The sequence below is a fragment of the Ornithodoros turicata genome, chromosome 1, assembly GCF_037126465.1.
Source record: "Ornithodoros turicata isolate Travis chromosome 1, ASM3712646v1, whole genome shotgun sequence".
Taxonomy (NCBI): Eukaryota; Metazoa; Arthropoda; class Arachnida; order Ixodida; family Argasidae; genus Ornithodoros; species Ornithodoros turicata.
This window is the reverse complement of record NC_088201.1, coordinates 121,399,654-121,471,742: the sequence shown is the minus strand read 5'-3', so window position 1 is coordinate 121,471,742 and position 72,089 is coordinate 121,399,654. Positions and strand designations below refer to the sequence as shown.

At 45.6% G+C, this 72,089-nt stretch overlaps 3 protein-coding genes and 1 long non-coding RNA gene across 4 annotated transcripts; 2 read left to right on the top strand and 2 right to left on the bottom strand.

The window, feature by feature from the left end:
• Positions 1-27,983: 27,983 nt before the first annotated feature.
• Positions 27,984-28,585, bottom strand: LOC135368516 (uncharacterized). Its single transcript, XR_010414806.1, has 3 exons — positions 28,565-28,585; positions 28,369-28,468; positions 27,984-28,284 (listed from the first exon to the last, which is right to left on the bottom strand). It is a non-coding gene; the product is annotated as an uncharacterized LOC135368516 (long non-coding RNA).
• A 5,243-nt stretch (positions 28,586-33,828) lies between these two features.
• LOC135384554 (uncharacterized) lies at positions 33,829-46,415 on the top strand. The gene is made up of 4 exons (XM_064613752.1): positions 33,829-34,022; positions 34,227-34,543; positions 35,013-37,219; positions 46,308-46,415. Exons 1-4 carry the CDS (start codon positions 33,829-33,831, stop codon positions 46,413-46,415), a joined length of 2,826 nt encoding a protein of 941 aa, XP_064469822.1.
• A 1,355-nt stretch (positions 46,416-47,770) lies between these two features.
• Positions 47,771-48,613, top strand: LOC135384550 (protein GVQW3-like). The gene has a single exon (XM_064613749.1). It carries the CDS (start codon positions 47,771-47,773, stop codon positions 48,611-48,613), a length of 843 nt encoding a protein of 280 aa, XP_064469819.1.
• An 18,645-nt stretch (positions 48,614-67,258) lies between these two features.
• LOC135384544 (putative nuclease HARBI1) lies at positions 67,259-68,692 on the bottom strand. Its single transcript, XM_064613742.1, has 2 exons — positions 68,001-68,692; positions 67,259-67,841 (listed from the first exon to the last, which is right to left on the bottom strand). The coding sequence occupies exons 1-2, from the start codon at positions 68,690-68,692 to the stop codon at positions 67,259-67,261; spliced, it is 1,275 nt and encodes a 424-aa protein (XP_064469812.1).
• Between the last annotated feature and the right edge of the window lie 3,397 nt (positions 68,693-72,089).

The window sequence follows — 72,089 nt, the reverse complement described above, 5'->3', positions numbered from 1 at the left end:
CAGAACTCTCAAAAGTGTCGAACCATCCATGTGGGTATAGCGTGTAGAAACGGTAAAAGTTGCTTACCGAGAACCATAAGACTTCTAAAGAAATATGCTCTATTGACACGCAAATTCCATCTCTACGAAATTATACCCGTTTAACACACCAAAATGAATGACACCGAACGTCATTTGTTTGCATTGCATCGAGTGATACGAAGAAGACGAATGTCCACCAGAGCCGAGCATATGAAGATATATACAGGCACACTCACTATGTTTTTACTTCTTTTTCTCGAAACTAGCGAAACATTAGATTATTTCACAAAACCGTTGCGCTCCGGACGACGCTCCGTTGGACAAGTATCAAGCGAAGACGAGTGTCAACAAGCGAGAATCACACGGGCGTGGGAGTGACTGGGAAGGAGGGTGGTTCTCCCGCATGTCAAAAGTTACTAAATTCGTGATAAAATGCTGCAGTTCAACTTTTCGTTGGTGTTTAATTTCTCCTAACGGTTTATCGACGTTGTTTTTGGTACCTCTCTGCTGACGAAGGTACGCAGTCGATGCGAGAGGGAAAAGTGAATCCGTTCCTGGATTCACCACGTAATAGCGATGAGCCATTCGCTGGGCCATTCGTATGTACCGCAATTTAGTTTCACCGTGTGACACGGAAGGACTGTCGTTCAGTGCGAATGCAGTCGCTGGGAATGACATTAAATTTGCCGTATGAGAGGGGTATTACTTTTAGGTTAGCACTGTTGAGTTCCAATGTTTTATATTGACGTTTCATGACCAGAATTCAGGGAATTCTGATGCGGGTTTTGTCTGATAGCAGAACGACATATAAGAAAATCAACTTAAAAGATAAGCACGACGTAAGGATAAAAGAAGACGGAAAGAGGAGCGGGAAGACGACAGAGGGAATTTGTACATCAGATATCGACAGATACTGACCGCGAGACAGCCTACAGCAGACAAAGCCTGGGGAGACTGCAAGAGCGCACACGTCGAACGCAGAGTGAAACTGAGGTGAACCAGCTCTGGAAACTTTTACGAAGCTTTTCCGTTGCTGTACTGCTGTTTAGAAGTATGAGCTACAACTCAGGGCGTGTGGAATGCGGTGATTGGCTCGCGTAAATCAGGGCCTGATTCACGATGACAAAATGTCGCTCGAAACAACTACTTTATTTAAAGATAATGAATGTGGAGTTTCATCGCCAGGGGCGATACTGTACCCCGTTGCTGGTGGTGATGTGCGGAATGAAATAATGAGCACCTTCACAATAAGGATCCTATTGTGTTCGCAAAGGTCAAAAGAGCTGTGAGCGCAGAGTAAGCGAGAGTAAGCTGACTAAGTGACCCGGAGAGTGCGGTTCGGGAAGGTTCGAAGTGTGAATGTGTGAAAGGTTGGTAGTGCAGTAGTTAAGAAGAATGTGCTCCAGATCCTCTAGAGCACGGTAATGAGAGCATCGGGGGGGGGGGGGGGGTCAACTTTTCGCAAGCGGTAACGTCACTGAGGTGTGAAAGCCACATCGAATCGCATTCGATACATTACTGCAATATATTGACGAGAGGTGTTTCGTGGCATGCGGAAAGCGAGCGTTGGATCAACTCAGCTCGGAATAGAGGAGGGGACGGAGGAGAATGTTGGTTGTCCATTGGCGGGAAGCCATTGGTGTCACGAGGCGTCGCAAAATGGAACGACGCTCTCCTCGCAGCAGCACAATACCGGTCCGCTTCCGATACAAGAGGGCTGCTTCTGCGGCGCTATCCTCCTGCTCATTCCCCACCGAACCACAATGGGCTGGAACCCACTGGAGAACCTGCCTATGGCCTGCTTCGTACACATTGTGGTAAGGAAGCCAGCGTTGTGGCTCGGTTTCATTAAAGGTTCCCTAAACTGAGGACTAGTCCACGAATTTTTGTACAGACTGTTAGCGACGTAACCTGAATTCTATAATGTTAGCTAGTCTTGATAAAGATGAGGTAAGAATCACTGGCGTCCAAAGACGTTTGTCGTTTGTTGAGATATTAGTTTTAGTATATCGTACTCTGTCGCCTTTGCGTACGTAAGGGATAGCGTGGTGGTTTTGCGCTACGCGCAAAGCTCTTTTCTCTGCGCTTGCGCAGAACCACCAGCGCTGCCCCTTACGTACGCAAAGGCGATAGCGTACGGCACACTAAATCTTCCTAGTAATGTGCGTTAGAGGGACTGCACCAGCGTTATACTGCAAAAGTTGGGATTAACTGTGTAAGAAAAATAGTAAAAATAGTGACGAATGCCACATGTCTCCACAATTTTCTCAGCTGCGGTGTATTCCAGAAATTACCCCACATTATAATAGCAAGTGTTAGTATACCGGCAAACGTCACCGTTAACTTGCTGTGCCTTCCGGAACCAATGACAGATACAGCGGGACTCATAATCGTATTGGTTGATAGGGTGTGGTAGACGCGGTAGCCTACTGTGCTCCCGGTAGCAGTCACACTCACACTCAGTAATAGAGAGTTTTAGGCTTTTAGTGCATGTACGCTATCGACTGTACGTACGAAAGGGGATAGCGTTGATGATTCTGCGCACGCCCGCAACAGAAAGAGCTTCGCGCAGTGCGCAGAACTACCAGCGCTATTCCTTCCGTTCGCAAAGGCTATAGCGTACGATGTACTAAAACTATTGAAAAGCAGCTATACCCTATGCGCTACAAAACGAATTCGGCCAACGACGCCAGGCACTTTTGACTCTATTTTCATCGTATCATGTACTTAAGTTTTTTCTTGGCATCATCATGAGTAACAACAACAACTTTATTTCGAGATGGTGAATGGGGAGTTTCATCGCCGGGGGCGATACTCTACCCCATTGCAGGTGGTGATGCGGGGAATGAAATAATGAGCGTCTTCACAATATGGATCGAAGTGACATTGCAATGCTATTTGCAGGATGTTATCGCGAACGATGGTGATAGGATTGTAGGGATCAACGGACGTCATATCAAAGTTTCGTTTCATCGTACCAAGAGTGAAGTCACGCAAACGCCCACGATGTTTCTCGCAGATGGAGTGGAAATTGGAGCACTAGGTACGTTGGATTAGGCCTGCACTGTCTGAACCAGTTCGGGTGGTGCTGCACTCGCTGGTTCGTTTCACCAGTGCAGCCGAGCGCCCCCTGCACCGTCCAGTTCGTTTCAAACCAGTGCACGCGAAGTGTAGCCCTAGTGTAAGGAAACTCTGCACTCCCGCAGGGGCAGTTCAACGGTAGTGCAGAGTAATGGCGGCAATGGCAGCAGACCACACAAGGCAAATGATAGTTGTAAGTTCTTGAATGTATCCCGAGAGAGCCGGAAGAGACGTCTGATTCTGAAGTCGAAATAACGATTCACTACAGTTTCGGTGTACATTGGTACACGGCTCTTGTCAAGTCATAGAAGATTCAACGCTATCACGGTTACCCGGTCGTCGAATTCTTCGTCCTCGCTGTCAGAATCCACAAGTTCCATGGCTGTTTGCACAATTGTTGGACAGTTCATTGTGTTCGAAATTAAAAAGCAGCAATGCAAATGGGATTGAAATGTAACACGCGTTCTTACAATCCGTAGTGCTGTTAAGACTCGTGGAGAGCAGAAGGCCTGCACTAGCACTGCACTTCCGATATTCGTTTCGCGGCGGCACTAGTGTTGCACCGTTGAACTGGAGCTGGCCTAGTGCTGCACTAGTTCAGAACTGGCCCTGCACCGCCCGGAACTGGTTCAGAAAGTGCAGGCCTAATCGAACGTACCTACTGTATGGGCTCGGGCTTATCTGAACGCTCGTGCCTGGCCCGGAGCACGAGTCGGACCAGGTAACGCATTCCTCTTGCGGGCCTGGCATGAGCTCGGGTTTCACATTATTGGTCGGGTGAAGTAGGTTGGCATGCAATGGAAAGTTGTCTACCGTCCAGACTAACCGTACAAGCGAGAGGTCAGCATTACCGCAATTAAAGCGAAATAGAACAGGAATTGATGATGCTGTAGTGCCAGTACGGCATTAATAAGCCCTCCAGGAAGAAAACCGTGACCCTCTCGCCTGCTGTTAGTCTCGGAACTCTCTTTATAAAAGAAGCAGAAGTAATGCGAAAACGCAATGTTCCGCGGATCGAACGAGGAACGGGAAATCTAGGACCGAGCCTACGCCACTACACTGAGCCAACAACACATCAAGTTATCATCGTGAGAGAAGCAAATGCTTCGGAAGCCAGACTGAACTCGTAGTCATTGCTTTCGCCATGGAAAAAATAAATAAAGAGAAACAAACAAAATACTGGAGCACCCTACAGCTGCACATAAAGTTGCAAAGTGTAGCAGGCAGGTGCAGTTTTCATGCCTGACATAGACACTTTCTGCGTAACTCATTGTTTTCGCAAATACAACCAAAAAGGCACACCATTGCACTCCGCCATGAAGCAAACACGGCGAAAGTAAGTGCCCCAGGAAAAAAATTGTCACGCTCATGCGCTTCCATTGCACTTGTACACTATTGAGGGACATCTCATAGAAATATCTAAGTATGGACATTTCTTTCTAAACATCGGGGTCAACCGATATTCTAACAAAACTGGACGGAATGCACTACTTCAATGGAGGGCAGTGAGTGCATAATGACACATCGATGATACTCAAGCGCTCAGAAATGGCTAAAGCTGTACATGATTCTACATAAAGTCAAGGGAGCTATTTTTTCCAAGGAATCATATCGGTCTGCGTCAGAGGTGGACATTTTCTTCCACGACAACTTAGGGCCACAATATCTAGACGTGAGTGCGGATGGGAGTGACAGCATTAGCAACCGCGCTAGTTGAAGTAGCTGTGTCAGCATCCGTATCCGCGATGACTTAGTGTACATACGTACATCAGCAGTTACTCCATCTGTGGGAAAAAAACTGCATAATGTTGGGTTACGAAAGTTTTCACTTTTCAGTATGGAAACTTCCTCGGCAACGCGAAGTCACCCACAGCTGTTGACCAGCAGTAGTTAAAGCAACAACATTGGAAGGGGTGACAGATTTGGACACCATTTTGCATTCATTGTGTACTCAGAATTATTGTTCCCCTTTGGGGACGTTGTCAGAGACACTTACGCTTATTTACGATTAAAATTCGGGTGTCCGCTCATATCGCAGAGGAGTGCCGTTTTCTCCCAATTTTACCCGCGGGGATTTCAGAACACTATATTGAACTCCCAAACCAGGATATGTAATGTAATGTGATTTTATTTCCACAAAAAAAAATTGTGGCGGAAGCTGTGAAAAAAAGCCACTATAGTGACTTGAGGGCCTCACAGCTCCCAGCGACATAAAATTGGCAATGGTGATACACTGCTACACACAGGAACTAGAAATAAAATCAGTTCTACACCACACAAAAGTACACATCAAGGGTGAAAAAACAAACGTATTTTTGACACCTTTACTCCTGCCATTGATCATTGATAACTAACGGTCAAAAACAAATTACAACAGAAATCACGAATGCATGTACGGGACACATTTAAAGGATTGAAAGGGCATTCATTTAATAACTGCGGCAAGCGATGACTGACCCGCTGTTCCCCGTAATTCGTCCTACAACGGGGAATGTTCCACTGCTGATGAGCGTGGGAAGAGTAGTGACGTGAAAGCTCTGTGAGATCGAACATTGACAAGACACCAACCAGTAATTTCTTTACAGCTAATTTATAATAACAGAGAAGTCTGTACTTATACAGATTGTGTATGGGAACCAAACCGTTCCTTTCGAAACGACCAGTTGTTGTGTGAGAATAAGGGAGGCGGTCCAGAACTCGTATGCATCTTTTTTGCAGACTAAATAACCTATCCAGGTTTGTACTTGTTGTGGTACCCCATACCAAAAAGCAATAATTAAAGTGTGCATATATGAGTGCATAGTAAAGCATCATGACAGTTGCCCTTGACATATAACTGCGATATCTGAATAAAAAGAAAAAGGCACGAGATGCATTGCTGTGTACATTACCTATGTGCAACGACCAAGGAAAGTCATGCGAATATATCATGCGAATATCATGCGAATATCCGCGCGGATCCTCGGATATAACCGCCCATCCCTTAGAACTTGGATACTGTGAACATGAGAGAACTGATGTTCTGAGGCTGGAACAACATAGAAAGGACAAATACCTACAAAGCCTCAAATTCAGACCCGGTAATTCAGAAGATGTGGGTTCGAGTCCTACAGCTGGCTAACCTTTTCAGTGAGTTTCATCTTTCTTGATACTGTGCTCAGGTAACTCGCGTGAACAACGGACTCGTGCAAAGACCGATATAGCATCTCCGATTTCTTGCCCGTAGAAGAGAAAATATATGTGCAGGATGCGTCACGAAGAACTCACTTTTTTTTTTATTCGTGGATTATTTTTCCATCAAAGTGTTGCGGCATGTTCTTGTTCCCGATATGGCTTACTTAAAGGTAATATTGTGTCAGAAATGAGTCCGAGTTTTAATTGAGTTTTATAATCAATATCCATAAATAGGTTGATGGTTGGAATGGCACAACCTCGAGTTCCGTAATCTGCAAAACCGTTGCGAGTATCTGTGCTCCAGAATGAAAGATGCGAAATGTAAATCATTTGAACGTGCTGCGAAGTTCCGCATTTTCCAAGTGCCCCCTCTGTCTCGCCCTCTCTCACTGTGTTGACAGGCCTCAGTGCGTGGTGCACCCCCACTTTCTACTGGCGAGTGGAAAGCATCGTCATCGTTATTTTTGGTTTCACACAAAGAAGTATTTAATACACCTATCAAGCAGCGGTGCAGGGGATCAGTGATTTTATTTTTCTTAACAGCATATGCTTGTTTGTCAGAGTTATTAGATTAGCCAGTTTTTATCACGTGACGCTATAAGATGAAACCGATAATGAGGTGAAGTGCGTTGCGAGTCGGGGTAATTGCTACATGCTTGCAAAAAAAATGCAGCGAAAAGCGACACACAAAAGAATACACAGGCAAAACGGGACACAGCTGCTACTCTCAACTTACAGCATTTACTTTTCATTCCAACGTATATATACACACTTCTTAGAAAAACTGGAAAAACAGTATTTCTGGTGAGTGATTATGTACACGTGCTTGTTCTTGTTACGTGCTACACTTAATAGAGAGTTTTAGTGTACCGTACGCTATCGCTTTTGCGTACGTAAGCGATAGCATTGGTGATTCTGCGCACGCGCATACTATAAAGAGAGTTTGGTGCACTGCGCAGAACCACCACGCTATCCCTTATGTACGCAAAGGCGATAGCGTACGATGCACTAAAACTCACTAATATCTGTTTTTACTGTAAGTATTCTAGTTCTTGAGGAATTGGTGTAATGGCTGGCTGGATGGCTGACGTATTATTGTCCTGACTCTTCTATCAGGGACGCTTTCAGGATCTCCCGGGAAATGCGATATTTCAATACTTCTTCCACGGAAATCTAGTTCAGGCGAGGGGTACATCTACAATCACGACAATGTAGGGCGGGATGTCCGGAAGGTGTGCTGGTGTTGATGGTAGTGTTATCCTCTTTCAGTGTGGCGGTCATATATCTCCCAGTCTGTCCTATATAGGCCCTGCCACACGTGTGTGAGGGGCATGCGGTATATTACGTTCTCTTTGTATTTCACAAACATTTTCTGTGACGTGTGTTTGATATTTGCCGCAGGGAGGGTTTGTTGATCTTTGCGCAGAGGGTTACGAAGCGTCACAGATGCACGGAAGACGACTGCCATTCCGTGTCTCTCGCCAACTTTCTTCAGATGATATGACATGTGTATGAAGGGGACAACTACTGTTCTGCCCCATAGCCTTTCTCGAGGATAACTTGTGGTGCCCTTTAGGTTTGCCAGAAGACATTCTGCTATATACTGTTTAGTAAATGAATAGAGTATCCACTTTCCTGCAGTCGTTTCACCTGTTGTTCGAAACTTCCTGAACGTTTAGTTCGCAGGATTTTCGTAGTGCTGCCCAAAGAGATATATGCTGAAGGAATTCCTCCTTTACCACTTTTGAGCGTGATGAATTAAATGGTAACAGTTCTTTTTTCTTTTTGTTTAACTGGGCCGATATGCCCAGCACACATGGTCTGGTGTATTTTAATCGTAGGTCCAGAAATTGGTTCTCATATTTTGTGACCGGTCGTCGTTGCGAAAAAAAAAACAGCTGAGAGACCGCACGAACCAAGAATAAAGCAGTGAAGTTGCAGAGAATTGGAGATACGGTTGCCTATGGGGTCCCGCTCTTTTTCTTCAAAGACGAGAGGTTTCCTGGGGGCTAAATTTCCGACCTATAGTTCGAACGTCTTCCTCACGTTGTCTGGGACATTGAGCTGACCAATAACCGTGATATGTCCGGTGTATTTTGGACTGCTTTTCCTTTTCCGAACGTCTTGTGGACATATTTTAGCATGCATTTCGAAAGGATATCCGTGAATCCTTTTTTCTATTTGAGTGCAGTGCTGAAACCGCGATAATGACACCTGCTCCGGCTATTGCAACATGTTTTTAGGCAGTCTTGTAGAAACCCATAATATTGCCTCGAAAGATGTTTTATATGAGAACGGCGTGCTTCTTACGTTGTCCTATGAATGCAAGCACGTTCCCAATTTCTTGCGGTATACGCTGCGATGGTGTAGGGTGAAGGAAAATACAACGTACTTTACACGCAGCCAGGGCGGAGTAGAATATACACTTGGAGATGTCTGATGGAAACGCACAATGCAGAACACGAAAAAAAGAAGGATTCCCCTTTGTACTGGAAATAAACTTGAAATGTTCCTTTTTTATGCGGTATGCGTGCACTTATGAGGGAATATTGTAACAACGAACGCTGTTGCACCATTCGGCCCGCAGTATAAGGCATGTCAAGCGTCCCCATGTTTTCCCGATTCACGTGGTTCAAAGGCGCTCAAAGGTTGCGGGTGACCCAATGTCCACCAGCCTCATTACTTCTTAAAGCGTGTTCAACAGCTGTAAATAGTAGACCGCCTAATGTGCATACTCTGCAGGTTTGTTGTTACTGTTTTTTTTTTCCTCTTTCTGCAAATGTCAAACAAAGGATGGATGCACAACACATTCAGAAACATCCTGTCATCAAAGTGAGGGAGGATGACACCGATAGGCAGAGAGGAGGATATGAACTCTGCACACATACTGCAAGCTATTTCCATACCCCAAACACTGCTGCAAACATCCATTTAGCCTGTCTGCGTAGTAGTGCTGGCAACACATCTACTGGAGTACCGAAGCCCGCTGCCGTCTCCTTTTTTTCTTGACTTTACGTCAATGTTTTCCTCAAAGCTAAACCATCTACCTATTTTTACTTATTAAGGATATTAATTATTAACGTTAATTAAAGCTTGCACTAACTACTGACACAATTTTGCGCTTAAGTAGGCCATTGGGTGTGACTATACGCAGGAACTCTCTTAGAGGAAAATGATCCAACCGAAAAATTATCACTCTTGAGAAAATTTTATTTTAGCGATATTCTCGTGACGCACCATGTATATGTGGAGGAGAATCCAATACATGGGCGAGTTCAGCCTGATATCGTTGGTTACCGCTGGTTAGAGAATAAAAAGCAGGTTCCTTGAAAGCAATTCGCACCAATATCTAAAATTTTGTCGCCTCGCACAAATGTGATTCGGCGTAGGGGTCACGTAAGAAGTAGGGCTTCCCTGCAATGTGGCAGGCGCTCTCCTCAGGGCAATGCTGGCGTCTCATGTGCGAAACAACGCACCTCAGGTACCTAAATTCTGTAGCCTTTTCCGATTATATTTTCCGTGACTAATATGAGGGCAAATTGGTGTTGATGACCAATGCGAAAGGTGGTGATGCAACGTATACACCAGAGTACTGATGCGAGGGTCAGTTAAATCGGAAGCCTTACTTAGTTAGGCCGAAGTCGTAAATCCACATGACGTCATAGTGCCGCAACCTCTAAGGGTCGATTCACACGATGAAACTTTTTGCTGCAATTCGGTTCTCGCTGCAGTTTCTCGCAACCGAGCAGTTGCCCGAAATAGGTTCCTTTTATACGGCGAGCAACTCGAAATGTCGTAGTGGTCACGAAGCTCGCTGCATGGCGCGAAAAGATATTATCATCATTTTCGTTCAGTCGTACTGCGACGTCCACTCGTTGCGACTTCAATCCGCTGCGATTTCGATAATTTCCACGGGTTCGTGATGATTTCATTGTCCCGCGGCTGCAATCACCGACACATGGAAGTTTTCCAGATTAGACGCGCTTGCAAGGAGAAGCCGTGTGCACATAGAGCTGCAGAGAAATAGCTCGTGGAGCGATCGGCTGTGCAACTCCTGCAACGCGGGTTGCGCAGCCAGCGCAGCCGATCACATGATGCAACCTGGTGGCACAACCTAAAGTTGCATCGTGCGAATCGACCCTAGAACACATTCAGCGGGCCTTGAGTAGCTCTTCGTGCGCCATTACGAATTTCGATGCTCGTCTGTGGCGTGTAAACCAGTCAGTGGCTTCGCGCTCGAATCAACACGGACCTCCCGGAAGGCTCTTGAGGGCCTCTGAGGGTCCGCCGACAACGGTTACTTCAGGAGCGGTGTGCTCCAGTCCTGTTGACACATAGAAAATAATTATAAGATGATTTGATATTTTACGGGGGTCCGTTCAGGATTCGCTATTTCGGGGTTAAAGAGCGCGACTCAATCTTGGCTCCTATTCTTTTTGCGTGCTGTCGCAAGCACCAGTGAAACGACTGCAAACTGTACCCCAACGTCAAATGGTTCCCCGCAAGGACCATTAGCCATGACAATTACAATAATAGCGCGTACTGTCCCCATACAAAGATATTCAATATGCAGCTTTTCGGCTGAAGGCCTGGAACCAAATCCACACCAATGCATGCAGACCTCTGGGAAGTTCTGATTTAGTGCAGCATTTTTACATGTAGCACTAGGCGGAATGGTTCTCTTACGTGATTATGGTGCCGTGAACGTGAAGTTGTTGGAAACGGCACAGGAGTAAACTAGGGTCTAACAATTCAGTGAACCGTAGTGCTACAACAGGACGAACAAAATGTCGATTTAAAGTCGCGGCATCCTTGTTCCTTATACTTAGACTGAACCCACATCGCATAGTCAAGATTCGACGCACAGCGGCTTCGCAGAAGGAACTTGGAGACAAAACAAAGTGACTCCTGTAGTTATTTAATATTACAAATTAATGATATGGGCGCAGATATCACGAGCCAGAGACAAATAATTCAAGTTCTCATGTGAAAGCGACAAGGAAGGACGGCGGTTGCATTTTCGTACTTTGTCACTCACTCACTTTCGTTTTTGAACGTACGTATTCCGTACGTTTCGCATTAGAGATCTGCGCTACACTGGTGAATCAGTTTGATATCTACCAGGGTTGAATCTCACTCACAGATTTACATGTAGTCAGCGTAATATTCCGTCTGCATTGAATAATTCCTGAGCATGGCCACTCTGACGCGACTCCATATTCGATTTCACTACATTAGCCCCAACAATGGGGTAGGGTATCGCCTCTTGCGATGAAAAGTCTCCATTCGTTACCATTTAAATAAAATTGTTGTCCTTTTGCAGAGCATGGCATGCCGATGCGGGTAGGCTTTTAAGCGGTGCCATCCTTTAGATCTTGCTCCGGGGAGCCAATTTTGCATTTTGGATTCGAGGTTCGTAATTAGGTGCCGATAGTGTCACTTAACAACAAGCGTAATTATTTATGCTGCATAACCATAATGACCATGATGACATATAACCATAACCATAATGACATTGCAGGTGAACCACGAGCACACATTCAATACAAAACGAAATAACTCTCATCGTCCGTAATCAACTCCAGAAAAAAAACACTGAATTCCAGTTTGTGTGGTGCTGGTGAATGGCACGTAATCAAGATTCCCCGATTTCCTCAAAAGTTACCGAGTTGCGTCTGTGCCTTTGGGGAATAGTGCTGCTAAGTCACCTACACACACATCCAAAAAAGGGGGGGAATGACTTAATAGACAAGAGGAGAAACAAAAACACCCGAACGCACAATTATCGCCCGATTTTTCCCTCCTGAATCTGAGAAAGGCATTTAACCCAAAATGTTATGAATAGCAGAGCGTCAAGATGGCAATGGTTTAATGAGAGAATGACAATGCGCATGACATGCTCCTTGTCATCGTCGTTGCTACAATATAACACCTGTATTTAGTAGAAAAATCATGAGTATGTGACCTTCATACGTTTTAACCACACGGTACTGTTGGTATGATTCATTTTTGTAAATACCTGATGTTGTGCCAGTGACCTACATGTTTAGAATCACTGCTTTGCTTAATAAGCCTATGTAAAATTTATTTCCACTCCCGTTAAGATGAACTCGCTTTGTACGAATTCTCCGATATGCCAATGTGGTGTCATTGTAAGGCTCCTTGGTTGTGTCCCACAGACACTGGCAGTTTTGTGCACTCCTGTGAAGCTCAACTTACTAACCTTACTTACATGTTTGTGTCGTCCATGTTTTGTAGCCGGCCTGGACAAATTCTTATTATTTATGTCATTACTACCATTTCTCACAAGGCAAATAGCTCTTTGCACACCAGAAGAAAAGCTGTATTTCAGGTTGTCTGGATGATTTTTCCGTCTGAATGTGTATTTTAAGTACCACAATGGTTGGAGGATGCTCAGCTGGTGAACTGTCAGCTTGAGAGCACTGGTAATAGGGATGGTAAAATAATTTATCTTTCCTTATATTTCTTATAGTTGCCTTCACTTTACTTACTTACTTCACTTCAAAAATGCTATGTACAGCTACCCTTCTGTTCTGTGTATGCCTGTGTAGTACCTGCACCTCACGCACAATGTGTTGATCCTCCTAGGTGCTATCAGCAAAGCAACAAATGAAGGGACACTCGCCGAAGCAGAGAAAGCAATACAAACGTGGCTGAGGCATGCACGCGAAAGGCTGAGCAAGAAAGCAGCAAAACAGTGTACAGCATAGTGGTTCTACTCCTCCAACCTCATCAAGAGAGTTCAGGAAACACTGAAGAGCTTAGTGCAGCTGGACTGAATGGTTTTCACATTGTTCTCACATTGTTGTCTTATATGTACAGGTCCCGACAAAAGTTTACGGAACACGCGAGCGGTGTATTTTCTCCTCGGTACGACACCCTAGCGGCAAGCGGAAGCTGGCGAAATCAGGCCAGTTCACTGCGTCAGAGGGGTGGACGACTGCGCTCTTAGCGACACACAGCGGGAATTTCGGTATTATTACTGTTGTATGTGCCGGCGAAGTGAGTTGAATTTAACTGTTGTGCTCGTCAACAACTCGTGACTCAACATCAGTTGTTTATCAATCAATCAATTATGAATGACAGAGTTCAATTTTTGTATCAGCTCGTCACGCGTCGTCCATAATAAACTAACTGTTTACAGGATATATTTCTTTCTCTTGTCTAGATATCACGGCTTTCCAATAAAAGCAATACACCGTAAAGTGGTGCCACCATGATTCATACTTGTTATCACGATGATAGCGGCGAGCTCCCCGTCTCAACAATCGTTGAATCACGTGTTGTTGGCGAACACAGCAGTAAAATCCAACTCACTTTGGGGGCACATGGGCACATACAACAGTAATCATGCCGAAACTACCGCTGTGTGTCGCCAAGAGCGGAGTCGGCCACCTCTCTGAGGCAGTGGACTGGGCTGATTTCGCCAGCTTCCGCTTGCCGCAAGGGTGTCATACCGAGGAGAAAATACACCGCTCGCGTGTTCTGTAAACGTTTGTCGGGACCTGTACGTGTATACACAAGTCCCGCAATGCATCTGCATTTTTTATAGCTTGGAAAACGTGAAGCCAGGGCTTTTTCTGCATTATTCTTAAGCGTGCTGGAAAAATTTGTTTTGTGAAAAGTGAAGTGAAGTGAAATGTTCAGGAAACACTGGAAATTTTTTTATGTGGCTGTTATGTTGTACAAAGTGGATCTTTCATTGTTTTTCCATACTTTAACTACACTTTTGAAGATCTGTATGTATATATGCGATTTCTGCCACATATATACTTCTGTGATATTTATAGCTTAGAGAACATATGTCAAGCTGTGTGGAGCACTAGTCATTGTCCAGCTTTAATGATACTACAAGGCAATTTTGATTCCTGTAGGTAAGGAAGATTTCATTGGTTGTAGTATGGGATAGGATGTGTGACGAAAGTAAAACAAGAAAATGAGTGTGCTGGTCCTGCCTTTCCAAAAGTAACTGCTACTAACATCATGCCTTTATCCATCTCTCTATGGCAGTCACACGTACGTCGACCACTGAGTGCACGGAAAACGTGGACCGTGTCCAGCTTAGCAGTGCCAGTCAATTTCCTACCCCGAAATCAACATAGCTGATTGTAATTATGCAGCATACATCATAATTTGTTATAATATGCAGCGGTCAGTTCCACAAATTCTACCAGAGACCAGTTCCTCAGAAAAAGTTTCGCTAGCAGGTGAGTTCACCTAGGAGTGCCTTCGCACACCTCGCCCCTTTGGCAGCATGCTTTCCCCTGTTCTCTCACACCCATTACCGCTGGCTAAGGAAGTGCACTTCATGCTTACATTTGGTTCTCAGTGACGATGGATAACCATTTCAGATGTTTCCAAACTGGCTGCTGCCAGAGTACACCTTCTATTACATAGACCCTTGTGAGACATCTGAAACTGCTATCCGTCATCACTCAGAACCAAATCTAAGCATGATGTCTACTTCCTTAGCCAGCGCGGCTGTAGTGCATTCCTAGCAACGGGTGAGAAATAACAGGTGAAAAGCATGCCGGGAAAGGGGCAAGGTATGCGATAGGTACTACTACGTAAGCTATGGATATGCCTGGAGATAGCGTGTCCACCGCTGACGAAACTTTCTGTGAGAAACTAGTCTCTGGAAGAACTTGAGGAACCGACCGCTGCATATTAATAATGGATTACAATGCACCTTGCATAATTACATTGAGGTATATAGCTTTCAAGGTGAAAATCAAGTGGCGCTGCTAAACTAGACGTGGTCCGAAGTGGTTATGGATGGATGCATTGCAAACTCTGACCCATACCCTGTCACGGCTGACTTTGTCATGCCGAGGTAGATAAAGGCGTTTTAGTTTTGTTACACGATATCGTCGCATGTACTGCAGCCAATGCACCTTGTCAATAACTGTCCCCTTCAAGGACTTTTTTACATTCCTTTAAACAAGCTGTAAAAATTTGTTTAACGAAAAGTGAAGTGTTCAGGAAACGCTAGACTTACTTTCAGCTGGCAGCTGGTATTGTATTGTATACCTTTCATAATTTTTTTGCAGATTTTCACGTGTACCATTTCGAACGTGTGGATGCATATATGCAAGTGATATTTCTGTGATATTTGTACCTGAGAGAACTTACGTCAAGCCACGTCGAGCACCTCTTTGTAGCGTATATTTACAATGACATTTTTTCCACATTTTAATACTTCTTAAATACTCAACAATTTTGCTGCAACTGTTTTCTGTGCAATAAAAAACATTGAAATGGATCCACTGTCTCAACTCTGACATAGTCGGTGGCTATTTTATAAGTGTGCTCATTCAAAAAGGGATACAAATAGAAAAGAATGGTTCATCCTAGAAGTGCTCTAGCACTGTTCTGAAGTTGTCCTCACGTAGCGTCTGGGGATGCTCTGAGGATACCGTGGGGACGGCATATAGTGCCAAAATGACATGTTGAGGATGATTTGAGGATCAGATTCACTCTCCTGGGGATGTTATCCCTGTCCATGCATGATGTTCTTAGGATATCCCTGGGATGACAGTGTGTTGTTGGGGTTGTTACACAGGGTGCGGAAACTGAGAATGATTTGCTCCTGTATGTCTCCAACGAACAACCAGCAGACCACGCGGCAGTGGGGCGGAATAAAAGCTTCCGGGCGTAGAAAAGTGAATTGAAGAGTAATATACGGAACCTCACGAAGTGAATAAGAATGAGCACTGCAATTCATTCTAAATGCCGAGTTGAGGCACGTGGTTTAACAAATTAGGTATACAGCCTGCGCGCTCACGAAATTGGTCCCCTGGAACGAGGTATTCGTACGGATGGCTTATTGTTATTCCATTTCGTTCCGCTATGAGACGCTACAGTACGACCGCACTGCTCGGACAAACAAGATATGTGGGCAGAGTGCGAGAGTAATGACAGGAATTGCTGTCAATGTTGATGTCACTGCGCTGGCAGACCATAGCAAAGGAGCTGCGAGGATTAGGGTTCGGTTTCCAGTATTCCGGGATCCTGAAATCACGTGATTTCGGCATTATTTTCTGTCCCGAAATCCCGGAATTCGCTAGGTCAAATTCCAGGATTTCGGGCTAATAAATTTCGGCTTTCTTGACAGTGGATACTAGGCGGCATGGAGTGACTTCACCTTCACTCCCTTCACTCCCAGTTCCATTCACCGGATAATGTCACTTGCAATGCGGAACCGAACCATGTGCCGTAGCCGCGAACAACCCTCAAGTATATTAAACCTCCTACGAAATCAGAAGGAGTCTTCCGGTCCATAAGGCTACACAAAATGGTGCTAGATTCTCTCTCTCGCTTTGCAGAATCTCTTTTTTTTCTCCTTTTGATCCTCACGAAAACGATGTTTGAAAGTGAAAAGAATAAATGGAGGCAGCCTTTTTAGAAAACTAGATTCGGCTGCTCCATACGAGAACACAACAGGCGTTGTGGAGGATTAGAAAAGGGGAGCAATGCAAATCACACCATTCTATGTATTCTCGCAAGCGACATCCAGAATACTCCAGCGGAAGACGCGAAAGACGTCACAGATTTTAGCTGCAGCTTAAGTACAAGTGCTGAACGTCACGCACTGCAAACGGCGAGAAGTATCCTGGGGCACAGCCACAATATATTCCGTAGCTGACGAAAACAAGAGACGCATTTCAGCGCAAAGTTGATATTACGGCACGGTGCGACGGGCCTGTATAATACGCGGCGAAACTTTTTTCAACTTTTTTTTTTTGTTGCCTTCCACTAGAATGTTCTGTGGGGGTGACTGGAAACGCGCGCTGTATAGGAATTTTGTGATAGGGATTGATGTGCAGGTGGGTACAGTCTCGTACGGCATCCTGGGGATAGTTGCAAAAAATCCCGACTCCGTCCCGGGATCAACATTTAAAATCCCGAGATCCCGGGATTGTAAAAACGGCTCGTGATTCCGAACCCTATGGAGGACAAATGAAATGAGTTCAAAATCATACCATCTTTGATGACGATAGTGCTTATGTTGTCTCATCACGCTCATAAGCTACTTCACCGAGATCTGAGTTGCACACAACTTCCCTGCTCTAACCTCCTTTCCAACGTTCCTGGTGCATGGAATGCCGGCACATGCGATCATCTGTGACAGCTGAATACGAACCACAGTCGTGGTTCCGTTAAAGGAGCGGTCCCATCCGTTTGAGTCGATATTAAAACTCACTCATCCTTCACCACGGGACACCGCATCGAAAATCGCACCGGAAAGGGTTGCATAGTGTGATTCGATGCAATACATGACAACAGCATCGACGAATGCTGAGGGTATCCCAGAGTTCCCTCTACGGGAAAACGAGAAAACGCCACCCGCTAATAACCAATGAGGGCGCTACATTGAGAAAAGAAATGCCGCGTCCGTGCGGGCGTCTCATAGAGTTACGAGGCGTCTGGATGACACCTTTCCTCCTCTGGGCGCCGCACTCACTCGTCCGCTTACGGAGTGGCTTGACGCCGTCGGAACTTCTGCACCCGTGGAAGCAACGACGATCTTTAAAATTCATTGATTGATTATCTAAGCACTTTTCGGAAGAGGAAAATTACTCAGCTAGATTGCAGGCCGATGCCAACCTGCACCTAATCTAACTAATAAATGTTCACCTAACTGTCCATCCAACTAACCAAGTCATGCCCTCCTAACTGCGAAATCAAGGTTGCGTACCAGTACTCGGGCGTTCTCGCAGCTCATATACACAACCACATGTGAAAGGCCAATGTAGGTGTGGAAGCCCAATTCGTTCATTGGTATTTTAAAGGGTGGCTGCGTTTCAATATTCGCTACGTTTCCTTCCGAGTTTCTCTCAACGGAATATATAGACAAGGAATGCGGGAAGAGGACGGGTAATATTGTTCATTTATAGCATGTACTTACGACTTTTTTGTGGTTGTCTCGGTGGATTTGTCGGCGTGTCTGGAATGGAAACGGTTGTAACTGCAGACGTTTGATGAATAAATTCCATCGACCACAAACTGTACCTTTCTTGGTTCTCAGGCGATCGAACGACTTACGATCCATAACGTTTCTTGTGAATGGCTCGCATCGGTAGTCCAAAGTTTCCCAAAATACAAGAATTTGAGCACGTGGATAGCGTGAAGCTAAGCGTGCAATACGTTGATGGTATCGCACATCGTCATCGTCCTACTGTCAGCGGAGTAGGATTTTCTTCGTAAATTGCTCACACAAGTGAATTGTGCATGAGCACAATTCACTTGTGCTCATGAATACAATTCACGAATACATTTAAATCTGAATGTCGTCCTTCAAAGTGCGTTGTGAAGCCGAAGTGAAACCAATCAAACAAAATATAACGTACACCCCCAACAATATCATCTTCAAGGCACGTCTAGCTTAGAGTGATACGAAGAGTAATACCGAGCGTGGCATACGAAGGTGCTAGCGAAAGTTGTTAATTTTTTGTGTGCCAAACATTGTTTTATTATATTGGCAAACAAAACGCCCAATTCTAACTCACAGTATTTCCTTTATTGTATTGCAACCGTCAGTTATCTGTGGGTATTTCTCCCAGAGTTCTGGAACCGTGGAAAAATTTCCCTACGGTAGACGCCCGCTCCAGCCATCCGAAGACATTGACACACTGCTTATTGGATTGCCTCCGTTGTCTCCGAAGGTTGTCCACGCCGTTCATCCTTCACAAACCCTAAGATATGTAAGCATTTTAAAGATTCACGCTTAAACATCAACGCACAAAAATAATCGCTCAAATATCCCCGTGTACGTAAAAACGCTAAGGAATCCCCGGTTCGTTACGTCGTTAAAAATAAATCGTTTCACAATCCCCCACCTTACTGTTGTTTCAGTCACGTGGTATGGCCGCGAGTAAAATAGACAATCCCCTCCGACAAACAGTCCCAAAGTCGGCGAATTTATTTGGGCTCCTACCGTGAGTATACTTCGTACATCGCACTTCGATACTTCGTACGCGAAACAAGCGTGCTTCACTTGAACGTCAGTGTAAAGCGAACTCAAGACACACGCACGAACGAAAGCGCTAACACTGCCACAGTTCCCGTCGATGCTTTGTCATTCGAAATAACGCGAGACATGCATATAATGCATAGCCTTTCCACACTACAAAGAAAAATATAGCAACAACACACACAGAAAAAATAATGCAGCCATGACAGACCACTAGGTAGAGGGCGAGTGCTAACAAGGGCAAAAACCACCCATGCAAGCTACGTCTTACTACTATCCTCTGCGTAGAAATACACTTCAATCACTTCGCTGGGTAGTTTCATTTTAAATCGAACAACGTGTGAAAGTCGTATTTTTTAATTCGCCTAGAAAAAATAGATGTTAGATGGCAGCTCAAACGGCGCAAATCGCGCCACGTGCGACGCTCGTGCGTGGAGTAGTTTCCGCGTGGGAGAGGAGGAAAGTCTGAGGCTGCTTGAGCGTGCTTTCTTCTGGACCAACTTTGACGGGATGTAGCACCGCTGATTTTTTGCCTACGAACTGGAGGTTTTTTGTGATTGTAGGCTGCACCATAGACACTGTCGACAGCTACCCACAGAATTCTGAGGACGACAGATTTTCTGTTAAAAAATGCCAAACTTGGCGTAAACGTTCAAAAAGGCAAAAATTTGTTACCTATTTGCTTCATGACGGAACGTCTGAGGACATCAAGCTTAGTGCCATTCGATGGGACGTTGAAAGGACTTCCGTGCTATATAAAGTTCATTTTTCTGAGTCTAGTGCTTTCTGTGTTATTAGCTTGAGAATCGCACATGGTAGGCGAAAATTGCCAATGTTGCATCTCAATTTTCTCAAAAATGCCATCTTCGATTTCCTTTATTATTTTTGAAAAGGTGGCGTCATGTCTCTACTTTAGGCCCCAAGGGAGACAATCTTTTATTTTTACCTGAGAGACGCGCAGCGATTTTTTTGGTCAGGCATGGTCCACGATACTGCAGCCTTGCGCGCCCCATCCACGAGCACGCGACCTTCAACCTCTTCTTTGCTACAGGTCTCCCGCTGACGTAGTAATCAATGACCCCACTGCGTGAGCTTGTAGTATCCCCAGAGCATTACTTTACGTTTACCCAATCGTCTCCCAGTTCCGTCAGGCTCATTCAAACCGTGGGAGAGTACATGAGTTGCCTGTGCGCCCTTGACGAGAAGCCCCAGTCCGCGAACATACCGACAAAGTAGTGAGAAGTAACGAAGCGGTTCGTAAAGATCTTTATTCAGTGGTAACATCGTAGCTTTTGTTTCAGGTTGCCGCCAGTCCCCCAAGGCAGTGTGAAAGTCACATCCTTTTCATTGGTAAAAGAACGTTGTGGAAGTTTCGAAAAACGCAAAATGTGCCCCATTGCGAGACTCCTGCAGATGATGGCTGCCACAATTGGATTAGTATCATCCGAAAGCTTTACAGGACCTTTCACATGATATAAAGTGACTGGGTTCAAGCGCATTCTTCGTCCGCCTATATTGTATCGTAGAACCACGAGTGGTACGCGAAAATTTTGCATGTTCGATCCTAATTATTTCTAAAACGCCAGAATATGTTTAACGATTTATTCCACAGGGACAGAATTATGCCTGTATTTTGCGCTGGATTGAGACGCTCGGCTACCTTTCAGTGGAGCGACTTTTCCACACAAAGGCGCTCCTCGTATGTTTACGAGCGCGCTTTGCTTCGTAGTCTTTGCTTTGTAATTTATTGCCGAGATGTTGCCTTCTGTACTTATTTTGAAGTTATGGTACGTACGTTTATTTTTTCCTTTGGAAACGCAGGGCAATACTTTCGTGGGCGCCTTGAACTTTCTATAACGCACTTTCATGGGAGTCGCACGCACGACGTGTGCGTATGCGACGTGCACGTGCGCATATTCACTATTCTCCCGCACATGTGCTTGAGGCAATGCACATACGCACGCTATGAGGCTGTCGTGCGAGTTAATATTAGGAAGGCAGAACTACGGCCACAGGGGACAGAAAGTTACAACACGTGAGAATACAAATTTGTGGCCGCCTGGTTGCAGCCGTCTCTTAGCTTGGGCGCAATAAGTGATAGTTCCGAAGCTGTACATGCTACCTTTAATTAGTTTTATGCCGCGTAGCGTTATTTCGGAACCACGACGAGTACTATATACAGAGCCCGTAAGACCGCTGTGATGACAGTATGTTGCTGCTCTCAAGTATAACACGTCCGCCTTCCACGAGCTGTGTCAGTGCCACCGTGGGAATCAAAATTTCCGACAGAACAACGCACAACTAAAATCCCTCGTTTCCGGTAGCCGTAGGTACCTCCCTCGGTGTGGTCTTCAGTAATCCTTTTGGCATCCATGCGCTTGAACCCAGTCACTTTATACCACACTGTAAAAAATTGCCGTTATTTTTACGGTATACCGCACGCGAAAAATACGGTCGCGCAACCGTAAATTGAGAAAACGGTGACGAGAGCGTTAGAATACAGCGAAACGGGAGAAAAAGGGAGGGAGAAAACAGAACGGCGAGGAAGGGGCCGCCACAGGTGAGGAGGTTGCGGCGCGTGACTCGAGTGGAATGCATTGGTGTCACGTTGGGGCATGCTTCTGCAGGCGTTTGGTTTCTGCCATGTGTGTAAGTGCGAGTGGCGGAATTCAAAGCGGTGTCTGTCGCGTTCTCCATAGTTAAGTCGGTTATCTTTTACCTGTGTTCACCTTTAGTGAATCTATAACGGCATTACTTGTCACCACAGTCTTGGACCTCGAAAAAGCGGATAGCAGTTGAACGCGACGCGGGACGACCTTTCCCATCATTTTGAGCAGAGTTATTTTCTTGCACACAAGGTGAGTGCGAGTATATTTTGTTGCAAATATCGAAACATAACAATGTGAACCAGCCGCATATATATCTCAGTGTTGTCTTAATAGCCTAAAACCAACAGCCATGTAGCGTCCGATCGTCGCGTTCGCGACTGCATTTTGCCTTCTAATATGCTGCCCGATGTTCGTTCCTACTTGCCTCTAATGTGCTTTTTCGTTGTTCAGATTACTGCTCAGACTACCAGTGACGGTGGTAACACTGTGAAGCGGTTGGACGTGTGTTGGACAGGTGTTGAAGCGGTGTTTGCTTGCAAACGAGTTCCTTTCTTGCACAAGGTGAATAGTGTGTTTTGTGCTTCCCCAGAACGCATGTCTGATGCAGCTAACGTATCTTGTAGTGTCGTGTCAACTGTGCAACAGCGGCAATCAAGTAGCGTCCCAGCCACTACAGTTGCGTTTGCTATTGCACTGGCCAGTAGCACGTCCTCCTGTATTAATATGAACTGCAAAGTGTTCCAACTTGTCTTAATATACTTTTCGTTATTCAGACCATTGTTCAGACCACCGGTGGCTGCGGTAACTCCGTGAAGCGGTTGGACCTTCCTAATTGTTTGGTAACGAACCCCTTTCTCCCGCAAGGTAAATAGACTGTTTTGTACTCTGCCAGAACGCATCTCTGCAGCAGCTAACATATCTTACAGTGTCGCGTCAACGGTGTAACAGAGACAGTCAAGTTGCGTCCGAACCACTGCAGTTGCGTTTGCTAATGCACTGGCCAATAATACGTTTCCTGTATTCATATTAATTGTAAAGTGTTTCTACTTGTTTCTAATACGCCTTTTGGTTATCCAGGCCATTGCTCAGACCACCAGGGACTCTGGTAACCTGAGCGTGGAGCGGTTGGACCTTCCTCTTTCCTTGTGAACGAACCCCGTGCTCATGCAAGGTAAACAGAGTACTTTATGCTTTCCTTGAACATATCCTCGAAGCAGCCCCATATCTTTCAGTGTCGTATTGAGCGTCTAATACCAACAACAAAGTAACGTCTCAGCCGTCAGTTCTGTTCGCTACTGCATTGACCAGTGATATATTGGCATGTGTCAATATGAAGTATTCCTAATATCCTTTTACTTATTCAGATCACTGCTGAGGCCACTGGTGACTGGTACCAGCGGTTAGCTGTTGGACTGCTGGAGCTATTCGCTCGCTGATGAACGCAATGCTCGCACAAGGTGAAAGGAGCGTTTTGTGCTTTTCTAGAACATATGAGTGAAGCAGACGCATATCTTTCAGTGTTGCGCCAGGACGTAGCCACCAAGTAGAATTATAACCACAGCGGTTGCAGTAACTACTGCGTTTACTTACAATCTGTCGTGATGCGGCAATGTAAAGTGTGCCTCTTTGCCTCCAATATGTTACATAGTTATGCAGATCACTTCATCTTGACAAAAGAGGAATTAAAACTGAAAGTTGCTGAACAAATTTAAAATTACTGATTACTCTTACAGGAGTGCACATCACGCACAGATGCTGAGAAGGACCTGCCACTGACACCGTGCATTGTGGCCTTTGGTAGCCGAACTTAGATCCTCTAGTCATGCCATATTGCTAATATTGCTTCGAAATTTTAGGTGAAACTTTGTAGATCACAACAGAATACAAACTAAGCATCGATGGAAAACCTGTCATTGATGGCATCCGGACATTTCTGACGGCTCTGGCCTCGTGGTTTTCAACGTACCATTGCCTTCATATCATCAACCCCAAACAGTTGATGGCAACACTTGACTTCATCCAAGAGTAAGATGGATACCTTCTGCCATAATTCTTCATCTGGTTCTGTTATCTACCACATTAAGGATGTGAATTTCACTTTAGTTTTATCTTTCTTGTGTGCACAATTTATCATTTTAATTCTTTCAAGTGCTTAGCAGCGATATAAACCCTGACATAGCTGGAGTGATAAAAATGAGGACATCAGTCCATCCCAAGGTTCTGCGACTTGTGGAGAAGCTCCCTGGGCACGAGTGGAATATTTAAGTAAGTAATTACACTGCACGTAATGCCTTTATCATATGGGGATGAGATGTCCATGTAAACAGTCTATTAAATATCATTTGTTGCAGTTGTCTTGAATACTAATGCAGAAACACAGTACATCGGTCTGTTTCTGATCAGAAGATCTCAGGACAATTATTTTGTTCCATCCACATTATTATATTTTCCCTTTAGTCAATGCCTTTCAACTGCATGCAGAAGTGGCACATCACATACACATCATGTAGTGCCTTAATGCTTTTGTGATGTATGTGTTCAGAACTCAAAATCCAAGCTCCTTCATTTTCATTTTCTTCTTCCTGCATCTTATGCCATGTTTTCATTGCCAGCTCTCTTTTCTTTCGATTAACTGATTGCTCACGAAAAATTATGTTGATTGTGCAGGTCACAGGCACTACGCACAGAGGACACTAAAGGCTGCCATGAAAACACTACATGGAATGTACAGAATAAATAAGTTGCAATCAGGAAAATGTTTCTGGATTAATCGAAAGGGAACAAAAGGTATGAGGCAAGGATGCATTGATAGATGCTAGAAAAACCAAGACACACATACAGAGGGAGCAATGCATGTGCAATACTAATTATTATTGGACACTGAGTGGCATCCCCTGTATGTATTGCTCATTCTTTCTACCATCTATTGTGCTTGCTGTGTCACCTAACCACGAAGACACACACACAGTTCTTGTAAATATGTGGATGTTGTTCATATTTACACTTTGCACTTATTGTACAACACAGTTAACAGAACTCCTTTAGCCACTCGTGGCAATTAATTAGTCAAGAAGTCAGTCAAATAAACTTGAAACAACAACAATACGATTAAAAGTAGCAAGACACACCTGCGTCACGCAAAAGTGGATTTCTACACTTCGTAGACTATACCGTAATTTTACGGAGAAGTTCCCTAACGGTTCCCTGTCAAATTAATTATGTAGCCTGTGAAAGCAACGGCCAACCACCGTTTCTTCTGAAAAAAGCCGACCGTAAAATTACGGTAAAAGATTGGCATCCCAGCTGCCGTAGATTTTACCGTTTTTTTACGGTGAAATTTTTTACAGTGCATGTGAAAGGTCATATCTAAACCAATCGGATGATGCGAGTCCAATGGTTGCATCCATCACCTGCAGGGATCTCGCAATGGGCACACTCCAGCACGGTGGTCCTAAGCGGCTTGTTTTCATTAGCGGCGATTTGCACGATGTCCTTGAGCACGATTAAAACGCTCAACTTGGCCGTTGGTTTGTGGGTAGTAAATCGATACCAGAGTATGACGTATTCCACAACTGCGAAGGAAGTCTTCAAATCCGACTGCGAGGAATTGTGGCCCGTTGTCTGTGACAACTTCGTCCGGATATCCTTCACGGCTAAAGAGATGTCGCAAGAACGTAGTTACTGTGCTCGCTGTACACTGTAAGAAAATATTCCGTTTCAAAACGGGAACGAATGCTGCTATCCGTTGATGCCAGCCAAGTGCCCGTAGTCTTCCGTTACGGCTCTGATGGTAGACGGCGAATGTACAGGAATGCACCCGTAACTGAGAAAAACGGTGTTGAGTCTGTTGTGAACTGCCAACGGCTACCACTCAGTAAATAGCACATCATCACCGAAGTGCCATTTGGGCAAGGTACTGCTATATATCAGTAAGTATAGGAAACTGTACTCGTGATGTCCCTCTTCATTACGGCAGCAATTCACTAATTATAATGACGGGGCGCTGTCCAGTAATGAAACGATGATTCCGCTTTAAAACAGGGATAAATGCTGTCAGCCATGATGCTAGCTGGTTTCCTGTTGCTTTCCTTTACAGTCCTTATGATCAATGCGAGATGTCCAGAGATTTTGTTTCATTGTTAATTGTTCAATTCTCATGTTTTGTGTGTCCAGAGAGGATAGCTTTTCAATAATAACCCTTTATTTTGGAAATTACTGGAAAGACTACAAATAACTTGTGCATGACTTTGGTGGCGGAACATTTGACCGCTATGTATCACATGAGCTGAAAAGAAAAGAAAGTATTACTGAGCCTCCTTAGTCATAATACTTCCACAACAAATTAAATTATTTGATGAATAAAGAAATGTAATATGCTCGTAGGAAGCATTTACAACTTACATGTTCCCACTTCTTGCTATATTCATCTGCTGCCCTCACTGCCTCACGCATTTATGTATGTAGCCCTCTTGATTTTTTTATGCCTGCTGGCTCCCTTCGTTCTCAATGATACCAACCAGGTGCCTAAAATCACAACCAATTAATTAATTAATCAGGTCCCCCCTCAAGTCCTCCGAGCCCATTTTCATGCTCTGGTAGACGAGAAGTTTTCCACGTTTACGGCAGCATATACTGATGGCGCATCCCGAAACAACAAGTCCGCCTCAGCCTTCGTCATTCCATCCGAAGGCGTCGTGCACGGAAGACGCCTTTCACATCCAACCTCCTCCACAGCTGCGGAACTCTATGCCATCCTTTTCTTTCTACAACACATCGCTGATTTTCCACCCCCGGAATGGGCAGTCTTTACAGACTCCAAATCTGCACTTCAAGCAATTGAAACTTCCGGCATACGAGGCCCATCCGCACCCCTAGTCACCGACGTGTTAATGGCTTACCACACTATCTACGCCGCAGGCCACAGGCTCGTTCTCCAGTGGGTTCCAGCCCATTGTGGTGTCGTGGGGAACGAGCAGGCCGACAGCGCCGCAGAAGCAGCACTCTCGTCTCGGAACCGGACCCGTATTGTTCTGCTCAGAGGAGACCGCCGTTCAACTCTGCGACGTCTAGTGACACCCCTGGCTTCCCGCCAACGGACAACCGACATTCTTCCCCCCTCTATGTTGAACAGAGTTGATCCCATGCTCGCTTTCCGCATGCCACGAAACACATCTCGTCAGGATGCTGCATTAATCCACCGCATGCGCCTCGATGTGGCCTTTACAGCTCAGTGGCGTTACCGCTTGAGACAAATTGATTCTCCCACCTGTTGCCACTGTGGTGCTCTTGAGGATCTGGAGCACATTCTTCTTCATTGCCCTCACTACGAACCTTCCCGAATCACACTCTCCGAGTCTCTTCGTCAGCTGGACTCTGGCCCTTTCTCCCTACCGAAATTGCTTGGTCCCTGGCCCAATCCAGCCCAGCAACGCTCTGCGCTCAAAGCTCTTCTGACATTTCTGGACACCATCGGACTTCGATCGTTATTGTAAAGGGGCTCGTTATTTTATTCCCCCCATTCCACCAAGCACTGGGGTAGAGTATCGCCTGTTGCGATGAAACTCCCCACTCTCCAAGACCGAAATAAAGTTGTTGTTTGTTGTCCTTATGAGTATTCAAAATAATTGCATGAAATATTCTTAGTTTCACATGGTGTAATGATCAGGACAAACACTCCATTTCTCTACCAACTATTCCAAATAAGTTTATGAAGAACACTACACGTCCATCACTGCAAGTGGCACAACAAATTTCTGAGCACATAGATAGGATTTTTTTTTCATCCGTGAAACATGCTTATCAGCATAGTTCAGCATGGCAGAGACATCACCATATGTGAAGCATATGAATGTCTCTGAAAGGTTAGCAGTTGATATGGCCTCTGCTATACGTATGTGTTACATCGCCTGCTGTATTTACTGCAGTATGTATTGTACCAGCCGAGTAAATATGTAGTATAATATAAGGAGGGTTCTTGCGAGACAGGCCCGCAGATAATCTAAGCTAGAGCAATATCTAAACTTCCAAACCAGTTTTTTGTTACTCTACTACATGACGTGAGTTTCAAAATGCTATATCTTACCTGTATGTGATATGCTCTCCTACAACATTTCAATGCATGTCACAACATTTTTTTTTATATCTGCTGTACTCTATCCAGGTAAGCCATGCAAACAGCAAATATACCTGTGAATAAATATCAGGAGTGCCTCCCACCTTCAATGGATATGCAGGGCCATGACGCTGCCATGTGTGCCACTTCCTGTCGTTGAGAGGGAAGCGGAACATTGTCTGCTTCCAATGCATCAAGTACTGTCTTGCTGAGGCTCTCCCAAGGGCAATAAATTCGTGAGAGCAGAGGCATTTGTGGGATTGGTGAAGGTGCACTCACACATGTTGACTGATCTAAACAGGAAAGCAAAACAAAAAATGGCACTTAAAGCCCCAAGCAAGAGGGCAAAGTGGCATCTGGAGATGTATGCACTATACCTTGTTTCCATAGTCCATTTTTAACAATGAAAATGTCATCGAGGCATTTCTCAGCACCAGCAACCATACAGCGAAGTGATAACTCATCCACTAAATACACCTAGAAACAAATAACTGGTGTTACAAAGATTTTTAGAACAACAATGGAATTGAAGCTCATACGAGCATTATAAACGTTATAACAAAAGTGGCATACCTGTATGTCGCCTTCCTGACAAATTCCATGACGCACAGCAACTCTGATTAGCTCCTCAAGACATGTTACTGACACCAACTTTTTCGTTTTGTGATCTCTACTCCTGATCTTCAGAAACGCCTAGTAAAAAAAAGACAGAGAAAAAGCAGCAGCATTGAGCACGCTTTGAAAACCACACACATATGTAGCAATCACTGTAGCACGCATAGGGAAATATATGTACCTCTCATATGGAACTTTCTGTGTCAGAAAACTAGAAGTTAGTAAGCGAAACCAGAAGTATTGTATATATTTGGCAAAAATTTGGTTAAACAGACTATATATACCTCCATAATCATGGTTGAGCAGTGATATTCTGGGGGAGACAACAATTATTCTGGGGGAGTTTATTACTTCATAAGCTGAATATGGATGACTGTCCATTAATTCTGAGGGTCGCACACAACAATATTCACTTGTACCTGAGATTCAAGATGGTATAGCATGAGGTCTAGTAGGAAGGTTGATGGCTTTATGCGAAAAAGAAAAATTGGCATCACCTCCGGGCCAGTTTCCACAAAGATGTGTACCAGTTTCCCATAGCACAGGTTGTACTCGTCTCTGAAGACCACAAGATAGTGTCCTGTTGTATGTTGAGTCCCATGAATAGTGAGTGTCGAAGCACACAAGAAGGGACTGTCAACTCACAGTGCACGATGCATCTGTAATGAGGTGATGTTTTCAGCGTGCAATATGTGCTTCCTCACTGTCCACACTGCTGGCTGCAAGAAGTCAGAGAGCAAAACTTTTGAGACAATACTTTTTGTGTTGAATGTGTTGGCATTTCGTCAGGATGACACCTGGAGGAATTGGTTCTATAGTTCTTAGAAGCAGCATTACGTCCCTCTATGGTGCAAGGAACACCACTTGCAAAATCGTCATGTGATAGCAGATGGTCGAAAAGAGCTCGACGAGATGAAAATTTCTGCAGGAACAAAGTGCACCCGTATATCACCTACCAAGAGAGTGCAAAAAAGGGATCCATTTATGTACAGCCTTCAGCTGTGCGAGCAGGAAACCGTTACTGGTGAAAATTTTGACGCCGCTCTGACTAGTAAAGGTACATTTGTCTGGAAAAACTGTGAAATGTGACCTCTTTGATGAATTGTAAACTTTAGAGGATTGCAATTTTGCAGACAGGAGGCGTTCCTATAGTGCAAATGCAACAGATTTCAATGGAAAGTATAACAGGCCATATCGGAATGATATCCACTTTGGAGATTGGGACACCTTCAGGTGAACCTTCCACAACAGAGGAATTCTGTTTACTCCAGCTCCAAGGGGGAAAATAGAGTCACAACATTTATCAATTTTTAGTGCGAGATCACAGCAAAACACAAATTATTTCAGTAGCCTCCCCCTGAATAACTGAAGGTTAGGCAACTCTTTACGTTTCTACTCATGATCCACACACAGTGACACACACAGACACTGCTCTCCTGCTGTTGCACACCGTTGCTGAAACGCGTCTGCAACGAAACAATTTTTTCAACCATGCATACAAGTGGTGCTTATTTGACTTGGTATAGTAGTGGAACAACGAAACAGAGTTTCAACTCACCTTTGCTTTGCGGGGGTACAGTCGGCCAAAGACCAAACACTAGATGCACTTCTAAACACTTAAAACTTCACGGAGCGTCTCATGCGTCTACGAGGAAAGAATTTCGCGGGCTTCCAGTTAGCGGCTCAGGTGACAATGCTGTATTGCTCCGCGCTGCGCACTCGCTGACGGCGAGACGCCGCCGTCCTTGAGCCCGCCACATTCATCCGAGCAAAAAGTTACGCCCGAATATCGCGATATCAGTGTTGGATCGTTTAAAAACTGTAAATATGTGCTTCGCTGAAGACATGATTCGTCTTCCATATTTCTGCTAGTATAATCGTGACGTGGTCTGAACAAAATATTTCATTTTCAGCGATATTGCTCTACTCATTCCTGGAAAAGACCAGTGGAAAAGACGACGGGATAGCAACGGTTCATGTGCCGCTACGGAATTGGAGCAGCAATGAAAAAGAGAAGCTCTGGTTCCGTGGGCGCTTTTCCGTAAATTTACGGTCTTTGTTAACAGTGTAACGGTGAATGAAAAAGAAACTTCCGGCCATTTGCTGTGATAATCCACCAGAGTAAGTGCATAGCGATACGGCTGTGGGTTCTGCTCAAACGGTCCAACGATGTCCAACCCCAGCTTCGACCACGGTGCTTTAGGGAATGGTACTGGATGAAGAGGTTGCTGGGCGGTCTTCGCGGACTTATCGCAAACCTGGCAGACAGAGCATGATCGTACCATCTTTTCCACCTGAGAATCCATGCCTGGCCACCAGTAGTACTCTCGCAACCGCTGCTTCGTGCGGACAGTGCCACAATGGGTGTCATGAGCAGATGCCAGGAGCCGGTCAGTCAGCCTGAGGAACGACAATGCGATCTCCTCGTAGTAGGAGTCCGTGCACGGGAGAAAGCTCATCTCGACAACGGTAAAACGGAAGCGTGATGTCGGTAAATTGACGCAAGGCCACGAGTTGTCTTCAATGAATTTAAGAACAGCGGTAATCGAAGGATCCACGCGTGAAGCTTCATGCATTTCCTTTTTTGAGACTGCAGACGAAACTACGTACGCAGACAACTTCCTCATCGAAGCTATCTTAAGCAGGCAACGGTAGCCTGGATAGGGCATCCGCGACGCAATTTTGGTCGCCTTTCTTGTATTTGATGGTGAAATTGTAGTAGAAGAGCCGAGCGGTCCACCGTGAGATGCGAAGGGGCCAGTGTCCACTTCCTTGTGAACCCAGGAGTGTGACCAAAGCCTGTAAACGGTCGTCCCCAAAGGTATACATGCCAGTGTTCGCACGCCCACAAGCACGCCAATGCTTCCCGTTCGCCTACAGAATACTTCCTTTCTTGGGCAGTCAGCGTTTGGGATGCAAAAGCAACAGTGTGCAGGTGGTTATCCTGCAGCTGCTGTAAAACGGCACCCAAACCAGAAGAAGAAGCATCGGTGGTTACTACGACTGGAAGACGGGGGTCGAACATGTGGAGAATGGGACATGAAGCTAGCAGCGACTTGACACGAATGAAACACTCTTCTGCTTCTCGTGTCCAGGAAAATGATTCTCCACTTCTCAAGAGCTTCCTCAGTGGCTCCAGGACCTGTGCATAATGCGGAATAAATTTGCTATAATAACCGACAAGGCCAAGAAATGACCGAAGAGATTTTATGTCGGTTGGCGGAGGGGCTTTCTCGATGGCTTCCGTAGCCGATGGCAAAGGTGAGAGCCCTCGAGCACTCACAGTATGTCCTAAGAAAGTCAGTTCGGGGACGTCAAAAATGCACTTGTGATTGAGCCGCAAGCCTTCTTGCGAAAGTCGTTGTAGAACTGCTTGAAGATTGTCCATATGCTCCTGCTCAGTTCGCCCGTACACGATGATGTCGTCAATATAGAATAATACTCCTTGACAGCCTTGCAGTAGGAGTGACATCATGAGCTGGAACGCTGACGGAGCGGATGCAATTCCAAAGCATACACGTTTGAAACAGGAAACAGTCCCTGCTCTCTGGATGTAAAGGAACCTGATGATATGCTGAAGCTAAATCGAGCTTGGAGAAACGCGTAGCTCCAGACAGGGCATTTAACAGTTCATCTGTATGGGGCAAGGGGAAACAATCTGATATGACTGCCTTGTTTGGCTCCCGGAGGACCACACAAAGGCGGATGGAGCCATCTTTCTTTTTCACCACCATGATTGGTGATACCCATTCCGACGCAGTAATCTTCTCTATTATATCTTGCTCTTCTAGTCGTCGCAGTTCATCTGAAACTTGTTCGCATGTGAAAGGTCATATCTAAACCTATCGGATGATGCTAATCCAATGGTTGCATCCATCACCTGCAGGGGTCTCGCAATGGGCACATTTTACGTTTTGCGAAACTTCCACAACGTTCTTTTACCAATGAAAGGGATGTGACTTTCACACTGCCTGGGGGACTGGTGGCAACCTCAAACAAAAGCTATGATGTTACGACTGGATAAAGATCTTTACGCAAAAATACTCCAAAAGCCGGGAGATGACATAACGACAGAAAGAGAGGACTCCGACTTAACGTAACAAATAACAACTTTAAGCAGACGTTTCGCCTGTCATACGACAGGCATCACCAGTGCAAGACTGAGCGGGAGAGCCAACAACCAGTCGCTACTTAAGGAGATGACAGTATTGTTCGGGAAGGGGGCCACGGTTTTTGTTACAATGCAAGGGATCAGCGCGTATGTGCCACGATTCCAGGAGCTTCCTCGGTCCCCATCTTTGCTCGCGTACCAAGGTCACCGCGTTATCGTAGTCGAAACAATGCCCAGTGTTCCAAGAATGCTCGCTGAGTTCGGTCTTAAGTCGCGTGGCATGTGTGGCGTTCCGGACGTCGCTCTTGTGTTCTTTTATGCGGGTCCTTCTTTTTCGGCCTGTCTCGCCAATATAACACGTGTCACAGTCTAGACATTGTAGCTTGTAAACCACGCCAGACTGGTCTTCTGGGGCGACAATGTCCTTTGGCTTGGAGATGAGGCTGCGCAGTTTAACGTGCGGTCGGAAGGTCGTCCAGATTTCCAATGGAAGTAGTGCCCGGCGGATAGACTCTGAAACGCCTTTGACGTATGGAATTGTGACCCGGGTCAGGCGGGAGCGATCCCCATCTTGCGGTTTACGTGGCTGCATACGTTTCCGGGTGTCCTCAATAAACCTGTGTGGGTAGCCTCGCTTGTCCAGGGAAGCGGAGATCGTCGCATCTTCACATGCCCGTAGCTCGCTGCAAGACGACAATTGCTCTGAACGATGCAATAAAGTTCGCACCACACTTCGCTTATGTTCCGGGGGGTGATGTGATTCAAAACTTAGGAAAGTGCCGGTATCGCAGGGCTTTCTGTAGACACACGTATGGATGCTCCCCGTACTGTCCCTGCATACACATATATCCAAGAAAGGAAGCTTGCCGCCCTGCTCGACTTCATACGTGAAATTGATCGATGATTCGATGGAGTTGAGAACCGAGTGGAATTCCTCGACGTGGTTCCTGTCTAGGATGACGAACGTGTCATCTACGTAGCGCCGGTAGAACTTAACTGGGCGGGAGAACCGTTCCATGGCCGTCTCTTCAATGTGTTCCATGACCAAGTTTGCTAGCGTCACTGATACAGGGCTTCCCATAGGGCATCCTTCGATTTGGTGGGAAGCCCTATGGGAAGCCCTGTATCAGTGACGCTAGCAAACTTGGTCATGGAACACATTGAAGAGACGGCCATGGAACGGTTCTCCCGCCCAGTTAAGTTCTACCGGCGCTACGTAGATGACACGTTCGTCATCCTAGACAGGAACCACGTCGAGGAATTCCACTCGGTTCTCAACTCCATCGAATCATCGATCAATTTCACGTATGAAGTCGAGCAGGGCGGCAAGCTTCCTTTCTTGGATATATGTGTATGCAGGGACAGTACGGGGAGCATCCATACGTGTGTCTACAGAAAGCCCTGCGATACCGGCACTTTCCTAAGTTTTGAATCACATCACCCCCCGGAACATAAGCGAAGTGTGGTGCGAACTTTATTGCATCGTTCAGAGCAATTGTCGTCTTGCAGCGAGCTACGGGCATGTGAAGATGCGACGATCTCCGCTTCCCTGGACAAGCGAGGCTACCCACACAGGTTTATTGAGGACACCCGGAAACGTATGCAGCCACGTAAACCGCAAGATGGGGATCGCTCCCGCCTGACCCGGGTCACAATTCCATACGTCAAAGGCGTTTCAGAGTCTATCCGCCGGGCACTACTTCCATTGGAAATCTGGACGACCTTCCGACCGCACGTTAAACTGCGCAGCCTCATCTCCAAGCCAAAGGACATTGTCGCCCCAGAAGACCAGTCTGGCGTGGTTTACAAGCTACAATGTCTAGACTGTGACACGTGTTATATTGGCGAGACAGGCCGAAAAAGAAGGACCCGCATAAAAGAACACAAGAGCGACGTCCGGAACGCCACACATGCCACGCGACTTAAGACCGAACTCAGCGAGCATTCTTGGAACACTGGGCATTGTTTCGACTACGATAACGCGGTGACCTTGGTACGCGAGCAAAGATGGGGACCGAGGAAGCTCCTGGAATCGTGGCACATACGCGCTGATCCCTTGCATTGTAACAAAAACCGTGGCCCCCTTCCCGAACAATACTGTCATCTCCTTAAGTAGCGACTGGTTGTTGGCTCTCCCGCTCAGTCTTGCACTGATGATGCCTGTCGTATGACAGGCGAAACGTCTGCTTAAAGTTGTTATTTGTTACGTTAAGTCGGAGTCCTCTCTTTCTGTCGTTATGTCATCTCCCGGCTTTTGGAGTATTTTTGCATCTATCCGTTCCAACCACGGCTCAGCTGCTCTAGGCAGTGTGAGAGAGTACTGCGACCAAGCTACTAAGATCATTCGCCTCGAGTGTCACCAACGCTTCAACCGGGAATGCCTGAAGCACAGTGTCGTTCCTCAAACCCTCAGATGTCGGCCTCTTGTGGACACCCCGTATGGCAGGAAGCTTGCTCGGGACTTCGGCATCAACTGTTTGAAGGCCCGGCTCCTCGAAAACAAGTCGAAACTCAACGACTCCCGCCACCGACTGGACGCAGCTGAAAAGGCCTTGGTGCGTACCCTTCAGCCCGACGAGTTGCGACAGGTTTTCAGCGCCCGGAAACAGGCAGAGCTGCTAGAAAGAAACAAGCGGACCGAAATTCACGACCAGAAGTTGTCCCGCCTGCTGCCGAAGAAACCTCCGGGGTATGACTGCAAAAACGTCTTCAATCTGTCATCGAAGACACTCACCGACGGGCACGTAAGCCTTCTGTCGAAAGGACTGGATTTCGCTCTCGCGCCCCGTGCTGTGCCTAAACGAGAAATCATAGTGGAAATCGAAGACAGGCTTCGCCACATCAAGGACTCAACAGGTGTCAACCTAGCACGCAGCCGCATCGCCACAGTCCTAAACAACGTGAGTGGGCCACCCTCTAACCTGTCTAAGCAAGAACGGTCGGCGCTGCGTGACCTGCGCTCGGACAAATCAGTCATCGTCTTACCAGCGGATAAAGGGAAAGGCACGGTCATATTGGACACGGAGGACTACCGTACGAAGATGCAAGAGATCCTTGACGATGCTGCACATTTCGTCCCCTTGACGCATGACCCGACGGCTAAAGCGGAACGCTCTTTGGTGGACCACCTCCGTCAGTTAAAGAAGAAGGGCCACCTAGATGATGTCACCTACCGCCGCCTCTTCTCATCGGACGGTGCTACTCCCAGAATTTACGGCCTCCCCAAGATACACAAGCCTGGGTGCCCTTTGAGACCGATTGTCTCGTTCATCGGGTCGCCGACGTACAACCTGTCCAAGTATCTAGTAGAACTTGTGACTCCCGTTACCGGTAACAACAACCTGACGGTGCGCAACTCGAAGGAGTTTGTCGAGCTGGTCCGGACGCAGGCCCCAAGCAACAACGATGTTATGGTGTCATTCGATGTGGTGTCACTGTTCACCAACGTTCCGAAGGATCTCGCGGTACAAGTGGCGGAGGACCGACTACGGAAGGACAGCACCCTGCCATCACGGACGTCACTCACAGTTGAAGAGGTAGCTATACTTCTGAGAGTCTGCCTCAATCAAACTCATTTCTGCTTCAACGGCAAGTGTTTTCACCAAATCGAAGGATGCCCTATGGGAAGCCCTGTATCAGTGACGCTAGCAAACTTGGTCATGGAACACATTGAAGAGACGGCCATGGAACGGTTCTCCCGCCCAGTTAAGTTCTACCGGCGCTACGTAGATGACACGTTCGTCATCCTAGACAGGAACCACGTCGAGGAATTCCACTCGGTTCTCAACTCCATCGAATCATCGATCAATTTCACGTATGAAGTCGAGCAGGGCGGCAAGCTTCCTTTCTTGGATATATGTGTATGCAGGGACAGTACGGGGAGCATCCATACGTGTGTCTACAGAAAGCCCTGCGATACCGGCACTTTCCTAAGTTTTGAATCACATCACCCCCCGGAACATAAGCGAAGTGTGGTGCGAACTTTATTGCATCGTTCAGAGCAATTGTCGTCTTGCAGCGAGCTACGGGCATGTGAAGATGCGACGATCTCCGCTTCCCTGGACAAGCGAGGCTACCCACACAGGTTTATTGAGGACACCCGGAAACGTATGCAGCCACGTAAACCGCAAGATGGGGATCGCTCCCGCCTGACCCGGGTCACAATTCCATACGTCAAAGGCGTTTCAGAGTCTATCCGCCGGGCACTACTTCCATTGGAAATCTGGACGACCTTCCGACCGCACGTTAAACTGCGCAGCCTCATCTCCAAGCCAAAGGACATTGTCGCCCCAGAAGACCAGTCTGGCGTGGTTTACAAGCTACAATGTCTAGACTGTGACACGTGTTATATTGGCGAGACAGGCCGAAAAAGAAGGACCCGCATAAAAGAACACAAGAGCGACGTCCGGAACGCCACACATGCCACGCGACTTAAGACCGAACTCAGCGAGCATTCTTGGAACACTGGGCATTGTTTCGACTACGATAACGCGGTGACCTTGGTACGCGAGCAAAGATGGGGACCGAGGAAGCTCCTGGAATCGTGGCACATACGCGCTGATCCCTTGCATTGTAACAAAAACCGTGGCCCCCTTCCCGAACAATACTGTCATCTCCTTAAGTAGCGACTGGTTGTTGGCTCTCCCGCTCAGTCTTGCACTGATGATGCCTGTCGTATGACAGGCGAAACGTCTGCTTAAAGTTGTTATTTGTTACGTTAAGTCGGAGTCCTCTCTTTCTGTCAAAGATCTTTACGAAGCGCTTCGTTTCTTCTCACTACCTTGTCGGTATGTTCGAGGACTGGGGCTTCTCGTCAACGGCGCATAGGCAACTCGTGTACTCTCCCACAGTTTGAATGAGCCTGACGGAACTGGGAGACCATTGGGTAAACGTAAAGTGATGCTCTGGGGACACTACAACAAGCTCACGCAGTGTGGTCATTCATTTCTCCGTCAGCGGGAGACCTGTAGGAAAGAAGAGGTTGAAGGTCGCGTGCTCGTAGGTGGGGCGCGCAAGGCCGCAACCTCGTGGACCCTGCCTGACAAAAAAAAATCGCTGCGCGTCGCTCGGGTAAAAATAAAAGATTGTCTCACTTGGCGACTAAAGTAGAGGCATGACGCCACCTTTTCAAAAATAATCAAGGAAACCGAAGATGACATTTTTGAGAAAATTGAAGTGCAACATTGGCAATTTTCGCTAACCACGTGCGATTCTCAAGCTAATAACACAGAAAGCACTGGACTGAGAAAAATGAACTTTATACAGCACGAAAGTTCTTTCAACGTCCTATCGAATGGCACTAAGCTCGATGTCCTCCAACGTTCCGTCATGAAGAAAATTGGTGACAAAGTTTGGCCTTTTTGAACGTTTACGCCAAGTTTGGCATTTTTTAACAGAAAATCTGTGGCGTTCAGAGTTCTGTGGGTGGCTGTCGACAGTGTCTATGGTGCAGCCTATAATCACGAAAAACCTCCAGTTCCTAGGCATGAAATCAGCGGTGCTAGATCCCGTCAAAGACGGTCCAGAAGAAAGAGCGCTCAAGCAGCCTCCGACTTTTCTCCTCTTCCTCGCGGAAACTACCCCACGCACGAGCGTCGCACGTGGTGCGATTTGCTTCGTTTGAGCTGTCCTCTAACATATATTTTTTCTGAGCAAGTTAAAAAATACGGCTTTCACCCGCTGTTCGATTTAAAATGAAACTACCCCGCTGTCGTTTTGGACTGCACGATATATTTTAAACAGTTTATGTTTAACGATATATTTTGCAACGACATATTTTTCATGGTGGATTCTTGAGCGATTGTTTTTCGGGCGGGGATTTGTGTACGGTTGATTTCTTATCGGGGAATTTTACGCGGTTTATTGTAACACAATGTATTTCGAAAGAGATTTTCTTAAGGGATTTATTCTTAAAGATTTATTAGTGTAACCCCGGAAGTGGGTTGTCCGTCTCTATGCGACCCGTGGCCAGTGTTGCTTACTTAGTGGGGGATGCTTTCTGATTTGGCGGCTGACGAATTTTTTTGGGCCGTGTATCCTGGCCGGCTTTATCTCTCTCTGTCTCTTTCTTTTTCTTCTTTTTGTGTGTGCGCGCTTTCTTGGCCTTTCTCTTCTTGGCATGGTTCGTTGCATATTTGTTTGTTGAGTGGAAACGGGCATTTCGGCGCAATGTTGTGCTTGCACTTCTCATTCACGGTTCGTTGCTCGTTACCGAGTAGGTGTTGGTGCTTCCGGATTTTTCTTTTTTTTTTTTTGCGGTCTGCGGGCCTTTTGCAGTGTACCCTAACGAGCTTTTTGTTCTTTCCGGATGGTATGGATATCTGTTCAGTGGAACCGGGTATTTCAGCGCACAGGCAATGTTGAACGTGGACATGTTGGTCATTGTTTCTGTGCATGTACAAGTCGGTTTATTGTGCGTTGCAAAGCCCTCTGCCTAGCTGCATTGGCGGCAAATTGTTCGGGCTTGTCGTGTGTATCCTTCTAAGATGTGTAAAAATTACGTTTGGGTATTTCCCCAAGGATGACGAAAAATTGAAACTATGAGACGAAGGAACACACAAACGATCACAAATTGGCATATTGTGTTTGTGACCAGCCTGTGTTCCTTCATCACGACATTTCAAGTTTTCGTCATGTTTCACCTGTCTACCTCCCTCATTCAGCAGAAAGGGGTCTGACAGATGACGACGTCCATCGAGCAGTTAGTGCATGCACATTTATTAAATAGACTTTAAATAGCAGCTTTTCAAGTATTGAGTACTCTGCTCCCAATTTTATTTTGTTCGTGCCTAGCAACAGCGGCTTGATGATGGCAGTGCACCACATCCCAGCATCTCAAAGTTACACAAAAAGGGCACTGTGCGTGAACAATTTGAAACATCCGAGTGCAAGCGTAACAGGGAACATCGAGCGGATGGTACATGACATCACACGATTTGTTCCGGCGCCCAACAGACAACGCTAAGCTCTCTGTGTCTCTCCCTGGTGTTATTGGAAAGCCTCCTCTCTACACTGTCGTGTATAGAGGCTTTGGTTGTTGTCGCTCTCGTCTATATGCACTACGTCTCGCGTCTACGTCTCTCGTCCTCTCGTCTATTCTACTTGTCGTGCACGAGGTCATTTACCCTCCACTTGGTGTTCACGGTCGTAATGCTCACGTGAAAATCTATGAACTGTACTGCGCCGACGGGACTCATAGAAGATGACGGATGAGGCACAACAATGACGAGATGTACCATTGGTATGACTATCAAAATCGAATTCAGATACAATCCTCAGAACGCTACAAATTCATTCCACACCAATTTCAGATTTAAAATCATTTTCATCAATCGAATAATATTAAACATTCTATATGAATGTGTCAAAAACGTTTGTTTAAGTAAGATTTATCAAATGCGTTGCCAAAAGGTCCGTTATCGTTTGCAGCTTTTGCATGTGGACGTCAAAAGAAATAGAGATTCTCCGCCTAATATGCTATCGTGCGCCGTCCCGTAATATGAATCCCGTAATCCCACATATGAAACATGGGCATACGCATTGTAACTGATATTTACAGTGGGTAACCGGGGCGGTTGCAAGAGGAATAGAATGCTCTGGGACGGGGACACACTGACACTGAATACAAACGGACACCTTCCTCCCGAACAATGCAATCGCAGGAAAATGCCAAGGACAGGGACATTGAGGCTTTTCCGGATAGGGGAATCACCGCTTCTGCAAGATAGGTTCGAGCTGATCGTTTCCGGATCTACGGATAACGAATTCCGCATAGCCGTATCAAAGACCAACGGTAGCAACTTCATTCCCGGTGACGTAACGCGGATAACTGAATTCCGGATAAGCGAGACATGACTTATCTCGTTAAAAGCTAGACTCCATCAAAATCGAGAACTGTCGTAGAAAACTGAGTTCATTTCAAAGCCAATCATTCGCGAAAACGCCATGTAACCCAGACCCGAATCCCGCTCAATAAAGTACTCGAAAATGAAATCCAAATCAGACCTGAATGACACTAATGCTCATCCTATGAGCATTAGCAGCACTAATGAGCATAAAAATCCTGGTTTACGGAACATCGGATTTCCACTCCATCGTGTAGTTTATTTACTTGTTTTATTTATTTATTTTTCATTTCTTGCCCAGGCTTCGCGTCCGATTCCGTCCAAGGACGGCCGCCATTTAGTGACAACTTGCGTCGTTATGATCAGAGTTGTCTCGCGACGTAAGGCTCTAAAGTGTTATTTTTATTATTTCTTGCACCAAGTGTGAGTGAGGAATCTGGAACGGATGTCCCCGGCTGCAATATTTTGTCTTTCTTTCAACGATCGGTTATAAGATCGCTTGTTGCCGCTTCATCCACAGTGCCAGCTCATCTACCCTGCAATGTCATGCAGTTTTGTGCCGCCGCATGCACTGCGCCACGTCATCCATTAGGCTGCCTCGTCCCGTTTTCAGTCTCTTTCTGTGCGAAACTGTAGGGCCACCTTTACAACGTTTCTTCTCAACGCAAGTTTTGATACGACTTTCTGCTCTCGCCGATAAACAAGTACACTGTCTTATTATTCTTATTTATTGTTTCCCCCTTAGAAATGTCACATCGCTAAGACCAGCCTCAGAAACGCCAACGAAGCGGTATCGTATAACGAACGTATTGTCGCTTTCGTTGCAAAATGTCCAAGAATAGACCAATTTTGCTGAATCATAGCAATCCAGTACGCCTTGTCACTGTCGATCTGTTTCGCAAAGTAGAGCCCTGGATTATAATAATTTTTACTTTCATTCTTATATATATATATATACAGCGTGCGTCACATTAGATTGACCAAAGATTTCTTAAATTCCTGATTTTATTTTCTTTCTGAAAACTCAGTGAATATGTATATTCATTATGCGGCCTACCTAAAGGTGGTACTGCATCAGCAATTAGTGTAGGCGTTAATGAACTTTCATATTAATCTTCTTAATTGGTGGAAATAGGATGATGGTTTAAATTTCAATGACGTAAACGACGATATATCGAAACCGCAGCATTTTTTTTTGTGATCCAATAAAAAAGATGCGAAAATGCAAAACTTTCGAGTGTTCCGCGGGGTTTGCCATAGCAGCGAAGAATCACCCCACCTCATCATCATCCTATGTATGCGCGCGGCGGAGTTTGCGGCCGTTTTTACCTACCGCCCTCTCTGCCACACCCGCTTCGTACTGCACGAGTCGACATCCTTATTCAGTGACTTTATTTTTATTATCTGCGTGCCACGTTCCGAAGTTATGGGTCAGCAGTTTCATCGCGTGGCCTTAAGTCTCTTCGATTTGGCTGCACTCGCTTTGGAACAGCCTTTTTTTTCGTAAAAAATAATTAATTTACAGAGGACAAAGAACCGAGTAGCAAAAATAAATCGTGTTCGTAGTATCTGCCCACAGTGTCCTAATGACAGCCATGAGCACGACTTATTCCTGTCTTTCTTCCGTTTCGGGCAAGGAAGCAGAAGACAAGCCTGCAACGCCACTCGCTTCGTCGTTTTGTAAGCGACCGCGCATCACTAGTGCTGAACCTACCCTCTAAGCCCAGTGACGCATAGGTGCCGCCTGATCAACTGGCACATTTTTTAAAAAATGTGCCACATGACTTCAAGGGGCATGCGGTGCCTGCGAAAGCTGCAGGTGCCACGTGCCCCCTGAAGCAACTGGTACGACACCCCTGCTGACGCCAGGAACCACAGCGTACCGGACGTATCGAAGGGTTACTTGTACCCACTAATACGCGAAACACATTGCGCCTCTCCAGTTCCCTAACAGAAAAATTACCTCCACGCTTCGCAAAAAAAAAAAAAGAAAAAAGAAAAAGCAAGGAAGAAAATGCTCCAAGTACATCGAACATGAAACACCAAATTTTATTGGCTTGCACATACCTTTAAATTGCATCCAGTACATCATCATTTGCCGAATGGAAAGCATACACGGTTCACTAATCTTAACACACACATATGGAACACACGTTGCACGGACACACAACCCATCCGATACACCAGGCAGTCCTCCAAACGCCGAACACACAATCCTGGAAACTTCGAACAGGCTGGCACTGAAAGCTCAATGAAGATCCTTAGTGACGAACACGACGGTTCCTCAAACGAAATGGCCGAGGAACAATTGTCCAACAAGTGGCAACAGACACCAATTCCATGCGAGAAGCAGTTGCAATCTTTCACGCGTATGTGTGACCGTTGAGACAGGAAACAACCTGTAAAGAAATCGAAGTGAATATCACGCTGGTATTATTCCAACGTTAATGCTGGAATAGTACTCCATTTCGTAACTCACCTCCTCGCAATGGATACAGTACGAAAGAATACAATTAACCTCGCTTGGAATGTACATCGTCGCTTCACCGATGCAGCCGATCCTCTCCTACCGCCATTTGCAATGCGTCCACCGTCTGCAACAGAATGTACTTCGATTGTTAAACACGAGTAAAACGCAGGCGTCGTACGATGCATCACAGCTGGGTTGGCTTATTAAGCAAACATGAGGTCTGCACTTAAAAAGCAAGGTGTCATCCTTCTCAAAGGCGAGGTTGCAACGCAGACAGCGTCAAGAAAGCGGGAAGCGGGAAGGGACGTACTGCGGGAGAATACGTTATGCCGTGTCACTCCTCCCCGGCGGAGCGCGGAACAAAGTAGTACGCTCCAACGAAGGCACGCATATTCAGCCGGCACACGCATTATTCAACAAGCACACGAGTACAAGGTTCAGGAGGCACACATATTATTCAGCGGGCACAAAGCCATTTCATACCAACATGACGGCTTTGTACCTGCTGAAATTTGGCGATGGGGATCACTGTGCTTGCTATTTTATAACCGTTACGGCTGCTTCCAGACGGTTACGGCTGTGTACCGGCTGCACTTTCTGAGGGAACTTTTTTAACTGGCACATGTCCGTCACAGGATTTAGAGTGTACACTTGCACTGTTTCCGTCCGCCGGGGAGCGCCTACACCAGCTCAGCAGTGCCGTGAACCAGTGCCGGAGATGCAGTCCAAATCGAAGATACCTCTTATCAGATGCAACCACATACTTTGGCGTACAAGGCAGGAGTGGTCCATGCTTTGAGGAACAGCGTGACGCCAATTGGGAAAGGACGACACCGAAAAAAAGAGGGGGGGGGGGAGCGGCCGCAAAGCCCATGAAACAACACTCTAAAGTTTTGCATCCTCGCATCTTTTTTACTAGAGCACTGGAAGGAGCTGTGGTTAGGGTCCTTGCCGATTAGAAACCCCTGAGTCGTGCTCTCCAACTTTGCAATTAAATCCTCCGGCGTATATTCAATAATTTATTTATTTATTTATTTTCAACAATACTGCAGGCCTTAAAGGGCCCATGCAGGAGTGAATACAAGAGGTTGAAGGTATACATTGGCAACATCGAACTACATCATAACACAGTATATAGGCTCTGCAATTCAACTTTTAAAATGTAGCACTGATTGCTGTTGAGAAGGCATCATCAGAGGCGAACGCGCAAGGCGGTAAATTGTAGGCAAGGCGGTAATTAAGAGCAGTAATTATGAAAGTTTATTAAGACCTGTACTAATTACTGATACCGTATCACCTTCATATAGGCTCTATCATGTATAGTACCAGAAACAAAAATAAATCACAAATTTAAGAAAGTTTTTGTCAATGTTACGTTACGCACCCTGCATCTTCTGCCCCGTTTGTTTTGTAGACTGCACGTTTTTCTTCCCGTCTTTACTCCGCAATGGAATCAACGCAGAACATCGAGTTGCACCAAATTAAAAAAAAATGGCCTGGTCAATGTAATATGAGCAGTTTTGTACCCTCTACCAAAACTAAGTAACGAAATACCGCTACCCGCTACTCCATAGAAAAGTAACGCAATACTACTCTCGCTACAAATTTGAGAAAGAAACGAGATACCGCTACGTCTACCAAATAACAGTAACGTAAATACCATGCCGCTACTTGTCTGCTACCGTACCCTTCTCTAAGCAACACCTTACCTTAGGCATCTCTTTGTCGGTTATGTCTAAAGACCGTGCAATATCTAATTTCCCTCACATAGCTGACATGCAGTATAGGGTATACCACTATACCTGCAGCCTTTATATGTTATTTCACACTGATCTTGGCCTTGAGATGATGCGCATTAAGGTATAATTCAATTCACATAGAACATGTGTGCATTTAAAAATGGTCCCGTTAGAATGTTTGAAGCACAAAACGATTTTCTCCAGTGATGGTATTCTGTCCGAAATATCAGCGGATCTCAACCTCAAACTCTTCCGTCTACTTCCTGTCGACGGTTGGATGAGTGTGATCAAGTGGCGATACTGCCATGATAAGCGACCACACGTTGAGTCATCAATAGGTGGCTACCATGAGGTGAAAATATATAAAAAAATGGCGGTACCGTTCAAGCTGGGCTGGCGGCAAGTGGAGCTGAAGTGGTGCCAGTTCAAATTGGACCAGTTTACATGTTTGGGGGAAGTTTTGGTTTCGGTACTGGGGCTGGTTTCTATGAAGATTGCAAGACGAAGTTATAGGAACGGTCAGAAAATAACTTTATAGTAGAAAAAATCCTATTTCAGTTTTTTGATAATTTCGTTAGTATTAACAAAAGCCATTTTGGAATTGTTATATTTGTATTTTGCGCGTTCCTGCTCCCACGATGGATGATACGTTTACCGCGTTTACTGTGCATGTGTAACGGTCGGTTGCTTAGCAGTACGCCTGAACAGAGATTTTTGCTTATGTTCTTAGCATGATGTATGACATAGACGTTGGTCGTATAATCTAAAGGATTTGTCTAAGTTTCGACTATGAGCACCAGTGGCTTCACTATACGGCCGGACGGATGTCATAGGATTACAGCTCGACTACAACTGTGGAGACCACTTTGTCGTGAGTGCTAACGCTGAAGTGCTTTTTCCTTGTGCACCATTTAGAAGCATTACATCCCCTAGAACCTCTTGTCTTTGTTCCGCGTCACATTCGTGGCAAGTGCATGCCGTTTTATGAGTAACATCCTATTTATGGTAACGTTACTAGTATCTTTTTTCGTTCTCGTGTTTGAGATCTTTCACACCACGGATGTTCTAGAACCAGCGTAGCTTCCCAGAGTAGTAATCATTGCCCCCGAAAGAAGGCGAATCTCTTAGTTGAAATGCACAGTTACTGCACAACGGAAATGTTGAGATATTCGCGTGCTTTAGGGGGCCACGACTGCTCAAATTGAGTGACCGTCCATGCACACGCTATTACATGTTGCAATTGAATGCATATTTACTTGTATCTTTTCAACTTTCCAGAAACCTTAAGCTGCTGGGGCTCAAACGAAAATATTGATCCATCGTGTGCTATTAAGAACATCTCAAATACTCTGTTGGATGATTCAAGATGTCCACAAGGCAGTCAAGCAAGGCACCAATCAAATATGAAATATTACCTATTCCATGTAACTCTGTAGTTCCTCAACGGCTATAATTTAATCACGTTATAGTAACGCTACATATGCAATAGAATGTGTGTAATGTTTGACTACAAATAAAACGCATTTTTGCATTGCAGTTCCTTGGACCTGCCTGTGTTGACCAGTCCACGTTGTGGACCAGTCCCACTCTAGAAACCAGTTGGGCTAACTGGTACGAGTGGATCATACTGGTCCCTGTTCGATAACACAGTCCACCCAGTCCCAGTTGCAACAGGGCCAGTTCAACTGGGACTGGGTGAACTGTGTTATCGAACAGGGACCAGTTCGATCAACTGGTACCAGTTGGCGCAACTGCTTTCTGGCCGGTCCCAGTCTCAACTGGGACCGGTTGCAACTGGGACTGGGTGAACTGTGTTATCGAACAGGAACCAACTCTCCCAACTGGTATCAGTTGAGCTGAGACCGGTTGAAGTGGTTCCACTTGAACTGGTTCCTATTCGATAACACAGTTCAACTGGTACCAGTTCAAAAAATTTTCTCCTGGGTAGGCAGCTGGTAAGGCTGACAGGAAGGCAGCAGGTAAGGCTGAAAGACGTCAAATCCAAAGTGTGTTTTCCGGGTTTTAGTATGGTGCCCACTAGGGCCTTCTTCCACCGAGCAGGGACTTGTCCATCCCTCCATGATTGGTTGTTGATCTCTAAGATGACCAAAAGGCAGGTGTCATTCCGGTTACGGAGCGCTGGATAGGTGACCAATTCCGAACCAGGTGACGACTTTTTCCGAGAAAAACGCATGGGCCGCCTTGAGCTCTGCAAACGTGAAGCCTGCATCCATGTCGAGGTCAGAAGATGGAGGAGCTTGGTTAATAGCGCTTTGTAGCTGCAAAACATGTTCCTGAAAGCCTGGACATTTCGCAGCTTCGGAACTCGCTCCCATGGTCTTGCAAAATTCGTATGCAACTTCCTTCTCAGACTTGGTAATCAAGAGAGACAGAGATCGCAGTGGGCTCTTCGCTGGAGGAACTTCCCTGAGGCTTCGAGCAACTCGCCATACCATCGCAGTACAGGTAAAAAGGGTCAGAGACGCACAGAACTGATGTCATCTACGTGCATCTACGGCCTTCAGGGCCGTTTGTACCATTACGTTCGCACGACGTGCATCCTGAACATCACTCGGCCAGATCGCCGAGTCTTTCGCTCCGTCCGTCTCCTATACACACGCCAGCGCTCCATTGCCGGATCCGTACCTGCATGAACCGCAGCGACCTAAGCAGCCGTGGTGGAAGTGAACAATAAACAAATACAATACAAAAAACATACTATTCTCTCTATTGCATTGACGGAGAATGTGATTTGGAAAAGATTGTCTAGACATGTATCCAGATACCCCAGCACCGAAACATGTACGAGGTGTGTTCAAAAAATACACGGACTGTTTGAATTGCACGGCTCCAGTTGGTTTCAGGGGAATCCGCTTGGTGTCGCTAGATTTCTATACATCAGCTGATGAAACGCCGTTTTCCGATTGGAGAAATCTTCATTTGTTGGTTAGCTACGCGGTGTTTCGTGAAGTCTGTTCTTTCCGTTTGTCGGATGTCAGAATGAATGACCTGAGGGAGCAACGACTTGCCGTGAAATTTTGTGTTAAACCTGGAGACTCTGCGACTGAAACATTTGCTATGCTCAACACGGCTTACGGTGATGTTGCTATCAAGTGTACGGCATGTTTCAAGTGGTATGAACGTTTTAAGGGTGGTCGACAGTCGATTGAAGACGACGAGCGTCCTGTACGTCCTTCCACGTCAACTGACGACCCACACGTCCACGAAATCAACACCCTGGTGTGGGGAAACCGACGTCTGATCATCAGGGAGCTTGCTGAAGAGTGTGGGATATCAGTAGGATCATGTTACAAGATATTGACCGAAAAATTGAGGATGCACCGCGTTGCTGCGAAATTTGTGCTACGCCTGATGACAGAAGACCAAAAAGCCAATCGCGTCCGGGTTTGTCAGGAACTGCTTGATCGTTCAGAAGAAGATGAAGACTTTTTTTCCATGATCATAACAGGTGATGAATCATGGGTCTACGGTTATGACGTTGAAACGAAGGTCCAATCATCCCAATGGGTGGGTGAAACGTCCCCCAGACCCAAAAAAGCTCGCCAAGTTCGATCCAATGTCAAGGTTATGCTGACGGTTTTCTTTGATGCCAAGGGTATTGTTCACCACGAGTATCTCCCCCAAGGCTCCACAGTGAATCAGACTTACTACATTGAAATTCTGAAACGTCGGAGGGACGCCATCCGTCGCAAAAGGCCAGAAATGTGGAGGAGTGGCGATTGGTTTTTCTATCAACGCTCCAGCCCATTCAGCCCTCAGAACTCAGGAGTTCTTGGCCAAACATTCGATCACTGTTCTTCCCCACCCCCCCTACTCACCTGACCTTGCTCCTTGTGACTTTTTCCTGTTCCCAAAACTCAAAAGACCCTTGAAAGGAAGAAGATTTGAGACAGTTCCCGAGATTAAAGCAAATGCGATGAAGGAGATGAAGGACATTACAAAAGAAGCGTACCAGGACTGTTTCAACAAGTAGAAACATCGTTGGGATAAGTGTGTCCGTTCGGGAGGGGAGTACTTTGAAGGGGACATGTGACTTCTAAATAAAGTACGTTTTGTTTTATGACGTCAGTCCGCGTACTTTTTGAACACACCTCGTATTGTATGAATGATTTAGCTAATATTGTGACAAAGGCTAGCGTGTCTGCTGTGCATCTAAACATTCGGAGTTTGGCAAAGCACTTCGATGAATTAAAAATAGTTGTACAGAGTGTAACACCTGCAATAAGATTTATTGTATTGTTGGAAACCTGGTTAAATAATGCCAATGACTCATTCTACTCCCTAGAGGGCTACAATGTAGAATTTACGCATGGAACCACACTGGCACATGATGGTGTTGCCTTATATGTTAAGAATGAAGTCTCTTATATCCCACGGACAGATATCAATATCAGTCTAGACCTCTGTGAGTGCCAATTTATAGAAATTCCTAATGCTTCTACGCATATATCTTGGCCGTGACTTAACATTTGCTAATCGGCCTCTCGTTGTTGGTGTTGTGTATAGATCTCCAACTAAGTAATGCCTCTGCGTTTCTTCAAGCACTGGATTGTGTTCTACATGACCTCACCCTTGCGAAAATGAACGTAATTTTCTTGGGTGACATTAATATCGACCTGCTTTGTAGTAACTCTACCAGTAACCACTACCAAGAAATACTCTCGAACCATGGATTTAGACAGATACTTGATGCTGCTACTAGAGTCAGTATACAAGTACAATACAAGTACACTGATAGATCACATTATCACTTCCTTTATCACAAATCTTTATTATCACAATCTTTTTATAGAAAACTTGAACTATGGCATAATAGCATGCGACATTTCGGACCATGATTTGATATATGTAGTTCTTACCAGTGAGCATTCTTGCTATACCAATTATAAAAGGCGTTCTTTTTCAGACTACAGTATTGCTGAAAGTCACTTGAGAGCACAGGCATGGGAGTTCAGCTGCTATGACAACGTCCAAGACAAATTCACCTACTTCCACACGCCCTAAAGAACATTGTATCAAAATCTACTAGATGCACAGCAAAAGAAGTACCCCTCGTAAAACGTGGGTTACAAAAAGTCTGTTAGTATCCATAAAACACAAAAACAACTTGTATAAGAAGTGGAGGATGCACCCTGAGAATATGACTCTCCGCGTTCGCTACACTAAATACAATAGCATATTAAAAAGGGTACTTAACGCTGCCAAAGAGAAGCACTTTTCTGCCTCTATAAGTGAATGTGCCAAAGACACTAAGAAGGACTGGAAGGTAATTAACATTGCTATAAACCGACCTACTAAGACCTCAAACGAGATTTCATCCATCATGGATGAACAGGGGAAATTAGTTAGTGACAAAGTCGAAATAACAAATGCATTTAACAAGTATTTCTCTAGCATTGCCAAACATATGGATTTCCTTCCTGCCACAGACGGGCAGCTCTTTTCCGTCCTAGGTGACCCTGTAACTTGTTTTATCACCCAAGTCACTGACGAAGAAGTTTCATCTGTGCTGGGTGCTCTCCGATGTAAAACATCCACAGGGTACGATAACGTTCCTGCTAGCTTGCCAAAGAAGTTCCGCCACTTGCTTGCTAGTATCATCGCTGACCTTGTCAATGAGATGTTTACTAGTGGCGTCTTTCCCAAGGAACTAAAAGTAGCTCGAGTTGTACCCATATATAAAAAGGGTTGCAAACTCCGTCTTGCGAACTATCGGCCCATTGCCATATTGTCTGCTCTGAGTACGGTGATTGAAAGACTTGTGTTGAGGAGGCTTGAAAGTTTTTTGAAAGATGCAATATATTAACTACATCCCAGTTTGGCTTCAGAAAAGATAACTCCACGACGTTGGCTCTCGGTAATGTCACGGAAATAATTAAGCACAACATAGATTCGAAGCTGCTCACTGTGGGCATCTTTGTTGACTTGCCCAAGGCGTTCGACCTGATCGATCATAACCTCTTACTGCTAAAAATGCAAAAGTACGGAATACGTGGGGTTACCTTAGAACTAATTAAGAGCTATCTTACTGACACAGAGCAGTTCGTAGCAATTGGAAAGCACGTGTCACAACGCAGCCTCTGCGGAACCGGCGTACCACAGGGCTCGATTTTGGGCCCCTTTTTATGCTTGGTCTTTATTAATGACTTGCCAAACTACCTGCATGAAAGCTGTGTCCTATACGCGGATGATACGAACATCTTCGTCGAGAGTAAAACACCTGACGAGCTGTTTAAGCGAGCGAACAACGTGCTTGATACATAACTAAATGGCTCTCGAGCAACAAACTTGTTCCGAACTTCGCGAAATCAAATGACGTTGTGTTTTGCCCCTCTCAAAGCCAGCTACAGTTCGACAACTATCACCTCTACTTCTCTTCACACTATCAAGAGTACAGCAAACGGAGTTTCTAGGCGTAATTCTAGAGGAACACTTAAACTGGAACAACCACATCCTTACAATTCGTAACAAGACGTGCTCTGGGCTGTACGCAATATCGATTCTTTTCCATACACACTCTACTTAACATTTATTATGCATTAGTACATTCCCACCTTAACTATGCATTGGAGGTATATGGTGTTACCTTCGCCCGCTATATCTATTGCAAAAAAGGGCGCTATGTATATTACTGCAAATATCGCCGAGAAACTCAATCTCGTTTGCATTTAACTTGCTATCCGTCATGGACATTTTTACCTTAATAAAGTACAAAGTCTGCTCACTGGTACATAAAATAATTCATGACAATAATGTTACTCATATTGTCTCATTTTCTCGTTATTCCTCCACCTGCAACTTACGAAGGGATGAGTGGATGGTCAAGCTCCCTGTCCCGCGTACGAACTACGACAATTTACCCTAGAGTATTACGGTGGAAAGGAATGGAACACCTTACCTATAACGATAAGGCGAGAACCCAATTATACTGTCATTAAAACACTACTTAAGCCATATCTCATGTACAAAATGCAATAACAAATCGTTTAAATGGTCTCCTACCCCATGCTGCATGTCGTACTTTCCTTAAAGGTTATTTCTATGTGTTGGAATTGTACTTGTAATTTCATCTGATGTTGAGAGCACTTGATGTAACTTTACTTTGTTGTTATGGCCTACTGACTTGCTGACTGCGGATTGCACCACAGGCCTCCTAGCAATCCTGTTAATTACACTGTACGCAATTCTACTGTTGCAAATAAAGATTCCTCTTCTTCTTCCTCTATTTCTAATAGACCGGGTTTCTAATAGTCCGTTACTTTGTTTTCACCAGGGTTCGGAACCGTTATTTTCTTCGGTTCGAGTTCAGCTCCGCTGCAGCGCAAAATATCGGTTCGAGCCAGTTACGGTAGCATACTGTACTCTCTATGTTCACTCATCGTATAGAATCTGTTACATCCTGCTCAGGGACTGGCCGTTATTTCCACAACCGAAAATGAGAACTTGTGGATGCTGGATGACAAAAACTGCTTACAAGGAAGTGAAGTGAAATAAGTATTAAAAGTGAAGCGAAATAAAGTGACACACAAAGCAACTGAGTATTGTGTTACATTGAACATACACTTGAACAGTGTCACACAACACGCCACATTCATTTTGCATAAACGTCTTTGCTGTAATTTTTCTTTTTGCTTTGTGCTGGGAAAAGAACGCACGCCGAATTGTCCGTTCTTGGAGATGTCCGTTCAGCGGAACGCCCGTGCACCGAAACTTCCGCACCGAAATGTCCTTGGCGGAGTCCGCCCATTTGGTCGAACGCCGTTTGATCGAAAGACGTTTGTTCGAAGAGAGTTGAAAACCTCGATGTAGTGTGTCGTCCGCACTTCTTTTTCTGCAACTTTTAACTCGAGCATACGGAGCAGGCAATCAGTGTCCTCTGCATTTTTATTTATTTATTTCTTTTTGCAGCCGAAGAAGGGATACCATTGGTCATTTGCAGCCTTCTGTCATTTACGAACAGCACAGCTGAATGGAACAGGGGGAAGAATCGAAAAAAAAAAAAGAAGAAAAAGAAAAAGCGAAAGCCACTCGAAGTCTGTGGATGCTAAGAAGGAAAATTAGAATACTCTGCATCTGCAGTCCGGGATCAATACACATGCACGCTATCCGAATAATAGAGAAAGTACAACGATCTGCTGCCCTACTTATCTTGTCGATGTTACGGAGGACTTCTTCAGTTACATGTATGTGCAACAAGGAGGGTCAGTATTTAAATACATTGTAATGAAAATAGTACTTAAAATATTAATACATGTATTTATAATTTGTATTTAAATACAGGCTTGAAAATTGTATTTATAATTATATTTCAATACAAATTTTTCGGTATTTACTTTGTAAATGGTTTATAAATGCCGCATTTTTCGGTGTATAACGCGCACCTCTAAAAAGGGCCGAATTTGAAAAAAAAAGGGGGGGGGAAGAATCCGGCGAACCAGTAGGACACATATTGAAGAAAGCGGCCTCGGGTTGGAAGCAGCCGATAGTCTGTGCTTCTTCTGGGCACCCTTCTTATCGCTGACAGCATATTTAAAAGGAACGATCTGGGAAAAACGTTTGATGTATAACACGCGCCGCACAATAAACCAAGGCGATGTATCATATATATACAAGTGAAATATATATTCTATTCATCATATATGCATATGCTTTATTTGAAATGCATTCAGACAAAGCCGTTAAACTCCGGTGCAACAGAGTCAGTGTCATGGTATACGTACTATAGCCTCCTCTCCGCTTTCGGTTTCGCGTCCCTTCTCAATCATAGCCTCATAGCTTCTTGGGGATTTCGGAGGTATCATCTGCTGTGATTCTGACGGAAGACTGAAGCATTTTACTACCCTATCAGTTTTTAAAGCGTCAAGCCATGCACACTGTGGAAGAGGCTAGCATTTGCACGTCACCGACCTGAAAAGGAACTCTGCAGGAAAATATTTCCGTGTATAACGCGCGCCGTTAGATAACGCGCAGCACCTCTTCAGAAGTTCAGAGAACTTTTTTCCTGTATAACGCGCGCGTTATACACCGGATCATACGGTACTCCTAAATACGCAAGATACTGACTCATATCTTAAAGTTACCCTGCATTTGACCTTTCGGTAAGAAGGGCAAAGCAGAGTTTGGAGAGACGCGCAGTCATACTCTGTTTTCGCAAGCACGCACATGCGACAAACGATTTTAGATGGCCAGATTTTCACTGTTGTTGCGGACAACGGTCGGGACTACCCGTCTACCTTTGTTGCGGATTGATTTCGTCTTTCTCTTTTAATCGCATTCATAGAAGACGAGAACGATGAAGGGAAAGTGTGTGTGCCTTATAACGCGTGGAACTCTACGATTGGTTGTGAGTTCTGGATATTCAATTGCTATACTGTAACTATAGCTAGCCTGATGAGATAAAAGTTATGAGTACGTGTCGAACTGGTCTCTTGGTCTTTTATTGAACATAATTACTGGTGCCGAAACCCGGGAAGTCTGCTCTACAACGACAGTTTGCAGGATCGAGGGAAGGATAGTTCCCACGTCAAGAGATCGTCATTAGGTTGCAGCGATGGAACGTCTCAAAGCGAAGAGGAGCGCGCGCCGCACTCGGACTACTAAGACCATCAATGAAGCGACAGCGGCGCTTGCGGATGTGGACTCCTCGTCAAGACATATAGCTCATTACTGGATAGACTGGTTGCCAGCGGTAGGGAGCTTTGCCTGCTAGACAAGGAGATCGAGCCCCTTGTTGCGGACGAGCAGGTAGGTCAGTATGCCACTGTACTGGAATACGAAGACCATGTTATTCGAACAACGGCCTTGATGAAGGCGAAGATTGAGGACGTCACAGCGGCCACTCGAAGCCCCATGGTAGCGTCCACACCGTTAGCGGGCACAAGAACGAGCGGTGAGATGTCCAGTAAGATACGACTACCGAAGCTGCAGCTGGCAGGCTTTCCGCGGGGATCTTGCTCAATGATAACTCTTTTGGGAACAGTTTCGAGTGGCTATCCACGATAACGGTGACCTCTCCAGCTGCGGAAAGTTCCACTACTTGAGAACTCTGCTGTCTGGTCCTCCTGCAGCAGCGATTGCCGGTTTACAGGCAACGGAGGGATGTTATGAGGATGCGATCGACGTATTGACCCGTCGCATTGGCGATCGCAAGAAAATCGAGCAAGAGCATCTCGGAAAGCTACGGTCGCTCCCTGGAGTATCTTCGTCGAACGATGTTCGTGGACTTAGACGCTTTATGGCCACATGGAGACGCATATGCGAGGACTTAAGGCGCTTGGAGTTTCACCGACGATGTATTCCACATTGCTGGCAGACATCCTATTAAAGGCTCTATCCAAGGAGATGACGGTAGACTACTATCGTCGGTCCACCGACGGATCCGGGCACACGCGTGAGGGTCCTGAGTAGAGGACCTGATGACACGGTCACCACTTCGACAGACCCATCTACTGGCCTGGAGAATGAGACTAATAATAATAATAATAAGTTTATTCACACTACTGTGAAAAGGGGTAAGCAAAAAGCCGCGGAGGCGGCTTGACGAGGCTCGCCCCTTCAGTACAACAGTGCAGCGAAAATGTAGTGCAACTCGCACTTAAAAAAAATAATAAAGAACATCACAACTATAAGTATAAAAGTCTCAATTCACATACATGACATCCTATCATACACAACATACTCCCAATACACTCCGAAAAATTAGGCCAAAATTGCAGTCAGATTAGTGAGACCATATCACATAAATGCATAACGTAACAATACTCCCTACGCACACAGAAAATAATGAAGATATCTTTCTTACTGCTAGAGACTACGTCGATATTAGCACTTTCCGCACCATTCAAAAATCGAGGAACAGTGTACTCAAGAAGTTGTTTACCATAGTTGGTTCGGAACCTGGGAATATTCCATCTAGGACTAGGTCGAAATGGGTATGATTGTGCTGTGCGTGTCATGCGAAATAGTTTAAGAAACGAATTATTTGAGTTTGTGACAGATGTACGATACAGCGTAGATAACCTATAATAATAGAGTTTAAGAACATTAATTATGTTGTGTTTACTAAATAGCCCTTCCGTTGTGTGGAGCCGTGGAAAATTCTCAATGAAAGATGAAGTCACTGAAAAGGTTAGCCAGCTGTAGGACTCGAACCAACAACTTCTGAATTACCGGTCCAGGGCTCTACCAATTGAGCAAAGCTAACACGCTTTCTCAGCGACTTCCAGGGTGCGTCATCTGAAGGGACAAACCAGTCACTCTCTCTCACTCATCCTTTCTGTGGTATTAATAGGAATCCAAAATCACTTCCCACACCCCAGACTAAATGACAATAGTTCAGATGCGATTGGATTAATGCATTATAAATTATTTTGACCATTCTTGGTGTCAATAAAATCTCAAAATGTCAATCTGCATCTATATAGCACACCAATAACCCTCGCTATTTTCTGCCTGACATATTCAATATGACAGGACCAAGACATTACATATGTGAAGTACACTCCTAGCCTCTTTACATTTCTACACATTTCTATCACGTCACCCCCAATTTTAACATCACGCGTCAAAACCACTTTCCTATTTTTGGGTCTAGAAAGTACTACCTTAGTTCTCTTGGTATTTATTTTAAGACGGTTTTGCCTGTACACACATTGATAATTTACCAAGGAGTATGTTTGCCTCGTGAACCAAACGATCGCCGTCAATGCCGGTGAGGAGGATACTGGTATCATCTGCATAAATAACAGAAGTGATCCCAGCGGTACACCGCCATGAATTTTCATAGCCGAAGATACAATATGATTGAGAACAACACATTGATATCAATTATTTAAGTACGAGATTAAGAGTGACAATGCATTGCCTCTTATACCATAACATTGCAATTTGTACTCCAAAATTTTATGATCTATGGAGTCGAAGGCCTTCGAGAGGTCAAGAAAGACTCCTGAAGTTCAATATTTATTTTATTATATTGTATCGAAGATAGAAGATTCGAAGATATTGGATTTCCTCCGTCTTGAAGTGGAGAGCAGGGAGAGGAGTTTTAATGTCAGCACGAGGAAAGATGAACCCAGTCCAACGCAGTCCAAGAGTCATCAATCCAGAATAACTCAACCAGCAGCTGCTATGCTGCACACGGCAGCGAAGACGGAGAAAAGGTGCATCTTCTGTAATGCAGAAGGGCATGAAACTGGTAACTGCATGGCGTCCGTAGGTCTGCAGCAAAATAAGAAAATACTCGCTTCCGAAGGTCGTTGCTTCAAGTGTACTGTCAAGGCCCATCGCGCCAACGACTGCAAGCGGAAGATTGCTTGTTCATTGTGCAAAGGCAGAAGACGTTTATCCGGCAAGATGTCTCCAGGCGAATGAATCTACAAGTGGTCGAAGAGCTAGATATGATAACACATTCGGTGAGGCCTCAGCAGTAGCAAGTGCTACTCGCCGCAGAGTGGTTGAAGTACGACTGCGAAGTCAATACGACCAGAGGGAGCGCTGCATCGAAGCAGTCGAGATCCCCTTCATCTGTAAGGACATCGTGGTGCCTCCTCCAGACGACGCCCCAGTCAAAAAAAAAAAAAAAGGAATGGGTCCAATTGGAAATTTGAATTGGTACCAATAGGACTCAACTGGACCAACACAAAAGCCAACTGGATTTTTTAATTCCAACTGGACGTCCAGTTGGAAATTTTAAAACCAATTGGGAAGTCCAACTGGCTCCTTGGACTCCAGTTGGACAGCCAATTGGAAAGTCAAGGTCCAATTGGAAACTGCAATTGGAATCAACTAGACCAATACAAAAACCAATGGGGACCAACTGGGCACTTCAGTTCCAACTGGGCTGCCCAATTGGAATTCATAAACGAAATTCCAACTCCAGCCGGCTTCCTGGCCATATTAGTTGTATACTGCTCAGTCAATGTTGAACTGGATAAGCAATTTGACGCTGGAGTCACATGCGGTTCATGCTAATTGGTAACTGAAATTCCAATACTCATACTTCTGTCACATCACATGCTTCAATTGACCACCGAATTTGACAAACTGGGCCTTAGTTACTTTGTAATAATTAACCAAGGTTTAATTTCCTAAGTTCCAATTGGACACACCACCATTGCGAACTGGAAATCCAACTGGCACTCCCAATTATTTTTCAAATTTTAAACTGTCATCACGTAAACGTTCCATACATGTTGCCGATACGCGGGGATGGTGATTCAAAGTATATAATTAAACAAACTAGTTTGTGCATCACAAAACACCCAGATCATCGTCATCAATTAAAATCAACCCTCCGAAAAAAAAAAAAAAGAAAACGGCCGCCATGTTCTGAGTGATATCCAGCCGATATATTGCAGCCATCCTTTTTTGTTCATTTCGTGATACCAATTCTTGACCTAGTGCAGATACAATGTACTTGAATATATCGCAATAATTAATTAGGCGTATATCAGCAAAAACAATTTATTTTGATCTTGTTTATATGCCATGATCGCTGCTGTTTACGAAACTGTGGTGTAAAGCGGCTGGCTGCTACTGGCATTTTTGAATCCGCGAGCGACCAACAGCCACGAGAGACTCGGTGACATCTCAGCCGCGTAATTCAGTGCGTTCGTGATAAATGACTACCCCTGAATACTAACCGTGTGCTCGTAAACATTAGTATCCATGCCGTCGTCGACGTTATACTGACACGACAGACCCGGACGTCAGCTGCGGCTACCACCGCCCACCGATCCGGACTCATAGAGGTATGTTCGCTTCTGTCATTTCGTTGTTATAACTTATAAATCCGACCCAGTCGAAACGTTCTGACATTCGGGTGTGATTTCGGTTTGTGTCGACACACCGCACGTGACATTTGACTATTCCGCTAAAGTCAAACAGAAAATACATTTGCGTGTACGCTTCGGGGTTCCGGTACGGCACATATTCAGGCAGAGTCCTTGTGCGTGCATTTTAATAATCGTCGTGTCCTTTTCTGTCGTCGTGTTCTGTCTTTCGCCCAGCGCTTGGGATTTTAGACGTTCCACAGATGACCATCGGGCCACACTGATGATTTTACAATGTGGAAATCACTTTACTTTCCTCTCAAATCTATTTAGATTTCATATAGAGTTTTTGCACATGACAGTGCCTAAAACGTTTGCTAGAGGAGGTAGATACTACTGAACATGAAGGCAGCACAGCGCTACAGCTATGTGTACAGATGTACACTGAACATATGCTAATCCTGTTCATGCTTGTATATACTTTCAGGGCTTGAAGGGACACTGAAGCACTCCAGTGGAATAGGTGATACTGTACAAAAAGGTAAATACTATCGAATATGAGGGTAACAGCAGCACAGTATGCTTTGTTGGCAGCTCGACAACCAAGCATGTACCCAAGCTCTAATTGCCGAATATGTTTTCAGGCCTTCAAGGGACACTGAAGCACCCTATTGATATGTCTGGCGGCACAGTTCAGCTCTCCATCAATATGCTACTATACAGTCATTAACTCAAGTAAAAAAAGCCGTATAATAAATTCACATCTATTTTCCACCATCTCCTAGCAGTGTATTTGTGCATTGTACTATTTCTTCGTCGAGGCGACAACAAAGTGTCGACAGCAGTCAGTTGCATAGTACACCTTTTTGTCAGTCGGCTCATATTCGATAAACACTTGTTTCGAGTTGGGTTTACCAAATAAGCTTACCATTTGGGTTTATTTTGATGACGAGTAAGGTACCAGTCAGTAAATCACGAGTTGCCAGTTATTCCTCACTAGGACACAAATAGCTTTCAAATCGCTGCATCCAAAGGCTGCATAAAACCCACTGGATTGATCTAGGAGGCCAGTTGGTGCCAAGTGGTGCAAATGGTCTGGTTACCTGGAACTCATTGTATCGACCTGGGAGGTCAGTTGGTGCAAACTGGTCCAAATGGTTCGGTTGGCTAGAACCCATTATATCGAGCTGGGAGGCCAGTTGGCACCAACTGGTCCAAATGGTTCGGTTAGCTAGAACCCATTGGATCGAGCTGGGAGGCCAGTTGGTGCCAACTGGTCCAAATGGTTCGGTTGTCTAGAACCCATTGGATCGAGCTGGGAGGCCAGTTGGTGCCAACTGGTCCAAATGGTTCGGTTGGCTAGAACCCATTGGATTGAGCTGGGAGGCCAGTTGGCACCAACTGGTCCAAATGGTTCGGTTTGCTAGAACCCATTGGATCGAGCTGGGAGGCCAGTTGGTGCCAACTGGTCCAATTGGTTCGGTTGGCTAGAACCCATTGGATCGAGCTGGGAGGCCAGTTGGTGCCAACTGGTCCAAATGGTTCGGTTGGCTAGAACCTATTGGATCGAGCTGGGAGGCCAGTTGGTGCCAACTGGTCCAAATGGTTCGGTTGGCTAGAACCCATTGAATCGAGCTGGGAGGCCAGTTGGCACCAACTGGTCCAAATGGTTCGGTTGGCTAGAACCCATTGGATCGAGGTGGGAGGCCAGTTGGTGCCAAATGGTTCGGTTGACTAGAACCCATTGGATCGAGCTGGGAGGCCAGTATGTTTTCAATTGGTAAGTGTTCGTGTGCCAGTCAATTGCAATGGGGGCGCCAGTTGGATCCAGTTGGATGATACCAATGGGCGGACATGTACAAGATACTCAAAAATGTATTTAAGATAAGATAATAAATACTAACGTTAGAATGTAATCAAGATAGAGTATAAATACATAAAAATTAAAGTAATTGAAATAGAGTACAAAATACTTCAAAAAGTATTTGAAGTACAATTAAGATACTATTTATCCTTGAACGCAAAAAGTCACCGGTCACTGGTCAATGTCGCCGCAAACTAGTCGCCGCTATGTGACGTGAATCACCTAAACCCCGCGCACTACGCAAGCCGCCGCTGTGTGATAAACAACAACAACTTTATTTTCGACCTTGGAGAGTGGGGAGTTTCATCGCCACAGGCGATACTCTACCCCATTGCTGGATGGAATGGGGGGAACAAAATAACGAGCCCCTTCACAGTAACGATCGAAGTCCGATGGTGTCCAGAAATGTCAGAAGATCTTTGAGCGCAGAGCGTTGCTGGGCTGGATTGGGCCAGGGACCAAGCAATTTCGATAGGGAGAAAGGGCGAGAGTCCAGCTGACGAAGAGACTCGGAGAGTGGTTCGGGAAGGTTCGTAGTGAGGGCAATGAAGAAGAATGTGCTCCAGATCCTCAAGAGCACCACAGTGGCAGCAGGTGGGAGAGTCAACTTGTCTCAAGCGGTAACGCCACTGAGCTGTAAAGGCCACATCGAGGCGCATTCGGTGGATTAATGCAGCATCTTGACGAGAGGTGTTTCGTGGCATGCGGAAAGCGAATGTGGGATCAACTCTGTTCAATATAGAGGGGGGAAGAATGTCGGTTGTCCGTTGGCGGGAAGCCAGGGGTGTCACTAGGCGTCGCAGAATGGAACGGCGGTCTCCTCTCAGCAGAACAATACGGGTCCGTTTCCGATACGAGAGTGCTGCTTCTGCGGCGCTGTCGGCCTGCTCGTTCCCCACGACACCACAATGGGCTGGAACCCACTGGAGAACTAGCCTGTGGCCTGCGGCGTAGATAGTGTGGTAAGCCATTAGCACGTCTGTGACGAGGGGTGCGGATGGGCCTCGTATGCCGGAATTTTCAATTGCTTGAAGGGCAGATTTGGAGCCTGTAAAGACTGCCCATTCCCGGGGTGGAAAATCAGCGATGTGTTGTAGAAAGAAAAGGATGGCGTAGAGTTCCGCAGCTGTGGAGGAGGTTGGATGTGAGAGGCGTCTTCCGTGCACGACGCCTTCGGATGGAATCACGAAGGCTGAGGCGGACTTGTTGTTTCGGGATGCGCCATCAGTATATGCTGCCGTAAACGTAGAAAACTTCGCGTCTACCAGAGCATGAAAATAGGCTCGGAGGACTTGAGGGGGGACCTGATCTCTTCTTTCCAGAAGGTTTGGGAGGCGTACAAAAGTAGGCGGTACCGGTAGAGACCAGGGGGCTTCCGGCGGTATAGTGTCCTTAGTTATGAAGCCAGTGAGAGTCTGGCGTGTCCTCTGCGCTACTCGATAGAAGTCGCTTTCAGGGCGGTATCGAATTTTCCTGAGTAGCGGGTGGCGGGGAATGTGAGCACGCAAACGGAGGTAGTGCCGAGCCGTTTCCCGTTCACGGAGAACTTCAATCAGGAGCTCACCACGCTGTGTGATAGGAGTCAACATAAGTCCCAAAAAGATGACAAAGAGATACCACATAACTCCACTAAGTATATGTGACAAAGAACAAAGCAAACTTCTAGCAGGTGCCTGCTCGGCAAGGTCAGATTTCGGCGTCACCATGTCAGGGCACACATATTAGAACCCTCACTCGCCAAGGATTAGTGCACACGGGGCAAGATCTCTAAATGGAGACTCCCAAGAAGGGCCAATGTTCGGGTCAAGTCCGAGGGACTCAGGGAATTTCCACTGAACAAGCAGGATAATGGAAAGACAAGACACAGAAAGGTTGAGAGGGAGATCCAAAATATGTAATTAGAGTATTGAGTAGAAAATACCATAAAATGTATTTTAAATAGAGTACAAATACACAAAACAAAAAGTATTGAGTAGAGTACCAAAATACCACAAATTGTATTTAAAATACAGTATTTTAAATACAACACTCCAAATACGTACAAGTCTGCCAATGGGTAGCCGAAAACACAAGTGGAACCAATTGAGCACAACCAGTTGGTACCAATTCGGAATTTTCCAACAGGACCCATTCATTTTTTTTTGACTGGTAGAATACACATACATAGAATACACATAGAATAGCATACACATAGAATATTGTGAAGGGGCTCGTTATTTTATTCCCCACATTCCCACCAGCAATGGGGTAGAGTATCACCTCTGGCGGTGAACCTCCCCACTCTCCAAAGTCAAAATAAAGTTGTTGTTTCGAGAATACGGTAGAGAAGGAGGACAAACGCTACAAAGTCAGTCTACCGTGGAAAACGAGTAGCACTGGTCTCGGGGATAATCGAAGGGTGGCGGAACGCAGGCTTGAGAATCTGGTGAAGTTACGCTCCAACTTCAACCGGCTGTAAGACTACGACGGAGCCATACGATCGTATCTAAATCAAGGACATGCCGAAGTTGTCCACGAGGTCAAACCTACGTTCTCGGAACATGTATATTACATGCCTCATCAAGGAGTGTTCCGTGAGTGTTTCGCGACCACCAAGCTAGGAATCGTGTTCGACGCTTCATCCCACGCTCCAGACAGTCACCCGCTAAACGATTATCTAGAAAAAGGACCGAAACTTAACAATGAATTGCTACGACTGCTACTGCGCTTTCGTACGGAGAAGATCGCTCTCGTAGCAGACGTAGCAAAAGCATTTCTACAGATAATCGTAAAAGAAGAGGACCGTGATGCACTCCGTTTTCTTTGGTTTCAAGAACATCCACGAGCAGAAGGGCCTTTGCCAGCGTTAGAGGTGTGGAGAATGACTCGCGTGCCTTTCGGTACGGCTTCAGTCCTTTCCTCCTGTCAGCAACAATCTTATACCACTTGAGTCACGTGGAAGGACATCTGGAAGAAACGGCCAAGAAGTTAGCAAAATCCTTCTATGTAGATAACTTGCTAACAGGGGCACCAAACAAAGATGAAGCAAAGCGAATCTACGTAGAATCCAAGGCTATTATGAAGTTGGCTGGAATGGATCTGAGGAAGTGGGCGTCGAATTCTCCAGCTCTTGATCAGCTGTTCGAAGAACAAGAGTGTACAGGACAGAACTCTGCAAGTACAGAGACGAGACTTTTGGGACTACTGTGGGATCGTCAGACCGACCGGTTGAAGCTTGCGGAAACGAGCCAACTTCACGGTCTTGCCTCGAAGAAGACTACGAAACGAATCGTGCTTCAAGTCTCTGCCTGTCTTCGACCCATTGAGCCTTGCCTCTCCATTCACGATACGCGCAAAAATACTCTTTCAACGCATTTGGCAACTCGGTATTGAATGGGATGAAGACTTGCCACCGGCAATGACGATGGAGTGGATCAGCTGGTACGAGGAGTTGCCGCAAATACAGAGACTGGAGGAACCTCGCTACGTAACGAGAGGAATCAAGGATTGCTTGGACGATGTCCAAGTGCATGTTTTCAGTGACGCAAGTCCATCTGCGTACGGAGCCACGATTTACGCTCGCAACGAAAGTGGCGAAGTTACCGTGACACTTATGATGGCGAAGTTCCGTGTGGCACCACTGGAAACTCTCACACTGCCCCGCTTGGAGCTGATGGGAGCACTCATCGGATACCGTATCTAGCTCCCTCCCGCCGCGACCATGGAAGTACTTCTTGTGGACAGGTTCCAGCATCGTGTTGTACTGGATTAAGGGCTCAGCACTTCGATGGAAACCGTTCGTTCGAAATCGAGTCATGGAAATTCTTTCTGCATGCGTATCTCATTATCTTGGTCAGTGTATGTATGCAACTTTTCGTTACTTACGTTTCGTGTATGAATGAGAATTCTCATTTCCCGTGGGAGGATGTTGCGGATTGATTTCGTCTTTCTCTTTTAATCGCATTCGTAGAAGACGAGAACGATGAAGGGAAAGTGTGTGGGCCTTATTACGCGTGGAACTCTACGATTGCTTGTGAGTTCTGGGGATTCGATTGCTACAGTGTATGCGGGCTATTGCTAGCCTGACGAGATAAATGTTATGCGTAAGTGTCGAACTGGTCTCTTGGTCTTTTATTGAACAACCTTGTTGTACGAAGCATCATCGTCAAATTTAATACAAGCCTTTCTTCATCGGCACCTGTGGAGAGGTGTTCTCGTTTGCGAATCTGATTCTACGGCTGAACAGAAGATACCAAGAAGATGCAGTCTTCGAAAAATTTCAAATGTTAAATTCGCCATGATAAATAAAAAACAAATATTGTTCCTTGCTTATTTGTTATGATCATTATTATTTCACAAACTCAAGATGGCATCTTCCTCACAGTATATATGGTAGTAGCTATGGTATTTAAATACTGTATTTATATTTTGTATTTAAATACTCACATTGAAAAGTATTTATGCATAGTATTTAAATACCTCTTTCAACAAAGAATTTTGTATTTATATTTAAATACTCAAAAAATGTATTTATGCCCATCTCTGATGTGCGATAAGTAAATTTAGATTCACTTGCACATAGGTGCAAAGTAAAGAAAACTAAAACTGTTCTTTCTCCTATACAATGGTTAATTAATTACGAACATTAATGACACATTGTTAAAATTTGTCCACGTTCAACGCGAATAATACCCCAGTCAGACGGCATGCTCGAAGGACTTCGGGGAATTGTCATTTGCAAAAAATGACCTCTGACAGCCGTGTCAGACGGCAGCTCGAAGGACCTTTCTAAGAAATGACCATCAACGCGAAAGGAGGCCCCAACGACATTTGAGGAGCAGAAAGGAGCAATCTCGAGAACAGTGTTATGCCATTGTACCCTCGCGCCCAACGGGCCTCATCAGCCCTATCGTCAAAAGCGCGGCATTTGTCCTGCTTGAACAACCATCACGTTGTGAGGGTCGGCGTTGTTACTGTTATGAATTTGTTTCCTTTGACGTTGTCATCCCTGTTTTTATCGCCTATGTGGCTTGTTTCGCCAGCACCGTGTCAGCGTCTTATCGCTTACCCAGCGTTCGCGTCTCTACTGTCGTTTGTTGTTCGCCACCACCTATCACCTCGTTACACCCGTCACCGCTTGTAATGTCTCATACCGAGGGCATCGGTCTCACGCCATCTCGTACAGAGGACACTGCGAAGGCAGGAAAGCGACCTCGCGCTATGTGGACCAGCGATGAAATGAGAGCACTCGTCCGAATATGGGGAGACAAGATCGACGAATTACGCAGCCAGAAAAGGAACGCCAGTGTGTACGAGGCAATCGTGAAGGAGCTGGCAGCTGTCAATATAACAAGGACTCGCAAGCAGGTCCACACAAAAATCGAGAATATGACCCAAGAGTACCGGTAAGCACCTTTTCATACGAGCTTCTTGAAGGAGAGCCAGAGTGCCTATAGCTTTGTGCCATTTGACAGGAAATACTGCAGGGCAGGCACAGGCTCAGCAGGCATATCTTGGCCGTACTACTGGGCCATACGTGCGTTCCTAGGGTGCCTACCAGTTAATGACCAGAGCCTTGCACAGGAGTCGACGTGCTGGGAGGTAACTGCTACAGGAGCAACTCATCAGGAGACTGTAGAAGAGGTACGCCATCGTCTACAGAAAATTTCCGTTTTTGAATGCGTTACCTACGTTTCCAACTTCTCAAACCTTTGATTTAGATGAAGCCGGAGAGGCGTTTTTGAAAGTTTTCATTTCGTGCAAAATTCTGAGTTTATCCGAGGATTAGAATGGATGGGAAATAAGCCATCAACTTCGTACCTTTTTGGCCAAGTCATCGCACACATATGACCATGAAACAAAGCAGAAAGTGCAGACTGACCACTTTCCTCCCCCCTCCCCCGATTATTAACCTCACAGTGAGTAGGGTTGGCCTGTGTTGTATCATGTCATGAGGGTGAGGACGGTAAGCGCATGTCGTCTGTGAGCTGCAAACTTCTTGTAGAGAAAGGTAAAAAGGAACGTGTTGGGGGGCTAGAACTGAACATGGTAAACGAACATGTGAATGAACACAAGGACAGAAGTCCACACCTGTCCTGTGTCGTTCGTCCATGTATACTGTTGAGTTCAGTTACGACGTTTCGGTGTCAGAAGTGAAATGAAATTAATTTTGTGTTCTGTAGATCATAAATGACATGCAGGATAGACGTGAACTTGGCAGAGAGAACACATATTCTGATGAGCCTGCACAGGTTGGAGCACCAGCCAGCTTGCAGCCCCCACCTGAAGGAGAGGCCTCGCCAGCCATGGTGTCACACTGCAGTACTCCAAGACAGAGATCAGGCTCTGCAAGTGATGACCTGGATGCCAGAGTGCCACAAAGAAAGCGACCACGGAAGAACAATGACTTTCTGAAGGAAATTCTCGCTAAACACAAGGCGATTCGTATTGAAATGGCAGAAGCAAGGGCAAGGGACTTCCAGCTACGTCAGCAGCAGGTTGAACTCATGCGCGAGGCTAATGCCATGCAACGTGACCTCATTACATGTATGACCAACTTTTTCCAGACATAAATGTGCAAGTTTCAAATGATGCGACATGTCAGCTCCCTTACCTACACAACATCTAGCTATGAAAACACAAAGCTTTTTATTTTCACAGTTGATATGAGTATAATGAATAAATGAAAGTTGGGTGGGTGGCAGGGTGCGTGAAGAATATAAATGAATGATAGGAAAGGGGGGAAAATAAGTGAAGAGGCCCCCGCTCAGAAATGGGAATTATAAAATGACAAAAGAAACACGACTGCAGTGTCTCGTAATCACAGCTATGGTGGAAATCTATTCTTCCTATCTATTCCTCCCTCTGATGGAAATAATATGCCAGCGCATTTCGGACACTGACGGCACGTCCTTCTCTGGCAGTGCACTGGTGGCCTGGTTGTTCGATTCCGGTCATGTCTTCCTGAACAACAGTCATCCACCGTTGGTCCACCTGATCGCTAAATCCCTCACAAAAGTTGCGGAGCACACAACATGCCCGGATTGTCATTGGGACGTTCTCAATGTCGTTTTCCATTCGTTTCAGCACACACCGAAACCTTGCCTTTAGACGACCAAAAGTGTTCTCCACTACACGTCTCGCTTGTGAGAGTTGGTAGTTGAACCTTCTTTGTGCTGGTGTCAGCGTTCCAATGTGTGGGAAGGGCTTCATGAGGTTTTGTGTGAGTGGAAAAGCTTGATCACAAAGTATCAGCACTGGGATGTTGACTCCTTGAAGCACCATTCTTGAAGACTCAAAGAGGCTACTTTGGACAAGTCCACACAGGCTCGAACGATGGTACACATGAGAATCATGGCATCGGCCAGGGGATCCAACATTGACGTAACGGAACTGGTACTTGTGGTCTGCAAGGGCGAGAAGTATGATGCTGTACCTGAAAGAGAAATACACCAGTTGACTTGACCCCATTATGACTGGTATTTTTGTATGTAGCCCTTAGCGCCACATCCAATGGTGTGCGCTGTATTTACCGAATACCTCTCCTACGCAGCAAAAATTTCAGTGCGAAGGTTTATGAACGCTTGGTGCTTACCAGCCTTTGTAGTTATGGTAATCTGGAGCAAATTCCTTTGGTGGCGATACAGGAAAGTGGCAGCCATCAAGGGCTCCCATGGCTTGAGGGAAACCAAGTGCGGCCTCAAACGACTCAACTTGACGATTCATTTCTTCTTGTGTAGGCATTCTCACTGCGCCTTTTTCAAGCTCCGACACAATCACGGCGCAGAATTCCCTGAAGATCTCGTTTACAGTTGACCGACCGACGCTGAACAAATTTGCGACCGTTCTATCTTCAGCGGACGAGCCGAGTCGGTAGAGGCTGATTGCGACCCGTTTCTCCACAGGGATTGCTTCCCGCATCGCGGTTGGCAACCTCTCCATCCTTGGTCGGCACACATCAACCAAGTACTTAAACGTTGAAGGGGATACACGTAACGACTGCTTGAAGTTCTCTTCACCGAGGAGCGGAAGAGTCTTCTCGAACCATTTGTCATCCCGCGGATGCATCCAAAGTTGACGATCTATCGTAGGGAACTGGTCCGTCAGCGCAGCTGTCAATAGCATGCTATTCACGAGCATTCGGTCCTCAAGTCTCTCGAGTTCACTTCCAGACGAATCAATTTCAGCGTTAAGTGCCGATATCTCTTGTTGCTTTTGCAAGTACCTGTTTAAAAGGAGTGCTATAGCAATCAGTTGACTACGGGAACCACCACCGCTTGCCGCCATTTTGGCAAAAAGTGGACGTAAACAAACACTTGCGCGCCGCGCTACCTTCGCAGCTGAATGTAGGAAAACCTATAAAATGCGGATAATGGAGTGAAACTGTGTAAACGTATTTAGATCCTATTTAGAGAAGTGCATATGGCTTCTGCATCTTGATTTGTGGCGCACAGACCAACTTCAAATTTCCACAGCAGACAGGGAAAACGAAACCGAAAAAGGGAGCCGGTGAGGGCAGTCAGTTGAGGAGCACTTCTTTCCCGCCTGTCTGGCAGGCGCCCCCGAAGAAAGGTCATTTGAGAGTCCGAAGGCCATTTCTCGCAACTGACATTTCAAATGCTGTCTGACTAGGGTATAAATCATCCGAAAATGTCATTTATTTATTTTATTTATCTGTTTGTCAAAAATGTTTATTATTTGACATGAATTATTTGACAAAGGGTTGGGGGATTAAGGGCTAAAGACACGTATGTCATGTTAAATGTTCCTTAGGATAACGTCATTTAAAACTGAGGCTTCCTTTTGTTCTTTTCTTTTTCTTTTTTCCATCTCCAAAGCTGGTTAACCAATAAAGAAAATCGATCAAACGACCGCTGCCGTTTCGATCAAACGGCATTCGATCAAATGGCTTCCGACCAAATGTCCCGCGTTCGATCAAACGGCTTTCGACCAAACGGCATTCGATCAAATGTCCCGGAACCGTCCTAGACCCGTTCTCCTGTCGTGCGTTTTCGGGAACGTTGACCTAAAGGAAGGAAATGGGACGGGTACATTGGGAGGCAGTTGGGAGAAGCCCATTGTTTCACACCCGAGTATTGTGACGGGGGAGTACGGGGCATAAAGGTATCACCAACGCACGTGTTGGAACGCAGACGCTTGACAGTCGCAAGCGAAGCTGGACGTCCAGTTTCTTGCGACAGAAACGGGAAAGGACGCGTTCCATGTTGATGGTTACAAGTATGTTTTTCAACGGCACAACATGATGCGTACACCACATGGCGATGCAAGGAATATTGGAGCACAAACAATTGCCCTGCTGCCGCTCGGACGTTTGAGAATCATCTCCAGGACGGTGGGCCACTGGTCAGCTACTGGTAAGCCACTGGTAAGCTACATCACATAGCTCTCTATTTAGGCTAGAGACTTCTGCTCAGTATGCAACCTAATGTCCTCCCACTGCGCCACCTGATTTGTTATAGGTAGGGATCACAGTGTGCCGTCTGCAGTGCGAACATGCAAAAAAAAAGGAAAAGAAATAACAAGGAAAGAGCACAAAGACTATACAATTTGGTCACGGAAGGACATATTTTTTATTCCGAAGGGGTGGTCACAAGCTTTGACGCTAAGCGGCGTTAATTTTGTTTCTTCTTTGTGGTGTAAAGTGTGCTACAGTGTATTTTGTGAGCAGTCAGCTCCCCATAGGGACATTTTTGCACTTTTTTCTGCAAGGAACAGCGATGAAACGACGTGATGTGATGGTTTGACGGACATTGTCAGGAATGGGCATGGTTTCTCGATATTGGAATTGACTACTATGTCTCACAACATGACTGGTGCTTGTGTTCAAGGGTATCACCCCCTCATCCTGCTCGCGGAAGAGAGGACAGGATGCGGGAAAGACTAAAACAGAGGACACAAAAGCAGCCACACGCGGCAGCTCTTGAAATTTATAACCAAGAAACTGTGATCCTCGATAGGCTTCACGTAAGTAGAATGCAGAGGCAGTATCCTTAACTAGAACTCAATTACTGTTACTACTATACATCAACGTCATCATGCAAACTTGTAAGGTGTGGTGACAAAAAGCCATCGCAATCGTTTCCAGGAAACAAGGCTCCACATTATCTGTACATTTCTTTACAACAGATCTGGTGGTGTAGTTGTTTCACACAACATTGGAGCGCGCGCTCAGCGTGGTAATGTGGTACTTTTTTGTTGAGTGTTTTTTAGCAGGCAAAAAAAGAAAAGCGTTCGTGTGGAGTTCGTTATTGGAAATACGTACTTGCGATGGCTGTTTCTCAGTGCGCTGTGTAACTTACGCGTTTACACTATGGTTCTAAGGTCAATTATTAAAAAGTCTGTAAGTGGATTATTCTTTCCAATTAACAGCAATACAAAAAGTACTGCGAATCACATTAAGCACCTTGAGTTTTTTTCTAAACCCTTAGTGCATGTTTGCTGCGACACACTGTATATTAGAGCATTAGCACAGTTTACTGAAGAAACAAAGGGAGCAAACACGATACAACAACACACAAATAGATAAAACAACCAAGAAAGGAAAGCCTAAGAAGAATACACAGATCAGCACACTATTTACATCAGGGAAAAAAAAAAGAAAGTAAAGAAGCGCGACACAAAAAATGGGCGACAGCAGCACATTTACAGCTGCAAAATACTGAAAGGAAATAGGATTTTCAACAGTAGAGAAGCTAATATGGGAGTAATGGTGCTTGCTCATTCCAGGTAGGCGATGAAGTTCTCGCCTCGTTGCCATCATATATCATACACTGCAAGGTACGATATACAGAGAAAGGATGATAAATCAGCCTTCCTTGCAACGGCCGGCTGCAGACATCGAATTCAGTGGCCATTAGAGCCGCACAGCCAATGGAAGAAGATGCTTCCTTTTTTAGTGAAGCAAACAACTGCATATAAACCCTATGTTTTTCAGCTGATGAGCAGCTTCTGCTGTTGTCTGAGGCACGAGAAGTGTTTGCCGATGGCACTTTCCTTACGTGCCCTGAACTCTTCCACCAGCTTCTCACCCTGAGTATTGACAAGGAAGGCCTGATCGTGGCATTTCTCTTCTTCAGCACTCGAAGCAGGGAGGATTATGTGTTTGCCTATCAAACGCTGCTGCAGAAGGTGCAGGATAGAAACCTTTCCATCAACCTGGAGTATGCGCACGGTGGCTTTGAGCAGGCCCCCATAGCAGCACTACAGGCAGTGTTCACGCCTGCTTGACATCGTGGATGATATTTTCATTTTGGCCAAGCGGCGTGGCGAAATGTTCAGGCATATGGCTTAGTGACTGTGTACGAGCAGAATGAAGAATTCCGAACCTTTGTTAGGTAAATGATCAGACTTGCTTTCTTGCCTGTCACATTCGTACGCAATGGTTGGGGCACGCTGAAGAGGACTGCACCCCAACTGCCCCTCGTGGAGGAGTTCAAAAGCTATTTCGAAGCTACATGATCAGAGGGCGATACCCCTGTGCAATAATGAATCAGCACGGTAACAGGGGCCTCAGGGTAAACAACACAACAGGAGCATGGGACATGTATGAGTAAGTTCAGTTCTGACAATGCATACGTAAAGTGAGAAAGGGCTAGCCGAAAGGAGAAAGGAGCGTATCGGCATAGACAGGTATTATACATAGAGAAAAGCAACACAACAGGCG

Coding starts and splice junctions, on each gene's coding strand:
- LOC135384550 (XM_064613749.1), top strand. CDS start 47,771: ATGAATGACCTGAGGGAGCAACGACTTGCCGTGAAATTTTGTGTTAAA.
- LOC135384544 (XM_064613742.1), bottom strand. CDS start 68,692: ATGGCGGCAAGCGGTGGTGGTTCCCGTAGTCAACTGATTGCTATAGCA. Junction 67,842..68,000: donor TACCATAACTACAAAGGCTG/GTAAGCACCAAG, acceptor TTTCTCTTTCAG/GTACAGCATCATACTTCTCG.
- LOC135384554 (XM_064613752.1), top strand. CDS start 33,829: ATGGGAAGCCCTGTATCAGTGACGCTAGCAAACTTGGTCATGGAACAC. Junction 34,544..35,012: donor CAAGCTACAATGTCTAGACT/GTGACACGTGTT, acceptor ACCACGGCTCAG/CTGCTCTAGGCAGTGTGAGA. Junction 37,220..46,307: donor ACGATAACGCGGTGACCTTG/GTACGCGAGCAA, acceptor TTTGCATTGCAG/TTCCTTGGACCTGCCTGTGT.